Below are 70,315 nucleotides of genomic sequence, written 5' to 3'. Positions count from 1 at the left end.
TTTCGCCAACCCCACCTAGGGTATGGGCGGAATTAGTGTATCTTAACCACATGATGCTGAAACCAGTGTTGCCAGACAGGGACCCCTGTCACTGAACAAACACTCAATGATTACTATCACTATATAGAGCTATTTAACACTTAATTTACACCCCCTTTAAAGGGGAAATCCACCCATTTTCAATATTTAACTATGTCATTAATATAGCATAAAGGAGTTGTGTGGAAATAAGAAAAAATTAAAAAAAAAATTAACATTGCAAAAAAATGTAACATTGCAAAAAAATTTACATTGCAAATTACACTGTGATGACTCATCATGGTGTAATTTGCAATGTTAATTTTTTTGCAATGTTAAATTTTTTTGCAATGTTAATTTTTTTTTTAATTTTTTCTTATTTCCACACAACTCCTTTATGCTATATTAATGACATAGTTAAATATTGAAAATGGGTGGATTTCCCCTTTAACCACATGAACCCAAGCAACACTACTCTGGGCCGAATGTTCAGCAGAAATAGTAAGAGTAGCATCATTGTAACATACTTTTCACTTTTACTCAAATTTAACTTTACTTTTGGGCCCAAGCAACAGACAATTAAAATAATATATATACAAGGTTTCTGCCCAACATTAACGTTATAGTCAAATCTACTACTACTACAGTAGCTTGTAAATCATACTTTTGTCACTATTTTAGAAATAGGGCTTAAACAGTATGTACCTTTGTTTTATTGACCCCCCCCAATCTGTGTGGTATTATGTACAATAAAACTAACACAACTGTGGTTGTTTATGTATTTAGTCTATACCTGCTCTTTTATTGAGAAATGTTGATAGAGCAGGCAGGCTCTGTTCTATTAACTCAGTGGTAAAACATTTCAGCACTTGTGCAGGGGACTAGGGTTTGAATCTTGGGCACGACATGAAACGTACAGAGTGCAGCTTTGAGTGATTCAATCATAGAGTGGTCTTGAACGTTTAGGTGCTGGGTATCAGTCACCAAACTGTCTCTGTTTTTTGGGGGGCTTTGAACTGAAAATGTTTTGGGAACCCCTGGAACAGAGGGTGAAGAGAGTTCACCCAGGGCACCGCTGGTCACTGTACGCACACCACACGTGTCCGTCCACCACACACACACACACACACACACACACACACACACACACACACACACACACACACACACACACACACACACACACACACACACACACACACACACACATGAACCCGTCCGAACCCGCTTGCCATGCAAAACATCCAGGCATGCTAGGAATGCCCTCGTGCATTTTTCTAGACAGGCATTGTGTTGGCAGCCTCGTGGCACTCGACCCCCCCTGCCTCGCCATCAATTGGAGCGGTTGGGGAGGGGGGCTTTGTTATTGCTATTGCCCGTGGGGGGGGGGCGAGGCCCTGGCTCGGTTCAAAGAACCTATGAGCATCAGCAACATCCTACCTTCTTTCAACGGAGGGATACAGGAGCGCATTCCTGGCATTGTCATCTCACATAATGCTCTGATGCGGTCCATTCCCCCAACCTGTGGGCCGGGGCCGACTGGTGGACCGTGAGGGTATTGCAAGTGGGCCCCCAAATAATAATAACATGGGGGGAAAAACTAAAATAGAATAAAAATGACATTAAAACATTGAAAATTTGTTTTCGATAAACCGATAAATAGGAACAACACCAATAGGAACAACACCTTTGAGATATTCAAGTGGGCCCTGATCCAGAAAAGGTTCGGAATGGGAACCTCTGCTTTGGTGGAAAATATGGGGGGGAAAAGGTAGGGAAGAGAGAGCTCATCTGTCAATGTCACCATGTTGTGTTTCTTAAACACAGATCCCTCTGTTTCAGCGTAAAGCGATACGAGACGCTGTTTACCTGCCACCCTCAGGGAAATGCAGTTTGTGAGGCCAAAGCGCCTCAAAACGCCTTAATCATGAACAGTCAAAACCTCAACCCTGAAGAGAATAAAAATGGAAACAAATGCACCCATTTATTTGGTCATAATCTTCAGCGGTGCGTGCGTGGTTATGCATCATTTCCAGCAGCCTGTGTATTTACCTTATCGCTCAGCGCTAGGGCCTTCATGATAACAAGTCATATTAGCACCATATGTGATAGAGCCAGGTGGAATATAAGGGAGAGAGAGAGAGAGGGAGAGAGAGAGAGAGCGAGAGAGTGGGGGAAGGGGACAGAAGAGTAAGTATAAGTACATTTACTGTACAATTTGGAGGTACATTTACTTGAGTATTTCAATTTGTTTGATATGTTAAACTTCTACTCCACAACATCTCAGAGGCAAATATTGTACTTACTGACTCCACTACAGTACATTTTTATTTAATAGCTACTTTGCATATTACGATTACTAATACAAAACCTATATTATATGAACCAGTTAAGCTCTATTTTATACTACTTAGCCCTATTGTATAAGATAAATAAGCCGATATAAAATAGCTGATATGCAAGCTGTAGTTCGGCTAGTTTTAAATTTGGTATATTTTTAGGCCAATACTTTGTACTTTAACTAAAGTAAAATGTTGAATACAGTCCTTTTACTACTTGTAACAGAGTATTTGTTTACTGTGGTCTTGCTACTTTTACTTAAGTGAAACATCTGAGTACTTCTTCCACCACTGGGGAACGGGGGGTGTGGGGGGGGGGGGGGGGGTGATGAAACAAAGCACAACAGTGTTTTCGGGGGCTTCACAAGACATACGTTGTTCAACCCACAAACCCCCCATATGATGTGTGGTTTTGGAAGAGGTTGAATTGCTTTTCGCACCACAAACAGGTGTGTGTGTGTGTGTGTGTGTGTGTGTGTGTGTGTGTGTGTGTGTGTGTGTGTGTGTGTGTGTGTGTGTGTGTGTGTGTGTGTGTGTGTGTGTGTGTGTGTGTGTGTGTGTGTGTGTGTGTGTGTGTGTGTGTGTGTGTGATTTAGGGGAGAGAGACAGACATAGAGAAACTTAGAGGCAGAGAGAGACAGACATACAGAGAGAGACAGACAGACGGACAGAGAGACAGACAGACAGACAGACAGACAGACAGACAGACAGACAGACAGACAGACAGACAGACAGACAGGCAGAGAGACACTCAGAGCGACACTCAGAGCCGGCCTGGGTGATCCATGGTCAAAAAGCAACGCGGTGTGTGCTTTTAGATTAGTTGTACGACAATGTATATTGGGCCTACCATCCCTATTCTGGGGGGTGAAAATAGCTGATCTACAAGCTACAAGCGTGTCGCTTAGATCCTCTATTTTCAGCGAAAGTGTCGAGCTTTCTTTTACTTATGTTGCTGTAATCAGTGCTTCTCAAACTTTTTCATGTCAAGGACCCCCAAAAGGATATATATTCTCAAAATATTTTCTTCCAGGGACCCCCAGAAGCAAAGTGTTGAATTACAATTACAATTTTTCAAAAATAGCTGATCTACAAGCTCGTAGCGCTATGAGCTTGTAGATCTGCTATTTTTGAATAGCCAAAGTATAAAATAATGGTCATAGCTGAAATATAAAATGACACAGATGCGTTCCCGGATTGAATGGGTCAATTAGCTCAATTAGCTCAATTTCTTCATTCATACTGAGGCTTGTGTGTCTTTTGTTGAAGTGCTGCCGAGTCCCGGCTCCTCCTCATACGTGCAAACACTCCGCATTCTGCCAATAAATGTAAACCACAAGTGTAACGGCATCGTCCACGGGGACTTTTATCAATCAATGGCCAACACACTGTTTCAATTGTTAGCCGGCTGCGAGAAGAAAAAAACAACATCCTCCTCCGTGCTCTGCTGTGAGTTTGATGGTGAAGTTAGAAACAGGCCTTTGTTACGTAATGGCCACTCTGCCACTATATACTCCATCTGGGAGTCCTCCTAGCTTGGTGCAAACAGACGGGTGTGAGAGCGCGTATGTGGGTGAGAGCAAGATGTGGATTGGAGAGAGAGGAGCGAGGGAGTGAGTGTGTGTGTGTGTGTGTGTGTGTGTGTGTGTGTGTGTGTGTGTGTGTGTGTGTGTGTGTGTGTGTGTGTGTGTGTGTGTGTGTGTGTGTGTGTGTGTGTTTACCAATCCAAACAATCGCTTGAAACAGCACAAAGCATTTATTTTCTGATGGCCTCATTCATGGAAATTATTAACTTAAACGTTGTCAACAAATCCCACTTCCTGAATGAGCTCCAGTGTGTGTGTGTGTGTGTGTGTGTGTGTGTGTGTGTGTGTGTGTGTGTGTGTGTGTGTGTGTGTGTGTGTGTGTGTGTGTGTGTGTGTGTGTGTGTGTGTGTGTGCGTGCGTGCGTGCGTGTTTGTGCGTGCGCGCGTGTTTGTGCGTGCGCGTGTGTGCGTGTGCATGTGTGTGTGTGTCGTGTGGATGTGTGCTTGTATTACTATCATTGTGAGGGCCAAATGTGCCCACAAGTATAATAGAATTTGAGAAATACTGTAGACATTGTGAGGATTGTTTAAAGGTTCAAAACTGAGGCTCTGTGCATAACTGTAGTCCGGGGTCTCCAGAAGGTGGCATAGCGGTTTCCTGTTCCAGGTCATTTCCCCATAGCTTCGTTTGATTGGCTCGGCAGCAGGTTTGATAGTAGCAGGCTGGTGAGTGGGTGGCTCCGGCGCGTTCCTCCTCAGTGGAAATGGGTGCAATGTGTCCAAGCGCCCAGCCGCCCACTAACTGCATCTGGGCCAAAGCTGTCCCCTGATTTGGCCACAGTGAGACCAAGCCCCTGATTCTACGTATTATGTAAGCCTGCAGGATCACACTGTTAAGTGAGTTAAAGCCCTATTTTCAACAGTTTCAAAATTAATTTCAAAACATTTGAAAAGAGATTCAACATGTTTCCAGATCTGCTATTCTAGAAGAATTAACAAACTTGAATAATAAATATTTTTAAATCCCCTACAGTATTATAATGCCCAAAATAGGGTATTGTATCGTATGTATTATGTAGGCCTATTACTGATGAATTGAGTACAATGGACCACAATGTAAACAAGCCCCTGGGGCTTTTTGTGTTACCCTTTTAGCATAACCTTTGACTGTACTACCTGTGCTGTTAACAAACTGATTGAAAAAGTATTCAATCAATCAATCAAACAAAACTCTCAGCTCCTCCGAAAGCAATATATCTATATGTATATATATTTGAAACATATAATATAACATATAATTTAATATAAATCTTGTACGGGGGTCCCTGGCACAAAATATTTTTAGATGGGGTCCGTGGCCAACTACAGGCTAATTTGGGGGTCCTTGAAATGATGGAGGGATGAAACAGTAAGTAGAGTGTGGGAATGGAGACAGGAACTGATGACATGATAGATGGCTATGGTTTACCAAGAGCCACTGAACAGCGCCACTGTGTGTGTGTGTGTGTGTGTGTGTGTGTGTGTGTGTGTGTGTGTGTGTGCGTGCGTGTGTGTGCGTGCGTGCGTGCGTGCGTGCGTGCGTGCGTGCGTGCGTGCGTGCGTGCGTGCGTGCGTGCGTGCGTGCGTGCGTGTGCCGTGTGCGTGTGCCTGTGCCTGTGCCTGTGAGTGTGTGTGTGTGTGTGTGGCTGTGTGCACGTGTGCACGTGCAAGCCTTCAATTGCACGTTGAAGAAACGTGTGACATTACTCAATAGTGCCAACACTTCCACTTGAACCCACAACGGACCAGTATTATCTGGATCAGAGCCTGCAGGGCTGCATGCGTCCTATACCACCAGGAAAAGGACCTATAATAATGAGCTACCCGTGGCCTACAGTAGCTTGTGTAACTGCAGCGTGGATCAATGTCTTTTATCGCCACGTTGTAAAACTCGAGGGGTCCGGCAGCGCCCCGAGGCAAAGAGAGAAAGAAAGAAAGAAAGAAAAACAGGCACGAGGCTAAGTCAGCAAGGCAGTAGAAGAGAAAAAAAGAAAGGCATGCCGACCATGTCAACGACACTACGCGCAACCCAAGTATAAATCAGGGGAAACACTCTGCTGGATGAGTACTGTTTGTCTGCTGGCCTGGGGTGGTAGGGGGTGTTGACTGGGGGGGGCACTCATGCCAAGCACAACCTGACAGACATCTGGCTCGCCCAATCAATGACTGTCAATACTAGGGTGCAGGGTGTTAGCCTGAAAACCAGACGAATCTGCCAGTGCAACAAACAAAAAAAGCCCTCGGCAGATTAATCTGGCCCCGCTCGGTTGTGATTGGATTTAGCTGCCCTCGAAATTGTGGGGCACCAATCAGGGCCCTGTATGCAAATATGGGGCGGGTTTATCACCAGAGGCATTTTGTATAATGGTGTGTGTGTGTGAGGGGGGGGGCTTTCAGGTAGGAAGGGGTCAATGGGACCTAGCATGTGACATTAATGGTGCATCAGTGGTTCCCAAACTTTTCTGAATTAGGGCCCTCTTGAAAATCTCTAAAGCGTTCACGGCCCACATACTCCCTCAGCCAGCTCCACGGAAGAAGCCACATGGGAGTGGCATCCTGTGCCCCCTGCCCCCACTGCTCTTTTTTCTGTAAATATATATATTGATACTATTGCTGTTATTACCGATATGTAATGTATTATATGTTTTGTTGATGAATTGAGTAAAAGAGACTGGAAACAAGCTCCCAGGGCTTTTTGTGTTCTCATTTTAGCAGAGCTTTATTGACGGTACTGCCCTACAGTTAACAAACATGTAAAGTATTCAATCAATCAATCAATCAATCAATCAATCAAAGCCATTCAGCTGCCGTGTTATGTGGTCAGATTGTTCATTTTAATCATCAATCAATCGATTGCGTTCCGGCTTGAATCAGTGGAACCAACGTAGTATATACTTTAAGTTCCAATAGTCACAATGAAACCTCATTTGTTAAGGTTTTAAAGAAAGAATACCATGAATTTTTAAAATATTATATTGTCATTAAAATCTTGTGTTTTGCCAATTATTTGGGGGCCCCCAGGGCCTGCGTGGCACACACAGCTGCACACTCACAAACACACAAACACAGCATGAAATTGTATGCAACAGCTTGTAGTGGGATTGAGGAGACAACAGGCATCAGCTTCCCTGATTGGCCAACCCAACCCATCGGCTTCACGGATTGGCCGAGATTCATGTGACATCGTGCCAGCGTACCCATATAATGGCAGTGCGTGCATGCGTTCACATAACCAGACCCAAGGAATACATGTACGTACGAGGTTGAGTGCTGTTGTGTGAGATGTTGCAGTGGACGGTGTATCTCAAAGGAGAGCCAAAGAGATACCATAAGGCTGCTGTAGCAGTGGGGCACAGGGTGTACTCATTCGGAGGGTACTGTTATGACGAGACCTACCAGTACAACATGGGTCAGATTGACGTGCACATCTTCCACACCGTGTCTTTGCGCTGGAGGAAGTTGCCCCCGGTGACAGCCGAAAGTGGAGAACGTCCCCTCGAGGTTCCCTCCATGCGCTATGACCACACCGCCGTGCTGATAGAGGACACCATCTACATCTGGGGAGGGAGCAGCAAGGACACGAGGGAGGACAGCAACGTGCTTTATGCCTTTGACGTCGACACCCACAGATGGTTCAAGCCCGATGTTTCCGGGACTGTTCCGGAGGCGAGGTACTTCCACTCAGCCTGTATCTTGGGGAAGGTCATGTATATCTACGGAGGATGCACCCGATGCACTGACATCTACAAGTTGGACACCACCACAATGGTCTGGTCGTTGATAAACACTGGAAGCTGGCAGGCACCTGCTTCATTTTGGCATTCCGCCACCATCATTGGGACAAAGATGTTTCTATTTGGGGGCATAAGGCACCATGACGTGGACCCCTACCATAATATCAGAGTGTTTGACACAGAGACCAACAGCTGGCTGAGCATGCCTTCAGCACCGCTTCTTCCCGAAGCACGCTGGAGTCATTCAGCCTTTGCCTACAATGGAGAGCTGTACATATTTGGTGGCGCCACCCGGAGCTTCAATGATTTTTGGAAATTCAATCCAAAGACATTCTCTTGGGCGAAGGTTCATCTCAAGGGGAACGGCCCTTGTACCAGGATGTCTTTTATGTGCTGCTGCATGGTGGGAGACCGAATTATCCTATTTGGAGGATACAGCACACCCGATGACCTGTTCATCTTGGATTTAAGTCCCTGCCTGAAGACACTGTGCAAGCTAGCGGTTATTCAGTACCGTCTGGAGCAGTCGGAACTCCCTCATAACATCAGATGGGAACTGGCAGCCATGACTACCAACAGCAACAGAAAAAGGAACAGCCCACTAAAAAAGAAATTAATATAGCTGCAAGCAGCCATGATCGGGCTCCCGCACCTTTGTACACATCGGGACGAATGGCAGGTACCGTGCTGTTACCGGTGGAGCAAAACGATTCCAAACATAGGAGTAGTTTGTAAAAGTATCGAGACAATAACTTGCAGTTGCCAGTAGGTGATGTTAAGTCTATGATTGAACATTGGCCTATAGATTTCTTCATTCCGGGACTTTAATCAAACCTTTGGAGTTACAACAGTTTATTTTTTAAGTCCGACGCAGCGGTATTTCACATAAACTCATAATCTTCACAATCATTTCTAAAATTCTGACCACGCCATTAACTTCCATTTTATAAGATTAGGTTAAAGATTTCAAATATACAACTTGGCCTGGGTTTCAGTGTGATTACAGCCCCAATACTGACTTCCATTATAAATATTATTTGAAACTGGTGAACGTCACAGGAGTGCATATGGTGTGTGATATTATATGAAATTAAAGCTTACCATAAGCACAGTAATGGGTATTTAGTTCAGTGATTCTCAACCACTTAACCACTGACCACTTAACACGGCAGCGACTCAACTGCCGTGTTAAGTGGTCAGATGGGTGGGCCGTGTATTGTCGGAGCATGTTTATTTAATGATTATTTAATTAATTTAATGATAAATCAATAGGGCTGCAGCATAATAATAATATAAATATTTTTCATTTAATCATTAAAATCTTAATTTCTTTTGCCAATTATTTGGCAAAAATTGGGGGAAGGAATCCATGCCTCTGCTTTAGATTTCTTTCTGCCAAACCTGAGGAATTTAATACTGACGACAAGAGCAGATGGACAGCTGCAGTAGTTAAAGGTGACGATATTCTTTGTAAATATTTTTTTTGTTAAAAGGTTAACGCTACCTATTCTGATCATTGCCATAGAGTGTTTGTTCCATAACAGGGGTCTCCCCATCTCTCTAGCTCTTTAATAAACAGAAAATACATTTTCAGGTTGGATACCAATTGTATCCTTTTGGGAGAAGGATTTATTTATCCACTTTGATTTTGTTTCCTGTTGTCTGCTCATTTTTTGTTTCACCACTTCCAATTGCACATGTTGATCCTGTAACCAGAAAACACATTTTCAGGTCAGGATATACCAATTTGATCCAATCAGTTGTGAGGAGAAGTGCAGGCAGCCACAGAGATGACTGATATGACTCAATATGAGTTAAATACATTTTATTTAACGGATAATTACGATGTTACATTACATGTAACAACACAGTCATTGTGTTTCATTTTCCTCATGTCATAACCGGGTGGGGCATGCATTCCCAACTTACATCGTTCCGGCTTGCATCGTTCATGTCTTTTCTTTTGTATACACATATTTGTATATATATATTTGTATATAATTTTATTTATATTTTATTTTTTGTATGTTCTTAGAAACAACCTAATAATAATAAACCGATATATCCATTAGTTAGGGCAGTTGCGATCCAGTCCCCCCAAGTTGAGCCCTGGAGTAAGACCACAACAACAACAAAAAGGTCAAAACAGTGGTTGAAGTGAACGTGGCATGACCCTCACCCTGACCACAACCTGCCCTGTTTGTTGCATAACCACCAAGGAGAGACAGGGGTGGGTGGGGGGAGGGGGGGGGGTCATCACAAGTTAAGCCGTACCATCTCCTATACGCAGAGCTCTCCTGTGATCGCCCTTCCACTGGTCCCGTGCAGGGGTCCCGTCCCGTCCAGAGAAAACAGAGCTGTATGAGATGATAAGAGCCCAGGAAATGAGCTCCAGGGTTGGATTTGTTGAGTTGGATGGGGACAGGGGGGGATCCATATGACTCTGCTTTGGATATACCTCTCTCTGATCATTCATTTGTATGGCCGGTGAGGATATGTTGTATCCCTGCTCCTGGTCAGACTGAATTAAGCCGTTACGACCCGAGGCCGATTCTATAAACTATTTCATAATACAAAATTATTCAACATGTTTCAAAACACTTTCAGTTTTTTTTTAATAAAAAATAATCAAAAATAGCAGATGTACAAGCTCGCAGCGTGTGCTCCGAGCTTGTACATCTGCTATTTTTGAACAGCCAACGCTAAAATCTAAAATGGCACAGACGCTTTCCCGGCTGTAATGGGTTAAACACATGCATTTCCTTTTGGGAAATGTAGACTGGTTATGTTTGATATTTATATTGTGATAATTGTAACAATTACTATTTAATTAAGAGCGTATGTTAGCCACACCCCTGGCATAGTTATTTTTCTTTATTCATTATTATATTATTATTATTATTATTATTATTATTTTTTTTTAAATAGCAGATCTACAAGCTTGTGACGCGTTGTGAGCTTGTAGATCGGCTATTGTCGGCGAAGAGATTAAATATGTACAGATCAACAACAAAAAAACGGCGGGGGGACAAAGCACATTTGTTGACCCCGGTCAACAAAGTATACAGGGGTTTAAGTGGTTAAAGGAGTAATAATGAGTAACTTGATCAATGCTGGTGCTGTTGTCCTGTGCTGGGACAGGCTGCTGTTTGAGTTCACTGCAGTGACTACCTGCACATGAACCTTCAGAAGAGAATCGCCACGATGCGTCGGCTAGACCGCTTGTTAACCCATTAAAACCGGGAAAGCATCTGTGTCATTATAGATTTAATAGCACATCGGCTATTCACATCGGCTATTCAAATCACGCTATGAGCTTGTAGAGCTGCTATTTTTGAAAAATCGGTGAACATTTGTGCAAATCTTTGAATATATCCACAAGTTTCCTAAAGGTCATGGTGGGCATCACTTCCTGTCGATTTGATCAGGTATCAGGGATCAGGGATCAAATTGACAGGAAGTGATGCCCACCATGGCAAACTTGTGGATATATTTTTGGAAGCAAACGTTTTTAACTCAAATCTTTGCTTCTGGGGGTCCCTGGAACAAAACATTTTGAAGTGGGGGTCGGCGGCCAAATACAATTTCGGGGGTCCTTGACATGAAAAAGTTTGAGAAACACTGATATAGCAACATTTTCTGAAAAACTTGTTTTTCAGAAAACTGTTTAGAAGGCATTTGAGTCAGGCACTGACTCAGGGTCTTAAAGGGAAATACCACTCATTTTCTAAATTAAACTATATGTCTTTAATACACCTTAGAACTGATGTGTGGAAATAAGAAAAAAGCCCCCCCCCCCCTTCTATGTTGCCTAGAACTGGATAATTGATTGAGGTCATGTGGTCAGTGACATACAAAGTGTACCTTTGGCTGAGGGGGCGGAGCCAAAACCCACCTGTGCTGCTGAGCCAGGGAAACAGGGCTGAGTCGATAAAAATGTTTTCATTTAGTGGAGCTTCCCAGCATGTATGTACCTGAACAGTGCATCTAAGTGACAAATAAGTGACACGCAGCATCAGTCGGTAATGTTAAAAAACAACAACATCCCAAGTCAGTAATATCGGGGTCTTGAATTTCAACAGTTACATTAATACAATTACAAAGTCAGCCTATAGATGGGTTTCCGCGCGACGTCATCACAGAGCAGAGTGCGCAATCTGCGCATGCTTGGGGTAGAACGAACCGGAAGCGCCCTTCACTCTGTTGTTTTGTTCGGGATTTAGATAGGCATAATGCTGCTATTATAGGCATAATAGGCATAATGCTGCTATTAAATACAAACAGATCCAACTTCCGACAAATCATTTTTATTGAGTAAAGAAGATATTACAAACTGCATAATTTAATCTACTTTAATTAAACCCGGTGAAGACCATTTATTTTATGAATGTACAATGGCCAGAGCTGCTGCGGGTAATAGCGCCCTCTACAGGCTCGTCCCTCCACTGCGCGCGCATCATCCTCTCATGTTTACAAACAGGAAACCCATCTATACTGTCACCTTGAGAATATACTCATGTATATCTCAGGAGGATTTAGAAAAAATCATCATCAGTTTCCATAGACTCTAAGCCTACTCACCTGTGTCATGTTTTCCCTAGCCCAGTGGTTCTCAAAGTGGGGCCCAGGGACCCTCTGTGTTCCTTGCGGGGGTTCCAAATGGACCCTTACAGGTCTGTAACTTTGAGAGCGTTTTCTATTAAATAGAAAGGACGTTCACGAGACCTGCCGTCAGACAGCGCCCATTTAGGAAACTATTTGTATGTAATTTGTGTACCATTTCGCCTCTAGTGTCTAAAATTGGGATGGCGAAGCTTCCTAAATATCCACCATCTTTGATAGCAGTCAGAGATTGTGGAATCGTTGTCTGGGTATGTGAGACTATACACCCTGACACTCTCAGGTCATCTGGGACAGGTCTGCGGTGGTCCGAGGGGTCTAAAGCTGGTATTTTCTGTGGAGTGTGTGTTGGTTTGCCTGAACCATAGAGCCATGGGGAGCACGGGCTCGAGCCCCACAGTTAACCATGTGAGCATGTTAATATTTTTTAAGTGAACTTCAAGCACTCATTTAAGCACCCGAACGCACGCAAACGTAGTGGAAAGAAGACTATGGCCATTGGCCAATACATAATAAAAAAGGTGGGGTGGCCCATACTTATTTCTAGATGTCCATCAGTGCCCCCCTGGACAAAGATGTCTGTATATGACTTAATTTACCAAAACAAACAGTAGTGTCGCGTCCACTTTTGCATCTGTTGTCATCGCATATGAGATATGGAACATGACTTAGTATGCCGCTCACGAGGAGGATTTATCTGTGCTCCCCCATTCAAAATCAAAGTTAGGCACGCCTGTCCATCCCAACACACACACACACACACTCACCTCCAAGTCTGTTTACACCCTGCAGTGTCAACACTGCGCAGTAACTACGGCAACGTGCTACAACAGCGTTGCTTCAGCCACCGTTTTACAGCTGTTGTAAGGGCTGCTTTTTATTTTTTTACAGTGAAGGGGGGTCAGGAAAAGACCCGTGACTTTGAAGTCCCAGCCAGCAGTGTCAGAGTGGAACCTGCCTTTGATGTGGTGTGAGGGCAACTAATAACGTATTGTGTGTTGCTGTGCAGGTGTTAAAAATAAAAGCTTTGCCGTACAAATTGCTGCCCGATTAGTGGAAACAAATCTGTTAACCGTGTTACAGGAAAACCAATATACTTTGTCGTAAAACAAATAGCGGAAAATATTTGTGCTATTTTAGAACATTTTGAGAAAAAAAATCATTTTGGGAACATTTAAAAAAAGATTGCGGGTGTAGAGGGATTTATATATATTTGGCTGCGGACCCCAATCTGAAAATATTACGTGCCAGGAACCCATAAGACAATATTTGTGTTCCAAACTCTTCACAACTTTTCAAGATTTTTCAAAATCTTTCGAAAATAGCGGCTCTATATTAGGCCTACATGTTTTCGAATAGCTGAATTACAAAGTAGGGTTAGAGTGCTTAAACTGATCTTGATGCTATAATAACTAATTGTGCTGGGGATCCCCTGGAACCCTCTAAAGGACCCCCGGGGGCCTGCAGACCCCATTTTGAGAACCACTGGTCTACGGCCCTGTGTTTGCTGGGTAGTCTGTCAAACAAATCCAAGATGTTGTGAAGGTGGAAGACAGTCCCTCTCCTTCTGGAATAAAACCTGGTGGAAGTTCAAAGTCACAGTCTGTCTTCTGTCAGTCCTGATGGCTGTGAGAGATCAGAGGCCAGAACATACAGTCGCAAAGAGCTAACACACACACACACACACACACACACACACACACACACACACACACACACACACACACACACACACACACACGTACTGTATACACGCGCGCACACTAACGTAAGTACTGTATGCACACATGTAAGCATGCACGATCGCAGACATGTGCAGGCTCTGTAACACAAGCACACACAGTGCAGATAAAATGCACTCATGCATTTACCCAGATGCATGCCTGCAAACACATATACCCACATGCATGCATACAAACACTTTGCAGATGCACACAAAGAGACACAACCTCGATAAAACCTGCACGCACACGCACGCGCTGGGCTCCGAGATCAAAGGCCAACATCAATCCACGTGTCTGCCTGCGCTGTGTACATGTCCATGTACAGCGGAGGTGGGCGTGTACCTCTCCCCACCCCACCTCTCCTCCATCCTGTTTGGAGGAGAGGTTTTGTTTGACGTTTGACGTTTGATACGTTTTTTTTTTAATATCAACAAATGGACGCAGAAAATTTGTAATACGATATTTTATAATCGACTAAATCAGTTAACCAATTAAGCCCTATTTTATACTTCATCGTGCAAGATCTACAAGGAGAGATCTGGTGTAGAAGACATGAAAGGAGGGGGCCCAGTACAAACCCCTGGGGAACCCCGATCAACGATGCATATTGGGTTTAAGTGGTTAGATGGACACTGAGGAATGTACTGTGTGCACCTGGCCATGACCGGAGACATGCCAGCTCATGAGAACACAACCAGTAACACTGATTCATCAACAAAATGTGCTAGCGAGTGCTATTTCCTTGCGGTCGGGTGAAAACCTTCTATGTCCAAAACGGTTGCTTTTCAGGAAACAGGGAAAAAAGAATCTGTGTTCCAATGGATCCTATGTAGTTATTATTTAGTCACAAGCTCGTGTTAATGCTTTTCATTGGTTCAATATAAAAACACAGACAGACTTAACCACTTTCTGTTTCACCTTCATACATTCTCAGAAATAGCCGATACGAGCTTGTAGATCAGCAATTCTTTGCTACTTTTGCGTGGCACCATCGTACGACAAAGGGCATTCATTTGCAAAACAAACACAAAGTTGAGGTACGGAGATAGGAGGTTTCTGCCCGTCCGCGTCGATTTGCTCTCCATCTCTTTTCTTTCCGCACAACGGACCACAGGGGTATCACGGACCCCGGTGCAATGAATAATTGACAAGGTTTGAATTAGTTCTTATTGAACAATTACCAGTCTTTAGCAGCTTGTTGCACACTGAGGGAGAATGCTCCAACGCTATTGACTGTTTAGTGAAGCCATTATTCCAGCACGGCCGTGAAAGCCCAGCCTGGCCGCCGTTTGTTCGTTCGTTCGTTCGCTGACTTTAACAGTGTCATGACTCATGAACTAAATAATTCAGGTTCCACATTACGTTGGCCCTCCGCAAACCCTGCACATGCAAGGTCCCATTTCGTTTGATGGGGCCATCAACCAACCACCCACCCACCCCCCCCCCCCGCCCCCCCACCACCACCACCATCGAACAACGCTGCTCACAGGAAAATGCAATAATCCAACATGGGCAGCAATAGTTCCACAAGGGCCTTCGTCTAAAGCAGTGGTTCTCAAACATTTTCATGTCAAGGTGTCAGGATCTGTCTCATTGTGTCTTTCTGTTGTATCGTTCCAATTGTTCCCTGTTCTCCTTGTACTGTTATTTTGGAGTGTTGTCCTAGTGTTTCCTGTTTTGCCTTGTTGCCGCTTCCTGTCTTGTCTCACCTGTATATATGTGCATTTGTAGTTCACCTGTGTCCTGTTCAGTCTCAGCCATTCATGTGTTGATTGTAGTGCTGTTTCACCTGTGTCTAGTTAGTCTTTGTGTATTTAAACCTCCCTGTGTTCAGAATTCCCTTGTTAGATTAAATTTGCTGTTATGGTGTTCTGTCTACGATCTGTTAATAAATCCTTGTGCATTAGACCTGTTCTTCTCCTGCATGTCATGTAGATTTGTAGATTTAGAGTAGATATAGATATCTATTTATAGATGATTAAATTGATTCGTTTAACTAATCGCAATGTGTATATAGTAGTATACTGTAGCATCGTGTCGTGTGATTGTAGACTCTGTACTACATTCTCATCCGTGGCCTAACAGTCAAGTTATGAAATTGCATATTTCCCTTCCTTTCTGTTATGTCAAATGCCAACCAGATTATGAAAACAAGCAGACATCAAAGGGATTTCTGCGGTGTGGTCGGGCCCGTTCATCTCTCTGTACTTTCAGAGGTCACAAACGGCCAGTTGCAGTTGTTTCATCTCTCTTTCCTCCCTCACGACACACATTTCCCAATTTCCTTTTGGTAACCTGGGTCGGCCTGCCGGAGCCACGCGCACAGCGCGGGCAGTGGTGGAGAAAGTCCTCAATTTTATTACTTAAGTAAAAGTATCAATACTGCAATGTGATTGATTGATCGAATACTTTATTAGCAATTTGCAAAAAGAAGCACAGGTAAGTACAGTTCAATACAAGGTCTGCTGAGGATTATACCCAAGAAAGCACTATGGCTTGTTTCCATTGGGGTCCTGTGTATAAAAATTTAGAAATACTTTGTTACAAGTAAAAGTCTGGTATTCAAAATTTACTTGAGTAAAAGTACAATAGTATTGGTATCAAAAGTACCAAAAGTAGAAAGTACTCATTATGCAGAAGTTTTCAAATGTATAAAAAATCTTTTGAAAATAGCAGATCTACAAGCCCACAATGCGGCTATTTTCAAATGGCCGAAATGTATATGGCTGAAGTGGGTAATGTGTTTTGTAATAATAATGAAAATCTACAAATGAACTAGTAACTAAAGTTTTCAAATAATTGTAGTGAAGTAAAAGTACAATATTTGCCTCTGAGATGTGGTGGAGTAGAAGTACAAGTAAAGAAAATTGGAAATACTCAAGTAAAGTAAAAAATACCTCAAAATTGTACTTAAGTACAGTACTTGAGTAAATGCACTTAGCTACTTTACACCACTGAGCGCAGGTCACTGCTGGCACTCAGTCAGCGCTCCGTCTGAAGCCTTTACGCAACAGTCAGGATTCAGTAGAGCTGGGTGGAAGTGTTGCCATGTGCTTCTTATAACTTTGGCCTTGTTTTTTCTGTAAAGTCGCTTGTAAATAATTGGTACATGCGGGTTGCAGGTTTTTGGGCTTGTTTCTGAGGTGTAGTTGCTTATTTGGGCTTGTTTCCAATTTTTTGTTTTGTTTTTTATTATGGTTGAAACCAGTGGTTCTCAAACATTGTCAAGGACCCCCAAACTAACATGTATTTCTCCGCAGACCCCCAGGGACCCCCGTACCAGATTTGTGCAAACAGCACGTGGTACAGTAAGACATTAACTCATTCCCTGCCACGGACGTAATTGTTGTTAGAATGTTTCAAAGATATTCCACATTTTGCTCGATTTTTGGGGAAATAGCAGATCTACAAGGCAAGCTCACATGTCAAAGTGAGCTTGTAGATCGGCTCATCATTGAAGTAGGCTAATAAGCACTTGAGCCCTCCAGTATATGTAGCTTGTCGTATGAAGAATGGCAAAATTAGCCAATCTACAAGCTCACGATGTGTTGTGATGTGACGAGTTGTGAGCTTGTACTGATTTTTACACTATTTTTCAAAAAGTACAAATATATATTTTATGACATTTTTGTTTGTTTCATTTATTCCTGACCAAAATAGGGGCGTCAGGGTTAATGTGGTTCTAATATAAACTCGGGCCCCAGCTCTCCTCCACGGGGCCTTCAATTTGTCTGGCTTTATCGCTGTTGGCTGGGCACCCAGCGGGGTAAAGGGAGAGGGGGGGGTTGCGGGTTGCGGGTTTTAAGGTGTAAGGGGAGGCCCTGGCATCCCGGATGGTGATGGGGGGTGGGGGGTGTTCTGCAGTGGCTGAATGAAAGCACATGGCAGCACATCTGGCTTCCCCCCAGTCCCTGGGTAACCTGACTCTGTCAAATGGAAGAAGCTTGCGACACACATTTTGTTTCACAGCCTACAATGCCCCCCCCAGCACTGGTGCAGAAGCAGGTCTCCCCATCCCACCTCTCCTACCTGCTGCACAGCCTCACAACATTTCTGAGCCTGTAGATTCGGCTATTAAGAGATTTGATGTTGAAGGAAAAAAGGAGGGGGGCAAGTACAGTACATTTAAATATCGCCTTTATCCAAGGCACTTCACAATAACCGCCTTGGAAATAAGTGTTTCATTACACTGTATGTGTACATCCTGGGTTTAAGTGATATTGGGTTGTAACTTGTATTTCTTTTACCAAAATAAAATCAATCAATCAATGTGGATCACCCATTCACACACACATCCACACACACACATCCACACATAGTAGGGTCATCTGTGGCACTTCCGTGACCGTGGAGAGCAAAGGTCCGTTTCTCAATGGATTTGTCATCTAGGAGGGTTATTAAACAAATTTAGCCGGGGTGTATTTTTAAAAGGGGCGGGGAAAATTTGTGAGAGACCAAAATCCAAAATAGCTCCCGTGAAAATTAACTTTTTAATGGTTTGACCTACAATGATGCACAATACATGGTTTCAGAGTTTATTTTGGTCAAGGAATACATCTTTGGTGTTCATATAATGATTTGACCTATTGTTGACCTTCAAATTCAAGATGGCTGCCAATTATGAGCTCCAAAAGTGTTTTTTTTCAAACTCGTCACAGAGCCTTCTTATTAGGCTCTAATGAAAGCTCTGCTCATGATGAGTTGAATAATATGCAGTATAAGTACACAGAAGTAATCTCTGAGGTCAATAAAGTCAATGTTTGTGTGTAAACAACAGTTACTGATGTGCGGTTTCCCATTAAATAGTGTAGGCTACTGAGAATATGGTGTCCAGTTCATCCCATCACATTTTCATAATGAACCAAAAATAAATTAGCACTATAGCCTAACATAACGTACTATTCTGTATGCAAAGCTAGAAAGGTTAGTTGCTTGAGGTGAATTTAAAGGTCAACTCATTTGTCACCCTTATTTTGTAGTATTGCTCCCAGTGTTTCCTGTCTGCCTACTTACTTTTACCTGCCTTGTCTAACCAGTCTTGTGATTGTGTCAGTGTTTCCACCTGTGTCCTCTTAGTCCCCCAGCCTATCCTAGTGTTGATTGTCTGTTGAGTTCACCTGTGTCCTGTTAATCCCTGTCTATATGGGAATACCACTCATTTTCAACGTTGAAATATGTCTTTAATAATACACCTTAGCTGTTGTGTGGAAATAAGAAAAAAGCCCCCCCGCCCCCTTCTATGTTGCCTAGAACTGGATAATTGATTGAGATCATGTGATCAGTGACATACGCAAGGTGTACTTTTGGGTACAAGGTGTACTTTTGGCCTCAGCTGGATGGAGAAAAATCTAGGGTGGATCAAAAGCTATAGGAGAAGAGGTGTGTTTTGAGTCTGGGATTTGAAAGTGTCCAGGGAGGGGGCGAACCTAACAGTGGTGAAGGCTGTTCCACAAATTTGGGCCAGCCACGGAAAAGGCTCGGTCGCCTTTTTGCCTCAACCGGGCGTTCGGAACCTTGAGAAGCCTCTGGTCAGAGGATCTCAATGGCCGGGTGCTGTCCGGGGGGCCCAGCAGTTCAGCGATGTAGGGTGGTGCTAGTCCATTTAGTGCTTTAAAAACAAATAAAAGGATTTTTAAATCTATTCTAAATCTGACTGGCAGCCAGTGGAGGGAGACCAGTACAGGGGTGATATGGTCCCGCCTACGAGTGCCAGTCAGCAGTCTGGCGGCAGCATTTTGTACAAGCTGGAGTTTTAGGCAACATATTGAGGTATTCTTGATTGAGGTCATGTGATCAGTGACATACGCAAGGTGTACTTTTGGCTGAGGCCAAAAGTACACCTTGCGTATGACACTGATCACTGATCATGTGTACTTTTGGCTGAGGCCAAAAGCACACCTTGCGTATGTCACTGATCACATGATCTCAATCAATTATCCAGTTCTAGGCAACATAGAGGGGGGCGGGGGGACTTTTTTCTCATTTCCACACAACAGCTAAGGTGTATTAAAGACATATTTCAACGTTGAAAATGAGTGGTATTCCCCTACACAAGAATCCACGGAGCGCTGCCCTGTAGGTGGCGCAGCCATTGCTGCCTTTATTGACCTCAGAGATTACTTCTGTGTACTTATACTGCATATTATTCAACTCATCATGAGCAGAGCTTTCATTAGAGCCTAATAAGAAGGCTCTGTGACGATTTTGAAGAAAAATAAAACGTTTGGAGCTCATAATTGGCAGCCATCTTGCATTTGAAGGTCAACAATAGGTCAAATCATTACATAAACACCAAATATGTATTCCTTGACCAAAATAAGCTCTGAAACCATGTATTGTGCATCATTGTAGGTCAAACCATTAAAAAGTTCATTTTCACGGCAGCCATTTTGGATTTTGGTCTCTCACAAATTTTCCCCGCCCCTTTTAAAAATACACCCCGGCTAAATTTGTTTAATAACCCTCCTAGATGACAAATCCATTGAGAAACGGACCTTTGCTCTCCACGGTCACGGAAGTGCCACAGATGACCCTACTAACACACATTAACAAACAGATGGCAGAGGAAACCATGAAAGGCACCAACCTGCTCATCAGTAGCAGGTAGGGGTTCGGTGTCTTGCTCAAGGACACTTCGACAGTAACACAGGGGGAGCCGGAGATCAAACCAGGAACATGATGCCTCTCACAACTCTCTCTATCTCCCGAGCTCTTTCTCCCTCTCTCTCTCGGTGGGTTTCCTTGTGCACTGGGTAACCCTGACAGTGTCCTCATGGTCACCCCCTGGCCACAGCCGGGCCATGTGTTCCACAGCTGAGCTTTACTGGCAGGGGGAAACCACTACAAAGCTGGGAGGAAGAAAAGATTGACAGCGACCCGGCCGACCGCAAAGCGCTTCGCACACCACTCGCACGCGCCCAGCTGTGCGCGCCGCATGCAAACTCGCTCAAACTTGCACACACACACACACACACACACTCATGGGAGAGGGGGGGGGGGGGGGCGTTCACACATGAGCACCGAGCAAGCCTTGACGTGCACTTTTGTGGCCTTTTGAGAATCCAAACAGGCACTTTCACTTACACAAAAGGGGGGGGAAAGGGCCAAGCTGGCACACAGGCTAAAAGGAATACTCAGATTTTGGGGTTGAGACGTTCCATTTTTAAGGACTCGGGGGAAACAAAGAGCTTTAGGTGGTCTGGGAAAGCCAAATGTAAAAGACCACTTACGTGCTGAGAGAAAAAAAAATAGAAAATCAACAAACTCTTGTTGCACTACGTGTGTGTGTGTGTGTGTGTGTGTGTGTGTGTGTGTGTGTGTGTGTGTGTGTGTGTGTGTGTGTGCGTGCGTGCGTGCGTGCGTGCGTGCGTGCGTGCGTGCGTGCGTGCGTGCGTGCGTGCGTGCGTGCGTGCGTGCGTGCGTGCGTGCGAGCGGTGTACTTGTAACCATACTTGTGAGGGCCAAATGTCCCCACAAGAATAGTATATGTGAGAAATGGACATTGTTAGGACAATTTCCCCGGTCCTCACAAGAGAAATGGTTGTTTTGTGGTTATGAAAGAGGTAGATATTTGGTGTTGAAAGAAAGTGGTCCAAGTGAGACAACTCAGGACCAGTTTACTAGAGGGTAAACAGGTCTAGACTCTAGACCTGTTTAGCCTCTAGTAAACTGGTAAACCCTCTAGACTCTAGGGTTTAAGTGGTTACAACCTGTATTATAGTATATGTATATATGAGCTGTTTGAACTTGTAAGATGTGTGTCATTGATTGATTCCCAAAAATAAGGAACACAGTGTGTCCCTTATCAGTTCAACAATAAGTTTCGAATAAGGGACGACCCCACATTTCAAGGGACAGTTGGCAACTGTGCCAGTTTGTACCCCAGCCAGTGATGTAACTAGGGTCAATACAAGTTCGTATTGACAACATAGGTGATGACAGCTCAGTGTCACGGCCACAAATAGAACGCTTGTGATGGTTTCCCTTTTAACACAGGACTGCTGGCAAAGTAGGCCAACTGGACTCATATAAGAAACACACATATTTCGCGCATTTGAAATCATTCCCCCCCCCCCTCCCTTACACACACACACAAATACGGGTCAGCTCTCGAAACCCGCATCAGCATCTAGGTGAATGTAGCTCACCCTTCTTTTTATAGAAAGATGACGGCTGCATGAGAAATAGTTGCTTTGATGCCCATCATGGCTGCTTGGAAAGAGGACGGACGCTCCACTTTCAGCACCTCTGTGACACCGTGGAGAGGCGCGCCTTAGCCAGGAAACTATGTGATCATGTCACAGCAAGCTGCCGCCGTGGCGGACCGTATAGAATGCTGGAGTTAGCCTACATTATCACCAGCGTTGCCAGATTTTGCGAGAGAAATAACCAAGCAACCAGGTCTGGGAAAACAAGCCCAAAAGAAGTGACTATTAGCCCACATGAGCACTTTAAACCTATATACTGCATACATCAGCTATTTGAAAATAGCCGTCGCACTGCGACGCGTTGTGAGCTTGTAGATCGGCTATTTTCCAAAAATCTTGAACTAAAATGTGGACACAAATCTGGTATGGGGCTCTCTGCACAAAACATTTTCAGATGGGGGTTAGGGATAGATATACATTTACGTATACATTTGGGGTTCCATGACGTGAAAATATTTGTGAACCACTGGTTTAAATAATAATTAAAACAAATTGGAATCAAGCCCAAATAAGGATTTACACTTCAGAAACAAGCGCCAATAAAACGCAACCAGCAACTACCAATATTTACAAGCAACTTTACAGAAAAAGAAGCCCAAAGTCGCTTATAATAAGCGGACATGGCAACACTGTACATATCACCTGGGCCCCTTCCAGAAGGCTTTCTCTCATAAGCCCTCACTCTCTCTCACACACACACACACATGCACACACGCACGCTCCGTGTTGTATAACTATAGCCTATAGGACATCTCCATTTTAGCCTTTTTTTTAAAACTTTTTAAACCCTAGCACACCGAGAGCTTGCAGATCTGCTATTTTAGGTGCCCAACCCCGGCACACAACACACGTACAGTATATAAAACAGGCATAGCTCTAACTCCAACCCTTTGACCTAACCTCTAAATGCCTAATCCTAATACTAACCCCAACCTGAATCTTTTCCTAGTGTTCCCCACAGAATATGGATGCTGGCGGTTCAAGTGGTTCATATAATAATACAAAAACTGTGTGAGAAAAAAAAGTGAGATTTTATCTTTTTCTGGGTGTCCCTTGTTTTTCTCAGAAATAAGGGACACCCGGCCGGGTGTGCCTTCACTGCCTTTATTTGAACTGGTAGTTGCCAATCCTAATCATTGACTGTCTGGGGAAACTGGCACAGGGGTAAAGGACCTATCCACCACCTCAGAGTCCAGAGCAGTGGTTCCCAAACCTTTTAGCTCAAGAACCAAAAGAGAAATTAGACGTTTATCCAGGACCCAAACAAGTGAAAATAGCAGATCTACAAGCTCACAACTGTAGATCTGCTATTTTCACTGCTTCTTAAAAATGTTTTTTATTTATTTATGGTCATTATTAGTTTTTTTTAAACAATTATGTTAATTTTAATTGATGAAAAGTTTAAACTTTTTTTAATCTTTTGAAATAATATATATACATATTATTATTATTATTCATTAAAAAAAATTATGTAGTAATAAAAAAAGGGGGATATTTACCCACAACCCATAAATATGTGTCTGCGAAACAGTGGTCTAGAGCAGTGGTTCCCACACGTCGAGAATCCCTGGTGTACACAAACACAGTTGTTAAGGGGAGGGGAGCCCGGCGGGGAGGGTGATGGTTGTTGCTGAGTCCTACGGGCTGGGGGCGTGCCTGTTGTTGGATTTGCCAGACCAACGCTTGCCCATGAAATGCATTGTGGGAATCGTAGGCACACCTAGAAAGAACGGCCAAAATAGAGGAAAAGGGGAACACTAAAGTGTTTTCAGATTATTTTATTCCAAAATTAAATTTAGCTGCCATCCCATAATGATTGACAGCTCCGTAGTAAAATTTATGTTTTGTATTATTTGACAACTAGAATATATACATGACTCCTCAGGGAACAAAACGATAGCTCTTTTTTCAGATGATTGAATTTGCCTCCAAGCGGTACAGCGAAAATATTTGTGATACTCTCTCATATACTCTCTCAGTGTATGACTTAAGAATGGCTTTAACATCCAGGGTTGAAAAGTGTAGTGTGGTGGCATGCGTGCGTGCGTGTCTGTGAGATAGAGAGAGAGGCAGAGACAGACATAGAGAGAGACGGGTGAGAGAGACAGAGAGACAGACTGAGAGAGAAAGAGAGGGAGACAGAAAGAGAGAAACAGAGAGTGAGATACACATAGACAGAGCTCACTGTTGAGTCTGTGAGTGTGAGTGTGAGCGTGTGCGTGTGCGTGTGCGTGTGCGTGTGTCTGTGTGTGTGCGTGTGTGTGTGTCTGTGTGTGTGCGTGCACGTGCATGTGTGTGTTTACATCTCTGGTTTGCCTCCTCTCCGGCCGGCGCAGACAGGCCTGTACTGGCCTGGTTTCCAACCGCCTTAGAGAGCGTGTGTGAAAGTCCAAGCGGCTGACATCACCCCAGAGGAAGCTGATTACAAGGTGAGACACAGGTTAGAGCAACATACCGTATGGTAGGCCCCCACACACACTTTGATCCCATACCCAGGCCCAGAAGAAAGCATTGTTGCAGCAATACTTCAGGGGGGCTTCAGGGCCAATCACGTAAGACTTATTTTAATGATAAAAACATAATTGTATTAAACAATCCTTATGGTAGAGTATGTTAATAGAACTAGTACATCTGTGTAGTATGTTAATAGAATATATCTAGTACATCTGCATAGTATAGCATGTTAATACAATATAACTAGTACATCTGGTAGAGTGTATGTTAATACAATGTAACTAGTGTATCTGTATGGTAGAGTATCCTATTATACATTAGACAAAAGTCCCAGCTTCCGTCCGCATTCATTTCCCCTCGCCACTAATTTCATTGTTTCCGACTAAACACAACAATAACATATCACATGTCACTACAAGACAAGCCACAACGTGCGCGATTAATTTACGGGTGGCGTAGGCTACTTTTCATTGCTCACTACACATGTAGCCTCGATCTCCAGGCTTTTATTGTTTAGTGTTGCTAAAAAATAAAAGCCTGGCCCAGCGCGTCGGTGTACTCGGTATGAGGAAGTGTTTCACTTCCCAACCAACCAGAGTGCAGTGGGCGTCGCTCGTAATGTTGTGTTAACGGGGCGGGGGTTGACGGACAGATCGGTGAACCAATGGGATCAGCCGCAGTCTCTCGCCGGCTCTTTACACCCGCCCCTCTATACACGAAATCAGGAGCGTTGGGGCAGTCTACTACACATGTGCCTCCTCGGAGCATAATTAATTGCGCCCAGCACAAACTGACCACATTACGGGGACACCCTTTCGTTCCCTTTAGCGTGAGCACCGCCGAGTGAAACCGAAAACAGCCGACACAAGACGACGCGGCCGCCATTGAAATCTCCCCATCTGCACAACAACAACACACGCGACCACTTTGCTTCTATCCCCGCCGTTGCTTTCACTTTGGTCATGTCTCTATCACACCACACTCACGCTAATATGTCCGTCATTTCCGTGCCATGCACATCACACACGAAACATTAAAACACGCCAGTGTCTCAACGCAGCCGCTAACAACAACACCGAGTCGGCACTCTGGGTTGCCAGGTTAGAGGACAGACAAGCAGACAGGTCAGTGTTGGCAGATTGTGCGCCAGAAACAAGCAACCACCTTTATGAAAAAAAAAGCCAGCCGAAGGGGTCCGCAATGTTTCGCGGGGGTCCAAAGGGGTCCGCGATGTTTCGCGGGGGTCCCAAGACCCCCAAAATAAGCGAGCTCTCACTAGAGCCCTGTGCGCGGCTAGGGGGCAGGGCGCCCGTAGCCCGGACCTCTAGTGTTAATACAATGTAACTAGTACATCTGTATTGTAAAGTCTGTTAATATAATAATCTCTATTACTCTTCCATTGAGAAGACCACTGTATATTAGGTGTGGTAGAGTTTGGCACATACCATACCTTAGGTGAATGTTCAAAACAATGTAGGCTATTTGGTTTATAGTACACCAAAACTATAATATACTACCAATATTGTCATAGTAAAAATGTGTGCCCTCAAAATTCACCATAAATGAATCGTTTTAAAGCCTCAGGTAGAGAGGGTTATTCCCATCTGGTCACATTCACAGTAAAATGGTTTACCCTCTTAAAATAATATTTTCATGGAAGCACAACTGCGTCCACTTATTTACTTGTGCAGTGCAGATTATACAGCTTGATGGAAGGATATTGAAACACCTGGGTTCACATTCCCAATTCAAACGAGCATTGCTGAGAGAGGTTCCAGCAAATGTAAGGAGTAAAGTAGACCTAGATCCAATAACATCTTATACTTTGAGCACATGGTACTCCATTGTAAAACAACTGAAATTGGGAAAAGAGCTTGGTCTGTTGAAATGGATTGCATATGATGGAACATTTAAACCAGGAGGGTTGGATCTAAGATTTAGGCAATGGACAGAACTGGGGGTAACAGCCATACTGTATGCCTATTGATCCAAAGGGGTGAAATGAGAAGTTTTGAAGAATTAAAGAACACATACAATTTGGCAAATCAAGATTTATTCAGATATTTACAGATGATAGATTACTACATTAAGACAAGAAAAAAAGCTGAGGATGAAATACATCCTATAATAATACAGAGCTGTATCTATTTTGTATTCATGCTTGAAGGAATCAAAAAAGGATTCAACAATACATGTTAAGAATAAATTGGAAAAAGAGCTGGGTGAGGATATCCCAGAGGAGATGTGGTGTATGATATGTGGGAAATACATCAGACAACAACTCAATCAAAGGGATGTTGGGAATTTACATGGAAGAACCAAATTTGATATTTCATCACAAATTAAAAGTAAACAAATTAAGAGTCAACAGCCATGCTGGAGAAAGTGTGACCACATTGACCCTAATAGTAATCATACACACGTTTTCTGGAGTTGTATAAAAATACAGCCTTTTTAGGATACGAAATTCCCCATTCTTGTCTTGTACTATACCTGGGACATATGGAAGGAACTGTACATCCAGGAGACCAATACTTGGTCAAGATCCTCCTGGCTGCTGGAAAAAAGGCTATCATAGGAATTGGCTCAAGACTGACATACCATAAACAGAGGCGAACCATCTTGGACAATATTGAGGACAAGGAAAAATTAACATTCAAACTGAAAATAAGGGAAGATCTCTTTCAAAAAAGATGGTGAAAATGGTTATTGTATAAAGTCAAAAAAGGAGAGATGTGAAGCAATAGAAGAGAAAAGGTTAAATGTGCACCCCCCATAAAGGTTATAAATATGTATTTATTGTATTTTCATTTCAGTTTAGTTTTTTATCTTATTTTATTTTTGACTATGTTTATAAATGTATGTCTTTTTATGTTTGTTTCATACTGTGAGTTTGTGTAATCATGTCAATGTAAAAATAAATAATATGGTTTACCCTCTAATGACGCCCCTGCGGACCCCAACCATTTACCTACAATTCATTAAGACGGAAAACATGGAATATCACTCTAATATTGGATGCCGTTATTGTGTCACTGACCTCAAAAGTTCACTTGGGTTCTGCTATTGTTATGTATAAACCCACCGTAAAATCCCAAGTGTTAATTTATCCATCTGTAATCTCTCAAGACAGATTCAGCTAACAGCAGAACCTGTCAGCACCACTGCCCTAAACATGTAGTGTTGTTGTTAGTAGGAATGAACATAGAACCCGGGAGGAAGTGGACTAAGAAAGGGGAGGAGCCAAACAGAGTTCCTGTTTCTACACAAAAAAGGAGAGTGGTGCCCCCAGAGGCAAAAACAAAGGGGGGGAATATATTTTTTTTCCTTATCTTTTTGTGTGGGACAGTCCCACATAGGCTAGTGATTCTCAAAGTGAGGTCCAGGACAGGGACCCCCAGGGGTCCTTGAAAGGCCTCGAGGGGATCCCCAGCTAAATTGTAGTTTGGAAGTAAATGGACCCTTAAAAAGGTCTCTGACTCAGAGTGTACAAATGGAACCAAATTTGTATTTGTACACTCTCAGTAGCGCTCAGGACCCCCATCAGAGTTATGGGGGTCCATGACCTAAATTTGCATACCAACTGGAGATATTTTAAATGTTTTTATCCATGTTGGAGTGCTTCACAGGCATGTGTTTCATAAGGTTTCTCTCCATATCCATAGAAGAGACTACAAAGAGCTTGTTTTTATTTATGTTCAAAAGGGAGTATTTTTTTCTTTTACTTTTTAATTAAATGTCCTCATTCAAGGATGTGGCCTTCACAAAATGACTACCCCAATCTATCTGCACCTGTGACATTTGATTACACACGCAGTTCTATCAGAATGCAGTTACAACACACACATCTTTCTTTGGTAATCTTTATAGCAATAGATAGCAATTCCTATACTGTATTGATTGTTCCAGATCTTAAATTAGCCTTTGATTGTGTTCTTACTTAGAGAGGAATTGGCCCGAGGCCAAACTTACTTGCTGACCCCTGACATAGGCTTTGATGCCTGACAGCGTGCCTGCAGGTTCGATTCCCGAGCCCAGCGGCGGATGTGCTGCATATCAATCCTCGACTCTCTCCCCATTTCCTGTCTTTCTACGCACAAAATCACATTTCACCCACTTCTTTACACATGTAAACCTGTGATGTGACAATAAAGTTGATTCAGATTCTGATCGAAAAAAGGCAAAAAGACCCCAAAAATATCACAAAAATATATATCAAAAACCCATTAAATAAAATAGGAATAATGAAGTAAAGTTACCTCAGAATTGTACTTAAGTTCAGTCCTTGAGTATTTAGTTGCTTTTCACCACAGAAAACATTTAACAGTGTTATGTTCTAAAGCATAAATGTATAGGCTACTATTTGTGGTTAATGACCACTATAAAACTTGAGCATGATAAAATTAGGCAAAAACTAAGTTAACAAAGATAATCACACCGTTTAAATGAACACCTCTTCACTTGTAGATGGGGAAACTATGACAATCATGGTCTTACTGGACCTGTTAGGACCTGTACACTGAGATTGACCTATATTATTCTGTTAGGCTACAGTGACATCTTGTGGCTATAACCTGACACTGCAACAACACTTTCAAAATGTGTGAGATACAGTAGATGGTCCTCTGCTCCACCAGTGGTGGAAAAAGTACTCACATTTTTTACTTAAGTAAAAGTATCAATACTGGAATGTAGAAATACTCTGTTACAAGTAAAAGTCCGGAATTCAAAATTTACTTGAGTAAATTGATATAAAAATGTGCTTAAAGTACCAAAAGTAAAACTACTCATTATGCAGTATGTCCCAAGTTTTCAAATGTATAAAAAATCTCTTGAAAATAGCAGATCTACAAAGCTCACAATGCGTCACATCGCAATGCATTGTGATCACATTGCAATCACATGGATTAAAGCTTGTCCTTGCTTTAAACCACAGGACTGCTGTGAGTGAAACATTTTGACAGACCAAGTCCCAATCTGTGATTTGTGAAACAGCATGAAAGGATTCCTCCTCCTTACTAAAATGATGATGTTTACGTATTATCAGTCTAAATGTGTGTTCCTGCTGTTCTACATGACAATCAAAAGGTTAAAGAAGTTAAAGGCTTTTATCTGAGACCATTAGGGTTAAATGGAAGATGCCTCTGAACATGTATTCTATTGCTATAGTTTGACCAATTCAAATGCTCTTTAATCTTACAATAAATGTATTACCGAAGGGCTTGACTTCATCAGCCACATGGGTCATGTCTGATTTATACTTGCACTGAAAATAGCCGATCTACAGGTATTGTTTTCTCACTCAACAGTAAACAAACCAACATACAGTATAAGTGTATACAGGGTTTCTGCACATTTCTACAGTTACAATTTAATGGCTTTTAAGACCTTTTTAAGACAAAATTTGCCAAAGATTACGTAAGAAAGAGGCAAACAAATCAATTAAAATAGCCGATCTACAAGCTTGTAGTTTGGCTATTTTCACGATATTTATCTGTGGAACCGAGTGAAACTAAATGTAATGCCTACAATTCCAAGTGCTCGTCAGGGTGGGGGTCTCCAGTTCAAATATGATTATTTTGGGGGGGGTCGCGGCCAGAAAAGTCTGGGAGTCCTTCCTTAAGAGAAAGTCAAGCTGGACTCTATGGAATCACTGACCAGTCACAGCTTGGTTAAAGCAGTAGTGTCAGCCTGCAGTAGACAGGTATATTGTATGGAACACACACACACACACACACACACACACACACACACACACACACACACACACACACACACACACACACACACACACACACACACACACACACACACACACACACACACACACACACACACACACACACACACACACACACACACACACACACACACACACACACACACACACACACACACACACACACACACAAATGTTTAAATCCTGAATTTACAAATATTAATACATTATTGTATTGTATGATCGGTTAAAAAAATGCTGAGGTGCTGGGCTTTTTAAGATTTCCACCTCCTTTGCTGAAGATGACATGATGATGGCGAGCCAACCTACTTAAGAGTGATTCCAAACCTTATCTTCAACACTACTCTGGCCACAGCTCTTCTTATCCTGCCAGGGCGGGTAGGAACAATCTACAGCAGCTAATACAGCATTCATCCAACTCCCTTCTCTCTCTCTCTCTCTCTCACACACACAGTGGTGGAAAGTAATTAAATACATTTACTTAAGTACTGTACTTAAGTAAAACAATTTGGTGTTTTTAAAGCAGATCTACAAGCTTGAAACGTGGTGCGGCGCATTTTGATACGTTTGATATATGAGGTTTCCACCCGACAGAGACGATATGCTTCACATTCTTAAGACGACATTTCTTAAGGATTTCTTCTTGGGTAAGAACAGAATCTATGCACATTCGAGCACAAATGCATTTGAGGTCTGAAAATCATGTCAGTGCAAATTGTGTTTTTGCATTTTCTTCAGCTCTAAAGTTGTATATTATAAGATTTAAATTACAACTATCCCACAATCTCCGAATGCCATTAAAAAAAACTACATTTTTGATTTGATTTACATCAGGACAAATTTGCGTGACTGCAAAGACAAAACGGAAGCAGGGAGGAGAGACTAGTCAGTTTGACTCGAGAGACTACATAGTGACACATTGTGAGCTTGTAGATCTGCTATTTTCACTATATGAAATTGGGCTTAAGTGGTTAATTTATAATGTAACTTCCCTTCCTAGAATTGTAGTGGTGTCACCTAGGCTTCAATGTAGTACAGTATTACAGCGCATCGCGAGTCCCGATCCCGACGATCTTTGCTGCATGTCTTTCCCCATCTCTCTCTCTCCCCGTTTCCTGTCTGTCTCTACTGAAAACTACAAATAAAAGGCCCAAAACAAAAAGGAAAAAAAATGTATTTAAGTACAGTACTCAATGTACTTGGTTACTGTCCACCACTGCACATGACATCACAACAATGTCTACACCATTATATAGCTTCATTGACATGTGTGATTTAATTTAATATCTCATTTTTATTGAACCGTATTTCTGTCAGAATGAATTTTAAACAAAGGCAAAGAACAAAGACAACATTATTTGAGCACAACGGAGAAGCAATAATGACAAACAGGACACTCTATACTGCAAAACGTCTTTGATCCAGGGTCCGATGACAGAATCGTCTGCTGTGACAGCACTGCTGTGGGTTTCTCTACAAGTGTTGTGTAGTTAAAATGTTTTGTTTAAAACGGGAGATGGAGCGCCAAGACACGCATCCAATGGGAATTGAAATAGTTCTTCCTGATTTCGCCCCTTATTGGCTCCTAAGTGCTGAGGTCAGAGGTCGTCGTGCTGCTGTGGATTGTGGGTATCTGGCGTCTCCGATTCTTTTTCTTCCTCTTCTGATGATAGAATAAAGAAAAAGTTGACATATTTCAACCAAGGCCATTTAAGACTATTTATACGTTGTTATGCACCTGACTTATCGTAAACTGTGACTCAAGATATTGCTTATTTCGGCATAACCAGACTGGTTTTCGAGTAGTTTTTGTAGATGTGTACATTATGTTTCTCTCAATACATCCACGGTAAACTACAGCAGACATTTCAGTGTTGTAGAATGTGCTTTTTTTTTTTATCAAGACTGCCGTTTGTTAAAATGAAACAGCACGCATGTAAGCTGACCCCATCTATTAAAACAAAGAAAATGATGGGCCTTGTGCAAAAGAGCTTTCTAGTATGCAGCTGCCAACAGGTTATACTTGGCCACATCATTGATGTCAACCTTCCATCCTTGGTGCGTCCAATTGATTGATTGTTAACTCGTGTTGAGTCGCATATTTGCACCACTCAGTGGCTGTGGTCTTGCAGCTGGTAATTTTTTTAAAAATGGCTCTAGCATTATGTTGTCTTAAGTTGGTAATTTTTAAAGTTAGATTTTGGACGATGAAATAATCAAATGTAATTTTGATTTCATTTGGGTTTTTTACAGCACAATCGTGAGTATGGAAAAAATACTGTACCGTAGAACCAGGCAAATGGCATATCTACAAGCTCACGGCACGTTGTGAGCTTTTAGATTGGATATGTTCACCGTGCGACACTGTCATACAACGACATATAAAGCAGGGCATAAGTGGTTAAACCGACAAACGGTGCTGACCTGGTTGTGGCGTCGGGACGCACTCTTCCTCTTCCTCCTCGTAGCCGCTGGCGCAGACACAAAGGTGACTCCCTTTACTGTTGATGCACTCCTGGTGCTCCTTGGTGCACACGGGTTCCTCCTGGGAGCACTCGTCAATATCTGGTGACGCAAAACCAACCACTTACACCTCCACTCAGAACAGTAACGGTACAGTAACTACACAGCTGAGACCAAGTCACTGTTACGCAAGTCTGCAGTTGACTGTGATTCACAGCACGACGTGTTGTGAGATGGTACACATGGTGCTATAGTAGGACTTAAGCTTTGAAGGGGGTGTAAGTGATAGGGTTTTTTGTTTTTGTACTTTGCTGATAAAAAAGTTAAATCTCTATATTCAGACAGTAGGGCCACCAGATTCTTTTGTCCTAAGAACATTTTTTGTCTATCTGAAAATACACATGAACATGAATACAACCTATTAGCAAAGATGTAAACAGACAAAAAAATTATAAAAAAAAGATTACACAACACTGATGATGCCGTCAAACTAATCTATGAATCCATCAAAGCTGCAGCATCACTTGGGAGGCATCCCGTTAGTCACTTAAAAAGAAAAACCCTAGCTTTTGAGACTTGGCTTGGAAGTAAGTGAAACGACGAACAGAACAGTGTATTGTGGGATATCTCACCAGTGCAGGTGCCCTCTACATGGTGGTACCCGCTGGCACAGGACTGGCACTTATCAGGCCCCGCCCCGGTACAGCCAGAGCACACCTTATCACACGCTGGTACAGCACACAAACACAAAGCTCATTCAGTATTCATGTTACATTGGGGGGGAAAAAATGTGCAAGCGTGTGTCAGAGCAATATTATTAGGCATTCTCTCTGAAGCGAACATTCCCCTTCACAATTACAATATCACAAATATAAAAGAAAAAAGACCATGACATTACTTCATGTTATATGATAATTAAAGTTCTCCCAGTTATTTGGGGGTCCACTTGCAATAGCCTCACGGCGCACAGGTTGAGAATCACTGCATTACAACGATGCATACTGTACAGCAGTGGTGTAAAGTAACTAAGTACATGTACTCAAGTACTGTACTTAAGTACAATTTTGAGGTACTTTTACGGTACTGGATTATTTCCAATGGTCTATACTTTTACTTCTACTCCACTACATTTCAAAGGCAAATGTTGTACTTTTACTCCACAACAATTATTTGAAAACTTTAGTTACTAGTTACTTTGCAGATATACATTATTACATTATAAAACATACATTAACCACTTCAGCCCCTATTTTATATCTCTTAGGTCGATGCGACGCGTCTACCTAGGTCGATGCGACGCGTTGTGAGCTTGTAGATCTGCTATTTTCAAACATTTCAGTACTTTTACTTTTGGTAATTGAAGTACATTTTGATACCAATACTTTTGTACTATTACTCAAGTCAATTTTTAATTCCGGACTTTCACTTGTAACGGAGTATTTCTATATTGCAGTATTGATACTTTTACTTAAGTAAAATAATATCTGAGTACTTTTTCCACCACTGCTGTACAGTGAAGCAGCTTGGTAGTGTGTGGTCTCACCTCTACATGAGTACGAGCCGTCTGTGTTGAGGCAGTACTGATCTTCTTTACACGGCGGAGGATCCGTGGAGCACTCGTCAACATCTGACAACACATTAAAAACAAAAACAACCGCAGTGATGACCACAGATCTGCAGACACAAACCAGTCTACATGTAGTTATATAGTTCAGATATATTTCTAGGGCAAGATGTATGTCTGTGTTAATGTTTCTACTGCTGCTACATTGTAACCTCAGGTACAGTACTGTTAGGTATTGTACCTTTATCGTATTGTAACCTCGGGTACATACCTCTCTTATTGGACCAATAAGGGTCCATTTGGTTTGTACACTCTGAGTTAAAGGGATATTTCACTTTCAAAAAAACTTTGGGTCATTTTATCGTCTACTCAGGCTTTTGTGAGCCCCCCAGACCGTTTTTAAGTTGCTTGATTCATTTAGATATTTGATATTCATTTTATTTGACATTTTTTCGATTACTTTTTTCATTTATTTTTTATATATTTTTTTGAAAATGAAAAAAATTAAATACAATAAAAAAATTCAATAAAATAAATGAAAAAAGTATATAATCGAACATACACGGCCCCCTCGCGTATTAGGAGGGCAGGGTGAGTCGCCAGAATCAAGGACAGGTGTTTTTGATGAATCTAACATGTTAAAAATGGAGTTTGAAGTTATAATGGGTTTGTATAGGAAGGGGGCGTGTCTGATAAAATGATTATCAAATATCTAAATACTGAATCAAGCAACTAAAAAACGGTCTGGGGGGCTCACAAAAGCCTGAGTAGACGATAAAATGACCCAACGTTTTTTTGAAAGTGAAATATCCCTTTAAATGTACACTGAAGATTTTCCAGAGAAGTATAAAATTCAGTATGAAATGGAGGTCTGTGGGATATCGTCTCCGTCGGTTGGAAACCTCATACGTCCAAAACTGTTACTTTTCAGGATTCAAATGAAAAAAATATCAAAAGTAGCAGATCTACAAGCTCGAAGCGAGTCGCGATTTCAAACTTGCAGATCCGCTACTTTTGATGCTTTTGTGTGACGCTGTAGTATGATCAAGTAGGGCGTTGATTTACCAAAAAACACGACAAGTTTAAATATGGAGATAAGAGGTTTCCGTCTGATAGCACCGATATAAGAAATGGTTGGGGACCGTCGTCTCCTCACTCACCGACACAAGCCTCCTGCTCGTCGTCCTCCCAGCCTCCCTTGCACTCGTCACAGTCCTGATTGGTGGCCCCGGTGCACGTCTTACAGGACCTGTGACATTCTGAAAGAGAGACCGAGGGTCACACAGGTCAGCTCCCTGTCACTCACCTCTCCGTTGCCATGGTTTCGTTGAACTTAGTACACAAAAGAATGCAGCTATAGCTTGTTTAATTAGCAATTATTCTATCGATTACTTAATCGAATAATCGAGTCAATCGATATCAATTTGTGGGGGGTCCTTGACACGAAAGTGTTTGAGAAGCACTGCTCTAAGCTTCTCGTGTGCGTCGGCGCTCACCTGTGCAGAGTGAATAGGAGTCGTTGCGGACTTCATTGAAGTGTCCGTCTATACAGTCCAGGCAGAAGTCCCCGGTGTACCCGTGGTTACAGCTGCACTTCCCTTTACCGCCGCGGGACCCGTCGCCATCGCAGACTCCGTTGCCGTGGCAAGGCCTCTCAGACCCCCCCACACAGGCTTCAGGAAAAACAGAAAGAAATACAAAATAAATGGATAAAAAGCAACATAAAAGTGGTTCCCTGGGGTTAATTGCATCGTTGTGGTTTTGATTGATTGAATACTTTATTAGTCAAAAAGGGACTCGTTTCCATCGAGGTCCTACAGTATGTATTCAATTCAGTAACGGAGGTGCTACATCCTCTGAGCTCCTCACTAGCAGGTGAGCCAATGGGGTGCGACAGGAGTGGCAACACAGAAATGTGTGGGAAGGATTAATAATTGATATAACGGCTAAATCTGGAGAAAGAAATGAGGTAAAAAATAACTGGCTACTCTACCTTTGCATTCGTTTTTCATACTAGGTCTCTTAAGGAAGTGTCTTGTGACAAATATTGACATGGTGTCATTCATCCTTGGCCTTGTATGTTCTGACGATCTATATATTATAGAATAAAGACACCACTTCATGCTGGCATGGCATTGGCTCTCTTATCTTTGGATATAACTACAGTATGTTCTGATCCCTGCTTTCGGCAGAGAACGACCTTGACCACAGACCTGCGTGTCTAATGTTCTTGTCCCGTGAGCTCATATAATTAACTTCCACATATCTTAGAAAAGCAAAGTGTCAGTGACTGTTTGCCTCAATACCCCGTTTGATCCTCACCGTTGCAGTCTGGTCCAAATGTTCCCTTTGGACAGCACACTTTGATGCTTTCAATACAGAACCATTTATGCAGGTCTGGGTGCTTTGTTTTCCTGCAACAGGAAGGAAAAGAAGACGGACACATGAGTGAAATGACCGTACAAGCGATGGACTCTAAAATGGCAATTTACGCAGGGCTTGTAATTGTACGGCACAGCTATCTCTGAATCAGGCATCTCTGTATTTACTATGTCTGTCTATCTGTCCTGTATACATTGCGAACCGCTCATCTGATCAACATCAGGCGGGGAGGATGATATTTGTCACTGCACGTACTCCTACGGGCTGGAGCGGCACCCGTCAGCGGCGAATGTTGAGCGGGAGGATTAGGACGAAGGCTCTATAGGTCCTCCCGGTGGGGGTTCCTCACTGGCAGGTGAGCCAGTACTACCCAGTAGGGTACAACAGCAGTGGCAAGCAGTGGGAGGGATTAATTGGCATAACTACAAATTTGGGGAGAAAAGTGGGGTAAAAGGGGAAAAAAAACTGCACTGCGATTCTCATTCACGCTGAATTCACACCAGCAGTAGTATTTTGCAACAACAACAAAGATGCCATTCGGGCCAGCGAGCCCTGATGACAACAAAATGTCACACCTCTGATCTCACACTCGTGTGTAATTAACTGTGTAACACACACACACACACACGTACCTCTTGAACCACCAGGTCTCAAAGAGCTCCTCGTTCTCCTCCACCATGCGGTTGCATTCAAAGCTGCTGCTGTCACACAGTCCCTCCACAATCTCCACCAGACGGATCTCACTGTGTGACACGCAGAGGAAACCATGAAAAGAGATGAGAGGACCGTTTGATACGGAAATTACAGTTTAAATTTTTTTTAACACAATCATGCTTACAATATTTCATTCTCTATTCGTGTAATATGGAATTTATCCTCTGTGTTAAATGTATCCATTTTACGGGTTCATTTGGTTACATTTGTTCACTCTCAGAGTTAGAGCTGCAATCTGTAACTTTTTATGTCCTACCTAGGATTCGAACCGGGGTCTCCCAAAATGAAATTTCTACCACTCAAGCAAGAGGAAGGACCCTCTTGGCCAGAGGGGATCTTATCAGCTTCAGGAAGCACTACTTGGTCCTACCCAACGCCACGGTCTAAATGTCTCAATGGAAGAGTAGGGAGACCACCTCCAACCTAGGACGGAGGCTCTGAAAACGATCGAGCTTGCCGCTTATCAGAAATGGGAATAAAGAAAATAAAAATACGATATTTGAAAATATATTTTCGATAACGGAAATGACAAACGGATGAAGGCTTCTATCTCTGCTTTTCGGGAGGTGTAGTTCCAGACTCTACATGGCATTCGGAGATTGTGGAATAGTTGTCTGGCTATGCGAGACTACCTCCAACCACTGTACTAGTTGTATCAACATACTTTACCACTGCAAATGTACTAGTGCTATTGTATTAACATTCTCTACCATACAGATAAGTTAAAATAATATTTTATTCATTGAAATTAGTTCTGCATAGTACCTTCAAATTAAAGCTCAGGATTTTACTGTGTATAGTAGTGATGTGCGGGTCGGGTTTTTTCATGACCCGCCCCGCCCCAACCCGCGACGGAACGCGACCCGCCTCAACCCGCCCCGCGAACCCATATATAAATCTATGGCTCAACCCGCCCCGCGACCCGCGGTGGGAATATATATATATATTATATAGCGCTCTTTTAAGTACCCAAAGTCCCTTTAAATGTCTACAGTAGCACAACATTGTCATGGGCTGAATAAACAAGCATGTTGGTCAAAATAGGGTTTTTTTTTTTTTTTTTCGTGGAGAGCGGCTGACCCGCTCACCCTCAGCCCGCATAATTTTCTCTGAAATCCTGACTCGACCTACCCGCGCCGCGGGTTGACCCGCGGGTTACGGGTCGACCCGCTCATCACTAGTGTATAGTGTTTAAAAGAGTTGTTCATCTTGTTCGACTGTACAGAGCGAGTGACCTCTGGTGCTGACAAAAAGCAAACAAACTGAAAAGGAGCGTTTGTTTTGTGTCAGGGTGACCTGATTGGCTCTACAGGGACGCACGCGTCTCCCACCTTGTCTCGTATTTGGACAGTGCTCTCTCCTCCCAGGCTGTGTTCCCTCCACCAAAGTTCTGCTTGGCGGTCCTCTGGAACCCCTGACATACACACAAAACCTATGTATGAGTACAGCGAGTCTCGGATTCATGTTGAGAAGGGGGATAGCGGGGGAGAGAGAGACAGAAAGAAAGAGAGAGTGCTCAGGTGGAGAGCTGGAGAGAGACAGATGGGGGGAGGTTGGGTAGTTGGAGACACATTGCAGCCCGACACGTGAACTTGTAGGTCTGCTATTTCTGGTGCGCGACACAACTAAGTATGTCAAGCCATAATAGAGGAGACAACCTCACAAGGTGGTGCCCCCCGTACATTGAGTTCAATGGACAAGTGGTGCCATCTTGTGAAGTCCTCCGCTATTACAACAACAACACAGTGTGTGAGGTCAAGTTCTCTTTGATATCTCTATGATAGAGAGAAGTGGCTCAAGTGGAGGGGGGGGTGTCTGTCAGGGGGATACAGAAAGAGAAAACGAGAGACAGAGAGAGAGAGAGAGAGAGGGACAGACAGACACACACAGAGACAGGCACACACACACACACACACACACACACACACACACACACACACACACACACACACACACACACACACACACACACACACACACACACACACAGCGATGGAGGGAGACAGACACACACACCGAGACAGACAGACAGACAGACAGACACACACGCACACAGATAGAGAGACAGACAGACACACACAGAGGGAGACAGAGAGGGAGGGAGACAGAGAGGGAGACAGACAGACAGAGGGAGACAGACAGACACACACACAGAGACAGACAGACAGACACACATAGGGAGACAGAGAGGGAGACAGACAGACAGACAGACAGACAGAGGGAGACAGACAGACACACACACACACACAAACACAGAGCGATGGAGGGAAACAGAGACACACACACACACAGACAGACAGACAGACAGACACACACACACACACCCCAGTGGTTGTAAACCAGGTGTTGTTGCAGGTGTTTTTTAAAAGCTCCATGCATTATGACCTCCTCCTCCATCCAATGTCACAGACACAGACACAGACACACACACACACACACACACTCACCTTGCTGAAGTTCTCAGTGATCTTCTCGCACGTCACACACAAGCTCTTCACATCTCTGTGTTGTCTAGCAGCACCAGTGCATTGTTGTTGTAAGAGCACAACGACACAAAAACACCACAACACCACCATCTTCCTCTCCATCATCATCATCGTGATCATCATGCCAGCGGCTCGATCGATTCATATACAAAGTTTCATATCAATACACACGCGCACAGACACATACATACATACACACATGAACACACGCGCGCGCACGTTAGCCACGCGCCAGTAGGTTTACCACCACTATGAAAGTGAACGCGGTCCGCATGTGAACGGCTCGTTATTAGATCATACAGTCATATTTACATGATGCTGGAGCCGGTTTTAATGGGAGGACATTTAAAGCGTGTTGGTTTTTGCACTTCCGCGTCATGCTCGTAGGGAGTACTGTGGCTCGCTGCGGTTGGCTGGCACGCCCGTCAATCAAACCGTGACCAATCCGAATCCGCCACGCGCGGGACAATGGTCAATATCCTATCACGCCGAGACGTGGAGTGATAAAATACTGAATTATTAATCTGTGGTGGAAAAAGTACTCGCATGTTTTACTTACGTAAAAGTATCAATGCTGCAATGTAGAAATGCTCTGTTACAAGTAGAAGTCCGGAATTCTAAATTTACTTGAGTAAAAGTATTCACATTAAAATATACAATTGTGAATTCAATTTACTGAAAGTAAAAGTAATTCTTTTGCAGAATGTCCCATTTCACACGTTTCCAAAATGCTTTGAAAATAGCAGATCTACAAGCTCACAACGGGTCCCAAAGCGACACATTGTGAGCTTGTAGATCTGCTATTTTCAAATAGCAAGTATGTGGGCTGAAGTGGTTAATGCATGTTTTGTAATAATAATCAAAATCTACAAAGTAAATAGTAACTTAAGTTTTCAAATAATTGTAGTGGAGTTAGTAAAAAGTACAATATTTGTCTCTGTGATGTAGTGGAGTAGAAGTAAAAGTATTGTAAACTGGAAATACTCCAGTAAAATTAAAGTACCTCAAAATGATACTTAAGTACAGTACTTGAGTACACTTAGTTACTTTACATCACCGATTATAATGACGTTATGAATAATCATAATGTGTATATGCGGTGTCAAAATAGATAGTTCATAATTTACTTTTCCATTCATGCATAAATTATATGAATAAAGACATATTATGATAAAGACAAAGAAATAAACATTTGAGGATTTGTTTTTTTATGAACAAGAGCAGCATTTCAATGGAATCATCTCGCCTATTAGTTTGCATGAGCCAATGCGCTCAGTGCTTAATTTCCGAACGCAATCAGAATATTCTGGGAATAGTCTTGAAATAACTTGAAATAAAGTATTTTAAAAAGTCACTATTATTCAATATTAAATTAAATATTTTCCTTTTAGACACAACATTAATGTTTAACTTTAAAGTTTTATATAGCAAATAATAATATTTTTAAAAAGCTTTAAAAATGTACCACATTAATTAAACGTATATCTTCCGATCTAACATCAATTAAATATCTTTAAAACATTCATAATGTAAACGTGTCACGTGTTCCATCCGTTTGAAGCCGAGCCGGAAGTGGAACAAACGTCAACATCCTGCCCAGTGTTGCCAGGTCTGCTTATTATAAGCGACTTTGGGCTTGTTTTTCTGTAAAGTTGCTTGTAGATATAGGTGGTTGCAGTTTTTTTTGGCTTGTTTCTAAAGTGTAATTGCTTTTTTAGGGGTTGTTAAAACCAGTGGTTCTCAAACATTTTCATGTCAAAGACCCCCAAATTAATATGTATTTGTCTGCAGACCCTCATCTGAAAACGTGTTATGCCAGGGAGTCCCCCATACAAGATTTGTGTTGTTTCAAACATATTCCACATTTTTCAAATTTGATCCAAAATTTTCTTTCTTGAAAATGGCAGATCTTGTAGATTTTCATAGATACTTTCAAAGATAGATACTTTCAAAGGCTTGTTTTCATAGACCCGGTTGCTTATTTCTCTCACAAAACCTGGCAATACTGCTCTTGCCCTGGCTGTGGCTGACAGATACAGGTGTCATGGCTGAGAAGAGGATGATCTCCTCTGTTCCTCTGCTGTTGTTGCTGATCCTGGTCAGTCTGTCACACCTGCTGATCTGTCCCTTCACCAAGGTGGAGGAGAGCTTCAACCTGCAGGCGACCCACGACATCCTGGTCCACAGGCTGCACACAGACCAGGTTAGAACAAGACTTATGTAGAGAGGACTTCATTCATTTGTTGTTGTTGTTGTGCTAAGCTAACATGCTACTACCAGTGATGATTGATTGATTGAATACTTTGTTAACAGTCTGCCCCCCCAAAAAGCACAGAAAGTACAGTTTAATACAAATACAATGCTAAAAGGATTGAACCCCAAAAAAGTTCTATGGCTTGTTTCCCAAGTTTTACTTAAGTAAAAGTATCAATACTGCAAGTCCATAGAACTACTTAAAAGTCCAGTATTCAAAAATGTACTTGACTAAAAGTATTGGCATCAAAATAGACTTAAAGTATCAATGGTAGAAAGTACTGTGCAGATTTTTTTTTTTTTAAATAGCAGATAATAATAATAATCCAAATCTACAAAGTAACTAGTAACTAAAGCTGTCAAATAATTGTAGTGGAGTAAAAAGTAAAAGTATTGAAAATTGGAAATATTAAGTAAGTAAAAATACCTCAAAATTGTACCTAAGTACAGTACTTGAGTAAATTTACTTGGTTACTTTACACCACTGGCATGCTACACACAGTCAGCCAAAATATACAAGTTTTCCCATAAACTACACTTTAAACCTAACTAAAAGCTTGTGAAAATACTAGAGATTTATGTGTTGGAGACAATTCCACAAAGTAGGACCACTATGACTGATGATATCAGGTAGCTGATATTGTCCTAGCCCTAGAATGGCTGTGATATCACATAGATGTCATGTAATTCCAGATACACAGCCATAGATCACTCCTATGAGTTGAGAATGTTGTCCGTGTGCAGCTCGTGGAAAAGTGGAGATATTTATAAAGTCTGAATACGTTGGCAGCAATCAGCTGGGTGAAGCTGAAAACAGCCTAATTATTATTACTGGTGTGTCTGTGTTTGTCTTCAGTATGACCATCTGGAGTTCCCTGGTGTTGTTCCACGGACCTTCCTGGGACCCCTGGTCCTTGCAGCCCTCTCCTCCCCCGCTGTGTGTCTGTCAACCCTCCTGGATGTCCCCAAGTTCTACACCCAGCTGATTGGTATCTATCTGATCAACGCCTCTCGTACAGCACTGTTGTCTCTGAATTTACTCGGTGTACTGTGAAACCTATTCTGAAATCAATGTTAATCATTACGGCCGTAACTAACGGTTATTTTCTTTTTCCACTTAATCTGTCGGTTGTTTTCTTGATCAATCGATCAGTTGTTTGGTCTATAAAATGTTGAGGATTTCCTCAAAGGTCTTTTTTTGACCACAACCCAAAGATATTCAGTTTAATGTCATAGAGAGTGTCATTTAAGTGTAAAAGTATTAAATATGTAAGTAATTTATTAGTATATTTAAGTTATTTGTCATATCTGCCCTGTGCAATCACTGATACCTGCATACAGTACCAGATCCTTTCACTAGACAGAACTTAATCAAATTTTGTGCAACAAATACACTCTTGATAAACCTTGTAGTAACTATTATCTGCAACCTTCCAGTGCACGAGACTGACTTGTTGCTGTGTGTCCCGTGCAGTGCGAGGCTGTCTGGGCGTGTGCGTCATCGGAGCGCTGTGGCACATGCAGAGAGAGGTGCGGAAGCAGTTTGGTTCCCTGGTCGCTGGCTTGTTCTGTCTCACCTGCGCCTCCCAATTTCACCTCATGTTCTACAGCACCAGGACACTGCCCAATGTATTTGCACTGCCCATAGGTATGGGACATAGACTGAAGTGACCTCTTGGGATTGTTTTGCTTTTGCTTTTTATTTATACATTGCCAAATAATAACAAGTTGCCTTAAGACACTTTACATGTAGAGCAGGTTAAGACCATGGTCTAGTCCAGTGGTTCTCAACCTTTTCAGGCTGTGATCCCCCAAAGAAATCATATTTGAACTGGGGACCTCCCACCCTGACAAGCACTTGGAATTGTAGGAGTTGAGGCATTACATTTAGTTTGACTCGGTTCCACAGATGAATATTGTGAAAATAGCAGATCTACAAGCTCACAACACCTCACGTTGCAAGGTGTTGTGAGCTTGTAGATCGGCTATGTTGCCTCTTATATTATTTGACAATTTGGCCAATGTTTGACCAGTTTTATTGTATAGTTTGTTGATTACTTTTGATGCAGTAATGTTTTTCTTTTTGTATTAAAAAGGTCTTAAATTGTCACTTAACTGTCATCTGGGACCCCCCCAAAATCATGTGGGGATCCCCCTGGGGGTCCCGACCCACGGGTTGAGAACCACTGGTCTAGTCTACAGAGACCCAACATTTCCCCCATGGGCAAGCTCTTGGCGACAATAGCAAGTTATAACTCCACTATATACCGTAACAGCTCACAAGGATATACATTTTCTTGGAGTATGCAAATCAACTTTATTTGTCCACCAGCCACAGTGGCTAATACATTCCAAAATTCACGGGCCACTAATTTATCATGTCATATTTTAGAAACCAAATGCTATAAAAATAGGTTATGTTTCTCAGTGATGATGTCTGGTTACCTGGCAAAGTTGCAGGTTGGGTTGACCAACTTACCAGTAGGCGTGTGGGTTAGGGTTAGGGTTAGGGGTCGATCATGAGAATCTAATCGATTCTCATGTTGGACGATAAAAAAAAATATATATATATATTTTTGTATTTTTGTATAATGAAAAAAAACTACGATTTTGAATCGGAAAAAACGTTTTTGAATAGAGAATCGTTTGTTTTGAAAAAATCGCAAAAAATCGCAATCGTGACCCCAAGAATCTGAATCGAATCGAGAGATAGCAGACGATTCACAGCCCCTACTTACCAGCCAGTCAAACTAGGTCAACATTTGGCTTTTGGCTAGTGTTAACTTTACCACAAACCGAGTCGTTGACAGCAATGTCGGAGACAGAATATGTCCAAAGACATGGCTTCAAAAGTAGCTGATTTCCATCTATTCGATTTGATTTCAAGCTGCTGCTGTGTCAACAAGCCCCAAAAGCAACAAACAAGCATGATGACTGCCACTCCATTTATCTCCACAGTTCTCTTGGCTTTCACATCCTGGATGGCTCAGAAGAACGGCTCCTTCATCAGCCTCTCCGCGTTGGTCATCATCGTGTTCCGCTCTGAACTCTGCCTCTTCCTGGGTCTCATGTTGATGATGTCACTGCTGAGCAGGAGGCTGGGGCTGATGGGGCTGTTTTCGCACGCCGTGCCAGCCGGGGTTTTGTGTCTAGGTGAGCAGCAGTGGTGGAAAGTAACTAAGTGCATTTACTTAAGAACAATTTTGAGATATTTGTACTTTACTTGAGTACTTCCAATTTCCAATACTTTTACTTCTACTCCACTACATATCGGATCCAAATATTGTACTTTTACTCCACTACATTTATTTGAAAACTTGAGTTACTAGTTACTTTGTAGATTTGGATTATTATTACAAAACATATTCTTCAGCCCTATATTCATTTCGGCCATTTGAAAATAGCCGATCTACTAGCTCACAATGCGTCGCGAAGCTTGTAGATCTGCTATTTTCAAAAGATTTTTATACATTTTATACATTTGAAAACTTGTGAAATGGGACATTCTGCATAACTTTTGGTACTTTTAAGTACATTTTAATAACAATACTTTCGTACTTTTACTCAAGTAAATTTTTAATTCCGGACTTTAACTTGTAACATAGTATTTATATATTGCAGTAATGAAACTTTTACTTAAGGAAAAAATTTGAGTACTTTTTCCACCACTGCACGACACAAACACACGTGCGCTGACATTTACACCCAATACTAATACAAATCCACTCTCTCACTCACGATCACGTCCTGCAGCTCTGACTGTCGCCGTGGACTCGTTCTTCTGGAGGAAGTGGCTGTGGCCCGAAGGCCAGGTTCTGTGGTACAACACCATCCTCAACAAAAGCTCCAACTGGGGAATATCCTTCTGTAGAAATTAACACACACATGCCTGGGCCATCACACAATCTGTGTGACGAAAAGTATTTCTTTAGATCAGTCGTTCTGTGGGGTCCAGGGACCCTCAGGGTTCCCTGAGGGTGTTAGAAATGGACTCTTACAGATCTGTAACTCTCAGAGTTATGGAGGTCTTTGACATTTAAACGTTTGCGAACCACTGCTTTAGATCAGTACAACTCTGTGTCTGCTCCGCCTCTGCTGAGGTTTTGTCTCTATGTGAGCAGAGGAACATGTATGTGATTATGTCATGTCACAGTACTTCTGCTGTTATGGATTTGCCTTTCCTCTAGTTTATGCAGATTATGTTCATTGTGTCCATCATTTACCCTTTTTAATTTCTATACCTATCACTTATTTGTAATCCACAATCATTCTATTGAGCTGGTAGATCAGCTATTTTCGCACACAGCACTGCCACGTAACTAAGTATAAATCAGGCTTTATTCGTTGTAGATTAGAGTCAGCTTGAGCTAAATGTTCAAAAGAAGAGCCTGATCGATATCGTTTTTGGCTAATACATCTACATTATTTGACTTTTCTGACGGCATCGGTTATGGCAGTTATACAGCCGATGTGTCCTGATTTAGTATAATAATCAAAAAACAATTATTTTGGTGCCTGAGCTGTCAGACTGCTAAAATAGCAGATTGGGCTAGAACTCTCAGAATCGGCCCCAAAAATGTGTCAGGACTCTAGTCAGTACGAGTCAGCCTCCTCCGGCTCTGAGGGGTCTGTATCGCGGCCGCCATTTTGGAGAAGGCAAGCTTCCTGACTACTGGCCAATCACAGCGTGTCTTTCCCGGTACTTCTATAGAATCTAGTTGTATAAAAAAAAATATTTATACAACTAGATTCTGCCAATACCGGAAAAGAGGCACTGTGATTGGCCAGTAGTCAAGAAGCTCGCCTTCTCCAAAACGCGGCCGCGATACAGGTCGCTCCAATGAACTGCAGCGGCCAATGAGGTATCTAGGTTTCTATATCTATGCTTCCATCCACTGCGTTTGTCCCCCAGCTCTCCTTGACTCTGATCCGCCCAGTAAACCTCTCCCTTCCTGTGGTACTTCTACTCGGCGGTGCCGCGGGCCCTGGGCTGCACGCTGCTCCTGGTTCCCCTGGGGCTCCTGGACAGGAGGATGAGGGTCCTGCTGATGCCCGCCGCGGGCTTCATCCTCCTCTACTCGCTGATGCCGCACAAAGAGCTGCGTTTCATCATCTACACCGTCCCCGTACTCAACCTGGTGGCCGCCCGCGGCTGCTCTTTCATGTAAGACCATGAAAAGGCAGTGGTGTGAAGTAACTAAGTAGTACATTTACTCAAGTACTGTCATTTTGAGGTATTTTTTACTTGACTGGAGTATTTGCAATTTTCAATACTTTTACTTCTTCTCCACTACATCTCAGAGGCAAATATTGTACTTTTAATCCACTACAGTTATTTGAAAACTTTAGTTACTTTGCAGATTTAAATTATTATATTATAAAACATACATTAAGCATTTCGGCCCTATTTTATAGCTCACAACGCAACGTTGTGAGCTTGTAGATTTTCTATTTTCAAACATTTTAATACTTTTACTTTTGGTACTTAAAGTATATTTTGATGCCAATTTTGCCTTTTTTTTTGCCTTTTGTACTTTTACTCAAGTAACATTTTGAACACAGGGCTTTTACTTGTAACAGATTATTTTTATATTGTGGTATTGCTACTTTTACTTAAGTAAAATATCTGAGTACTTCTTCCACCACTGTGAAAAGGGTATGAAACCCTAGGTTGTTGTTTTCCAGTTCAGATTACTACAGCAGATTAAAGGCATTAGGCTGATTAATTTGATTAGCTGCAGTTGTGTTGCTTACTTCACAGTGTACTGGCTGGCTAATCAAATTAATAATAGGTTTGTTAGATTTAGGTCTATGCCCCAATGGGCCACATGGTTTGGAATGGCTACTTGCCTCCATAAGTCTGTTTTTTGCTCAAATCAGACTTGACAGGTTAAAGGGGAAATGAAAGAGACACTGATTTTTGTGAAAAACAATGTTGAAAGAACAAAATATTTTGGAAACTTCATTGTGCCCAGCCTTTTTTACATATGAATATACTTGACGTAAACTGAATTGTGTATATATTATATCATGTAATAATATCAGACAATCTCAGCAATGCTAAATTCAGTTTGTCTAAATTCAGTATTGGCATTGTTTATGGCGTGCTGAAAAAAACACGTGAGCTTGTAGACCGGCTATTTTAGGCGTGCAACACATCGTAGGAGGAGCTATAAATCAGTCTTAAGTTAACTGCAAACTGTTACTCTGTCTGTGTGCGTGTGTGTGTGTGTGCCGTAGCCTGAACAACTACCAGAAGTCGTGGATGTATAAGTTGGGTTCTCTGGTGGTGGTCGGACAGCTGCTGACCAACGCGGCGTACTCTGGCATCTCTCTGTACGTCTCCCACCACAATTACCCAGGAGGCCGAGCGATGCGAGAGCTACACAGGCTGGTGCCAGCCACAGTGGGTTGGTATTGCTTTCAGATCACTTGAAATGTATTTGTCACTGCAGTGCTCTCCCCATCAATCAAGACTGAGACATGGCATTTTTGACAATTGTGCAAAATCGATTTGAAAACATATTTTTCTTTCTCTAAGAGCCTTTCCAGTGAGCCAACGTGCACAATAGCAGCACACCTGACTCTGTTTGAGTTGGTAGCATTGGTAACACCTGGGTTTACCCTACTATTTCATATAAAAATGGCTGCAGTGAAAAGGGTCAATTATACAGCATATTTTCTCCTCTGAACAAACTTATTTTTATTGGGTCAATAATTTAGTTTAGTTACACTAAACACTTAGTTTAGCCTAAAAACACAGCCACATAAAGTATACAGGGTGCTTCCCCTTCTCCCAAATAATCAGACTTTTTTCCAAACTGATGATTGTTTATATAAGATCTCTATTTTTTGTAGTAGTGTAGTAGACCTTTTGATCACCAGTGATTATCTCAAAGCACTGGCAGGGACACTTTCATGTTTTATGTTCAGTTAGTTTTTGAGCGATCCAGGTTTTATGCATATCCATAAGGTTCTATTGTAGACTGAAAAATGTGATAAGTAAGGAACTATTTTTTACACTAAGATAAAATGAGACTGAACTGACCTTTCTTCACTTTGTGAAGATAATTGGAAAGAACAAGATGTATCTCACTAGACCAGTGGTTCTCAAACTTTTCCATGTAAAAAAAAAAAAAATTAATAATGTGTCTGCAAATATTTTGGACCTCATACAAGATTTATGTAGTTAAAATGTTTCAAGTTTGAGCTACAAGCTCGAAAACAATTAACAACCCATTTTCACAAATATCTTTCCAGTCTACTGGGCCAATGTTTGTACAATGCCGACCCAGGAACAATTAAACCATTATTGTATCACTTCACTAAATGCCACCTGATGCAGTAATACCATGCATGCAGTCCTTTTCTTGAATTAGAAATGTTTCTCTGGTTGAAAGCTGACATTCAGGCAGTTCTCACAATGAACACTAGAGTGCACCTTTGGACAATGTATGGGTTTCTTTTCTTTTAAATTCATTTATTATTATTTTATATCTTTTGCACGTTGTCATATTTTCGTATGTATTACTATGAGCAAAACTTCCAGCCCTTTTCAAGAATTTCACCCAAATGTCCATATTTTTTCAGGTCTGGAAAACAGTTAAAATTCCATACAATTACAGCAGTGGCTCTCAAAGTGAGGTCCGGGAGTCCTTGAGGAGGTTCCAGGGGGTCCCCAGCTACATGATCCGTAGCTAGGAACCAAATGGACCCGTAGCGGTCTGTAACTCTGAGAGTGTACAAATGGAACCAAATGGACATTTACGGGTCCATTTGGTTCCATTTGTATGCCGAGTTATGGGGGTCTGTAGCCTAATTGATATCAAACTGGGGGGTCCTTGAAATGTAATTTTGAGAACCACTGATTTATCCCCTCAGATGTATTTGTCCACATCGATACCTACACTGCTGAAACGGGAGTGTCTCGCTTCTTGGAGCAGAACAGGAACTGGAGGTGAGCGGGTTCATCTGCCTTCCTGACAGAGTCTGGCCAATGCCACATTTTTGATGCTGATCCCGATTCTGGAGAAAACTAGATCACAGATCTTTTTTCACCCATTAGTTTGTTTGCTTCTAAGTTGTAAAAAAAAAAAAAAAAATGATTAGAAGAATGATTTTGCACGTTTGGACAAATACAAATGAACACGAAAAACGTTTTGATGGATTACAAATAAACACAAATGATACTTTATTTAACCACATTTGTTTCCCCAAAATAGCCGATATACACGTTTTAGATCTGCCATTTTTGAACGTTTTTGAACATGTTTGCCTATAATGACATGCCCAAAATATGGACGCCAGTAATGCCAATAATGACCGAATATGACTGGATATAGCGGTCTGGTTCTACTTCTGGAGTTAGTTTTTATTTAGTTTGAGCTTTTCAGGTATTATGAGGAAAGCCTTGATTTATTGAAGCTGGAGAAGGTGGAATGAAAGAATGCAGATTCAGATATATGATGGTGGATTGAAAAAAAAAAAAACCAAGATGAACATAAGTGCGATTCCTTTCAGTTAGTTTTTCATTGCTTATTTTAGTTTTTATTGAGTTTTCTTTTTTCTGACTTTAGTTTTTATTTTAGTTTCAGTTAAGTAAAATAGCCACTTATCTGGCCCTTTTACTGTAAAAGCCTACTGTACTTCCAAGGACTCAACCTTTTGTGTGAAATATCCCCCAAAAAACAGATACGACAAGCGAGAAGACCTAGGCCCCGGGCATCCAGACATGAAGACCTACACGCACCTTCTGATGGAGGCCAACGTCACCAAGATGGAGCTCCTGCGAGGCACGCACCAGCCCCTGGCCTTCATTGAAGGTTACAGTAACATAGTCTTGAACACGCTGCAGTTCCCCCCCTTCACTGTGCGACTGGAGAACAAAGCCCTACTGATGGAACGAAAGAACCACCCCAGCCAAGAGAAAGACTGAACACATCCTACAGCTGCTGCTGTTTGGGTCTTTAATATCTGGTATTTTCTCTTCCAGTGACCAAAAATAACAGACCAAAGCTGATGTTGCTATGTAATATCCGTCAGTGTTGTCAGAGGGCGGCATGTTTGTGTTATAAACAGTGCTTCCTCTATAAGTATGACCTTAGAGACGGCAGCACGCACACATTAAACGACACGGCTTCTGCCATGAAAAGCTGATGTGCAAATGACAGTGATTACCAACCCTTATAACGGATACAGGACGAGAGGGCACCTACATATTGTGGTCACCTCAATGTTAAATTGGCTATTTCTTCCAAAATGTAAAAAGAATTGTGTAAAATGGTCATGTAAAGTATACATGATTTTAAAATGCACGGTACATCATTATCAGACCTAAATTTACTCTTCAACTTCATATGTCCCGACAGGTTTTGTAGCAAAACAATCAAAAATAAGTCTTAAATGTCAAATGTTCAAGCATGTTCAAATCATGTATACTTAACATCAGACCATTTTCCAAATACAATAGCCAATTTAACATTGAGGTTCCCACAATATTTAGGTGCCCACTGCCCACTCTTCCGGTTACCCCCATAACCACATGAACCCTAGCGTCCCTATTCTGGGCATGTCATAATAGGTGAACATTCAGCAAAAGTAGACTATCTAGATCAGCTATTTTTGGTGAAGAGATAAAATAAAGAGGCCCAAGTATGGACTACTGTCAACTCAGTTTAGTATATGGGGTTTAAGTGGTTAATTTAAGACCCCCAGTTTGATATGCATTAGGCCACAGACCCCCTTTTGATATTTGTATCTACGGTACTGTGAAATCCTCAGTGTTCATTTAAAGGGGGTGTGAGTTTTTGTTAAAAGGTTATAGCTGTATATTCTCATAGTAATCACTGCCTGAGTATTTTGTTCAGTAACAGGGGTCTCCCCGTCTTTCCAACTCTTTAGTAAACAGAAACTACATTTTCAGGTGGGTTACACAAATTTCATCCAATCTGGAGAGAGACCAGCACAAAGATAATTTATCGGCTTCAATTTTAAAGTGTTTCCGTTCCTTTGTCTTTATCGTGCATGAGTTCTCTACTGATTGGATCAAATTAGTGTCCCGACTTCAAAATGTATCTTCTGTTTACTTAAGGGCTGGAGAGACTGGGAGACCCGTTACTGGAGAAAAACTCTATAGCAATGATTACTACTAATACACCTCTCTGAAGATAAAAATAAATACAAGCAACTCTACAGTATATATTAACACAAATAAAATGTAAAAATCAGTGCACACACATTTTATCAAAAAATAAACACATCACTTACGCCCCCTTTTACAGATCCATAACGGTCCATTTGGTTCTTATTCCCTAGGATTCATTTAGCTGGGGAACCCCATCCAGGACCGGTGGTGAGAACCGGTTCTGAGAGATGAATGTAAATCCACTGGAGTGAAAATGTTCTATCATTCTTTGTAAAGTAGTTCTACTGGTTCCTTCATGTTTAAAGGAATTTGTGCTTTAAAAGGCTAGGAAGATAAATAGATATCCATTTATTAGACCATAAAAATGTTTCATCTTCTGGGAACATGGCTGGCATTCCGTGTCACAAAACAATGTATTTGTTTGATGTTTTTTGTAGATTGTATAGATCACTTTTTGAAATGAAGGAGTATTTGGTTTTCCTAGTGTGCATTCATTACTGTTCAATAAAACATTGTTTCTATGATCTATTAGTGTTATATACTGTATGGACAATAAAGAAACAAATGTTACATAAGGAAAACCTTTATTTACAAATGACCACAATCCATGGTTCCAGTCTCAGAGCTAAAACATTTATCAAATTAGGTTCAGAAGTCATTTATATAAAAATGTACAGTACAATTGTTTTACTCAACAATAAACCCATAATTTAATCCCTTGGAAATAAACTTAAAAATTGTGCTTAAGAGACAAATAGGACATTCCAAACAAACGGCTTAATCTGAAAATACAGCAATATTTTACACGACCTCAAAAACATCTCTGCCAGTAAAAAAAAAAGGAAAACAAATCTATTTCTAACTGACAGTACCATGAACCACAATTTCACAATGTAAGCATTATTAAATAACATAAAGTTAACATCTTTCAGTCACAGCATTTCTTTTTGGGCCATGTTTTCATCATTCAGAAAACAAACAGCATCTATTTTTTTTTAATCATCAAAAAAAAAATACTCCTGAACTGATTTGCTCAACTTAAAAAATAAAAATATGTACAGCGTTTTGACCTGAAGTAGTATTGGATAAGGCACAAGGAGAGAGCAGACACACGAAAAACAAAAGAAAATAACAAATTTACAGCAAAACAATTAACAACCCCTACAGCTAGAGAAACCCTCCCTCCCTGATACACTTCTTTGTGAACCATTATCAGCTCCAAAGTGTTTTAACAGTAGTACACACTGAACTCTATAAAAGCTCCAAGGTTTGCATTGAGAAAGAATACACACATCGGTGTATAATGTTGATATCTATCGTAGTTTGCCCAACAGAAAATACCCGATTTCACAGCTATACAACTCATGCAAAATGTATACTCCATCATATGACGGAATCCCGCACTGAAAATAGTAGATCTATAAGCTTATAGATCTGATATTCTCGGCACGGGACACCATTGTACGACTTAAGGTCTTTACACACCAGGAGCGTAAAACTGTTCATTCAGGTTGATTGATTGATTTTTATTTATGAATAACATCCCCAACCTCGTTTCGGAAAAAGAAAACAGATAAGTCACCTTATCAGAACATAATATTTGCGTTCTGTGTGGATGTACTCAGGACACTTTTTTTTTCTTCAGATTAACGCAAATTTATCGTACGAAATAAACGTTCTCTGGTGTGTACAGACCTTTAGTATAAATCAAGCTCCAGTCCTCAATAAAGGGTTTGCAAATTAATGCTCCATGGCCCCTCACTCAGTACTGAAAATAAATCATGGGGAGGTTGACCTTGAGGAAAAGCAGGCCCTCCATGTTTTCGAGTAAAGGCCTGGGCTGATTCGGGGCGCAGATCGTGCCGGCCGTGCTGAACAGAGTCTCCGGTTGGACGATGCTGGGAGGGCAGCCCATGTAGCGGGCGGCCACTTTGGCGAGTTCCGGCCACAGGAACTTTTTCATGTTCCAATAGTCGAGGGGGTCACAGCTTTGATCCAGAATGTCTTCCTCCAGGTACTCCAGCACCGTCAGCTCGGAGGATTTTGGCTTGTCTTCCTGCTTTATCTTGTGTCGGATGTCGGCCATGAGGGACCAGAGGTTGTCCTTGTTTGAGTGGCCACTGTTGGACGAGGCGGCGGTGGCCTCGCTGCACCCGTTGGGCAGCGGCGGCGGCAGGGGGGGCCTGGGTGGGACTGAGGTAGCTAAGGACAGATCCAGTTCACGGATGAGGTCCTGCTTGCACCGCTCGGCCTCCTCCTCCGTGAACAGTGACGTCTTGTACCGCGGGTCCAGCATGGTGGCCCAGGTGTACCGCGGGTCGTGCAGCGTGGAGGACATCCTGCTCACCAGCGCCTCCTTCAGAGACTTGAGCATGTTGTCTATGCCCACTGTCTCGTCGAACAGCAGGTCGATCTTCCTGTTGAGGATGTGGATGAGAGGTATAACCTGCCCCAGGCTGGCCGTGCGGGTGCTCATCTCCCTGCACGCCACCTCGAAGGGTTTCAGTGCGTTGCAGACGGACAGCATCACCTCCCACTGGTCACAGCTGATCATTTCCCTGAAGTTGCATTCGATCGACATCTCGTCGATGGCTTTCTGCTGCTCCACCAGCCGCTCGAGCATGAAGAAGGATGTTCTCCACTTGGACGGCACGTCCTGGACCAGCTGGTTCTCGGGGAGCTGGTGGAGCCGCTGGAGCTCGGCGAGCTTCTCCTTGGCCCTCGCCGAGCGGTGCACTCGCTCGCAGATCTTCCGTGCAATGCTCAGCAGGTTCTGCACCATCCGCTGGCTCTTTATGGCTTCGCTCACGATGAGGTCTATGGTGTGTCCGAAACACTGCACGACGACGTGCTCGCTGTCCTCCAGGGCCAGCCGGATGGCGTTGCTGTCGGTGACCGTGAAGCCCTTCCTCAGGCCTGACGAGGCGATCCACGAGTCCCACAGGTACTCGAGCTGCTTCTGGATGCTCAGCATGTCGTGGTCACAGTCGATCTGCGAGATGCTGAGCAGAGCCGAACAGTGGAAGTCCGACTCCTGGCCCTGATGTCTGACGATCGTCTCGTACGAGGCCCAGTGGGCGGTGAGGGTTAGGTATTCCCTTGTCTGGCTGCTGACCCAAACGCTGGTTGTGAAGTGGACCATGCCTCCCTCGGCCTCCTTGAGGTGTGTGAGGACAACCTCCTTCACCCGTTCGTACATGTCCGGTATGGCAGTGCTGGTGAAATAAGAAGAGGGGGGCAGAGAATACTGAGGCTGGAGGTACTCTAGCAGTCTGTTCAGGCCCGTATTCTCCACCATGGCTGATGGCTGAAGATCCAGTGCAAGCATTTCTGCGAGGAGTTTGGTGATTTTTTTGGCAACCGGGTGGTGTTCGTCGAACCTCTCTGCGTTCTCCTCGAACGCGGAGGTTTCCATGAGTTCTTGTTTGACGTGAACTTCAGCAGACGGCACATCACCTGAGATACTACTATTGTTACTTTCAAGAATGTGTCCATGGAACCTCTGCATGTGCCTGAAGAGGCAGCTGGTGCCGAGGTTTGTAGTCTTTTTACCTCGACTTATTGTGCGGCTACAGTGCAAACAGACCACCTTTGTGGGGTCAGTGGGGGAAATGGAAAAATGGTTCCACAGTTTTGATGTCTTTTTACTGAACACAGGCAACGGGTGTGGTTTTTTCTCACTGGCGGGGCTGTCAGTTTCTTTGGCTGAAACCGCATCGGTTGCAGTGAGAGCAGTGTAGAGGTGAGGGGAGGGCTCCTTGTCATCGGTGCTTTTTTGGTTTTTGAGGACGTCTGGGTGGCGCCTCATGAGGTGCCTCATAAGGCAACTTGTTCCGAAGTCACCCCGCTTCCCCCTGCTGATGACGCAGGGGCAGTAGCGGCACAGTGCTTTGAGCTGGTCAACTGGCGAGACAATGAAATGGTGCCACACTTCGGATTTCACCCGTTTCATGATTTTCTTGTTTTGCTGGAAAACAGAATGCTCCTGACTGAGGCTGGGGCCCTCTGACAGATCACACGGCGAGGAAGTCAAAGGCGTGTGATCCTCCCCCTGAATGAGAAAGGAGAGATTGGGGGAAGAGTCCTGTCCTGAAAGGTTTAGGGCAGTGTCAGACAACTCTTTCACCTCCATGCTCTCCTCTATGCTCTGGGGCAGTTCATCTGATATGGTTTCTGGTGAGGAAGAAGGGAGGGGGGATTCTTTTTTTATTTCCAGCGAGTCCTGCAGGATTGTGCGGGAGAGGAGTGAGGGCGGGTTTGTGTAAGGTGGGGGAATGTGGTTGCCCTGTCCATTTTCCTCGATGACCACCTCCTTGTGGGCCCGCCACATGTGACGAATGAGACAGCTCGTGCCCAGGTCTTTCCCGTTCTTACCCCGGCTGAATTCATTCATGCAGTGTATGCACACCGCTTTGGAGCTGTCAGCGGGTGAAAGGTAGAAGTGTTTCCACACCGCGGATCTCCGACGTGAACTCGAACCTTTCGGGGTCCCGGGCAGGCGCTCGGGCCCCCCGTCTGCTGCCTCTTCGCTGTTGATTTCATTGGAATGTGAGGTTGTGAGTGCGCCGCCAGGGCTGTCGTCGGCGTTGGCACACAGATCGAGATTTGGCTCGACTTTGGGTACAGTTTCTTTGGATGATGGGTCTGTAATTTCAGCTGCTGAGGTGGACGGTAAAGTGTTCTTTGATGCAAGAGCGACGACGCTGTTTGTGAGGTCTCCGTTTTTTGGTGAGCTTGGGTAGGGAGGTATCAGTGACAAAGGGGGGAGACCTGTCAAGTTGTTTGAGGAGGCGTCTCCCGCGTCCTGCAACAGCACAGTGGGGTGAGCCCGTCGCACGTGCCTCATCAGACAGCTCGTGCTCAGGTCTTTCTCGTTCTTGCCGCGGCTGAACTCTTTCATGCAGTATAAACAGATTGCTTTGGTACTGTCTCGTGGGGATATGCAGAAGTGGTTCCAGGCGGGGGACTTCTTCCTGGGGGTAGCGTGGCTCCTCATGGACGACAGCAGACTCTGCGTGACGGCGTCCATGGCCACGTCGTACAGGGTGCTTGTGTATCCGCTCAGCAGGTTGCTGTAGTCGTCGTTGTCTCGGGTGACAAACGGGCCCGGGAAGCTTTCAAACGGTAACCTTTCAAATGGCAGGCCTAACCTCTCATCTTCCGGGGCTTCCGCCTCCATGCCGTTTGTCTCCCCCTCCTCCTCCTCCTCCTCGTCCTCCTCCTCCTGTTTGATATGTATTGTTGCTTGGTTGCCATTTTCGGACTGTTCATTCTCTATGCTCATCTCCATGTCAGTGTTTATGCCTTTGTTTGAAACAGCCGGAGAAGCCGGATGTGCGTCTTTTGCGTTTTCCGACTCCAATTGTCTGTCGACCTGAGAAGATAAATCATGTGCTGCCCCCTCAATTGAAGGGCAGGTGTCGTTCACCAGTGTTACCGAGGGAGGGGGAGAGGACGTTTCGCCTGCAGTGTCGTGAGCTGCAACAGTGTAGGACTTGAACACGTAGCCGTCCTGGCCGTCGATTTTCAGACACGTCCCTTTCGCTTCCCTCTTCTTACTTTCTACGGAGCCGCCGGGTTCAGTGACCATGTCCTCGCTCGCATGGGACACCTCTTCCTCGCCGTCCATGGCGGCAGCCTGAGGATTTCCTTCCGCAGGGTAATCAAGTTTGCTCTGTCAAACGTCGTCTGTGATCCGTCCAGGAGTAGTCATGGATGTTGCAGCTCTCAAGCGGCTGTCGTCGTTGTGCGTGCGTGGCCGTCCAGAACGCAGGAAGCCCGTCTGTCCTTCTCCTCCATTTAGGATGGGAATGGTTCCTCCTCGCCTCACAGGACCTGCAGGGAGATCGACAGAGGGAGAGAGTGAGTTGAGGGAAGGGAGGTTAAAAACTCTGGTGTCAATAGTGGAGCCTAAACCATATTCACATCCAAACAATTGCTAAGAATAGAGATGTTAAAAAATATATATAATAAAATTAAGCTGCAATCCAGAACTTATTGTAATGAATAAAGAAATTATTTTAACCAATCTGTATGGTATAGTATGTTTCTACAATATACAGTAACTAGTACATCTGGGATACAGGAAGAGTGGGCAGCTCAATGTGAAATTTGCTATTTTTACAAAATATGAAAAAGTAAAAGAATAGAAGTATGCTTTGGAAAATGGTCTGAAATAATGTAAATATACATTATTTATAAACCATAATCAGACCTCCCACATGGGAGACCCGGTCTCAAATACCTAAAGCTTTGCACCAGCGCCTGCAGCTTTAATATTTTTATATCATAAAACAGACTTGACACAAGATGAGGTCAAGTGGTAGGTGACAGGTCAAACTAAACTATATTATTCCATGTTTCTACTATAAGACAGACATGTAGGTAGTTTCTATCATGCATGTAATGCTCTTCAACAACCATGTTTGCAAACTCATGTCCCAAGGACATGCTCAAGCGTGTTGGCTGTAACTACAGAGTGCCAGACTGTGGAAGAACTTCATGACACCAGAGTGAAGAAAAGCAGTCACCCTATATGACCTGCCCGCCTGAGAGTCACCACCTGCAAACAGACCGACCTGTTGTATATTCTGGAATATATACAGTATATCATATATATATATATACAACCATCAGTTAACCAGCTACAGTTGCTGTTTATTACTGTGACAAACAAAATGTCTTAACCACTTAAGCTCTATTTACTTAATCGTAGAAAAAAATGTTCGCCTATTTTCGCCATGTGTTCTCCTATTATGATGACATGCCCAGAATACATGTAAGGGATGCCAGGGTTCATAATATCTTAGCAATATATTGTAAAATATTCTATGCTAATAACTATTAACAACCAAAACGTGAATACTGGTCTTTACTCTTTATTGCATATTGCTTTGAGGAGGGAAACCCAGTAACGTTGTGAAATGCTGCCTGACAGTAGTTAAATCATCAAAAGAAAAGAGAGAGCTGCACTCTAATTATTTAGAAATAAATTGTATCCGAGCAATGTATTAATCTTTGGTTTTCTAATGGGAGCCGCAATTTCAGGGTTCTGTTCTGATGACTTGTGATGAGCATTTACCATAGTTATTATTTATTTATTACATGTTATGGTCTACAATAGATCAATCATACAGAACCAAACAAATAATCCATGACGGGAAGGATTAGGAAAGTAATTGTTAGTTGCCACCCTACAATGTTTTGGATTGTTTAGAAAATAAACAATGAGGACGCTATCATCTCTGACCAGTAATAGACTGCTCTTGCTTTCACTTGACAGAAGTGGCAACCTGAAGATTCAACCAGAAAAGTTACTCAAAGACACTCAGTGATCACTTAAGCGAGTTATTTAGTGCAAGATGTGTTTAAAAGTGTAATTACATGTCAGTGGACTCACGGTTAAGTCACCTTGATGAACAAATCAGACTGTGTAGTCTATGTAGACGGAAGGCACTGGAGCAAACTCGGACAATTAATATTAAGCTTTCTTATTCACAGGGTGCAGGCAAACAGAGTGACAACGTTTCGATGTCAATACATCTTCGTCAGGTCATGATTTACATCGAATGCAACGTTTCAATGTATTGACATCGAAACGTTGTCACTCTGTTTGCCTGCACCCTGTGAATAAAAAGGCTTTCATTGTCCAAGTTTGCTCCAGTGCCTTCCTTCTACAGTACACATACCAGTCCCGCTCCTGAGACGCACCGGACCAGTCTGAATTTGGCTTGAGGCGCGGTGGAACACCTTTGTGCAGACTGTGTAGTCTGTATGGACCCACATTACAGGTTTCACGGGCGGTACATTCAAGACATCCAACTATTTTTGTCATGATAAAAAAAGCTACTGGGCTGGCTAAACCTTTTTATGCAGTCAGTGAGGTAGACTCGACAATACAATTTTGTAGCATAGCTTTTATCCGATATGGTGCATCTGAACCTCACCTACTGTACACTGACTCACTGATTACTATTTCCTACCTTACCAAAACCTAATCTACAGATTTGGTAAATATGTCATATAACATATTTCTCAGGATATTTTAATTATTTTGTGATTGTCCATGACTGGAAAAGCATTAAAAAAATAATTATAATTAATTATAATTGAATTTGAATTAATTATAATTAGTGATATGTTGTAACTTGTTTAATAAATGACTAGAATTCAATAATACATGTTAACAGTCAGATTTGACCAATAGCTTTCAAGCTGTATGCCGAAGCCAACCATTTTTCTTAAATAGCATCAGACATATACTAGGCCATTTTTGCCTCCTGCCCCCAAATGTCCTACTTCAGGCTAAAATTGTCATAGGCAACTATATGCATGGCGAAGGAAGAAAGCCAATTAACATTTTCGTGGAATGTAAATCAATATACTTATGTCTTTATAATAAGCGCCTCCCAATAAAACAAACAAACAAACTCTTAATTTTGAACTGGAGCAAATTACCCACCCCCAAAATCAATGACATCAGTGTTCACTGTTTATGATCATGAATGAACATCTAACATACAACTCGTAACAGTAATGTCCACTATTTGGTGTAGCCTACTTGTTCAATCACCAAATAGTGAAATGAGACAACGTGCGACAAAACAGCAACCTGACCACAAGCACCGCAAACCATTTCCTAAACGCTGACAAGATCTGTTGGCTTCAGTACACACTACTGAAACTAGTGCCACACGATTAATCAAACAAATCATCGAAAATCATGATTTTACGCTTCAGTTGTGCAAATGAAACTTGGCAATCAATTCAAACATCTTATGTGGTTATGTGGTTGGACCTGGCCCTCATTTCTTCATCATTACACAAGAAAGCCCTGTATACTTAATTTTATTGCAAATGGGGACACCATAGCTTGGGTAGAGAGAGAGGCCGCCTGGGAATCCGAAGGTACCCGGTTTGCACACTTAACCCCTAACTGCTCCATGGGTTATGTATTAATAACACCCACTGCTCCTAATAGTTAGGATGGGTTAAATGCAGAGGACACATATGTACACATGTACAGTGACAAAAAAATAATCCAAAAGAGCTTGTAGACCTGCTATGTTCGCCGAAGGTTTGCCCATTATAACATGCCCAGAATAGGGACGCTAGGACATTGTACTACCCATCTGTCCATCCATCAGATCAGAACAGTAACATCACAGCTACATGCCATTTGGCACTGATAACACCAAACATCATCATTATCAATAATCACAATTAATAATCTGGATGATCATTTTAGCCATAACCATGCAGCCCTATAATACATGACATGCCCTAATACAAGTAATCTCATGTAATAAACTCTTCGTAATATCTCATGTAATATCAACTCTTCATTAGAATATCAACTCTTCATTAGGGGTTATTTTGGTTCAAATGGCTTTACAACACACACACACTCAAATTAGATAAGTTAATAAAGAAGAAAATTATGTGAAATGCTCACATCACACGTAATCTTCAGAACCCGAACAAAACATCTTGAAATTACTTAATCCAATATGTCCACCTCGCAAATCAAAAACTACATTTTGCATTTTATTATAGCATTATATGCATTATAATGGCACATATTATGAATATGTACATGATATGCTACCTGCCAGAGGATCCACCAGTTTCTGAATCTTTATTATTTATCATTAACTTATTTATTATTAGAGGATCCACCAGTTATATTATTATCATATTATTATTAGTTTATTTACGTTGTTTTATCATTATTTACTGTTGAGTGCATTGAGTTGCATGAAATGTGCTATATAAAGTTTGATTTCATTTGATTTGACTACAATTTTATTTGATTCATTTTCTGATTTGACCCCTAACCAATATTTTTTTTGCATCTCAGTGACTTAATATCTAGTGTAGATCATATTCTAACAGATATGATGTGGTGTTTATTAAATTATAGACCTATTATTATTAAAGACAGACAGGTCTGATCGGTCTGGTTAACCACAAGCGCTATATTATCAAGTTAGTTGTTTTATTTAATTTTTTTAAGAAAAATGTAGAACAAACTTACTGTTACAACAACGAATGTCTAAATGTTCTTTGCATTTTATTATGGAAAACAGTCCAGCACATATTATAAATGTGTACATGATAGGCTACCTGCCAGAGGATCCTTTTTTTTTATTATTATTAGAGGATCCACCAGTTATATATTATTACTATCATAATTATTATTATTATTAACAGTGTGTTCCGGGTTTGTGTGCCTGGCTGAAGAAGCAGCATCGAGGTGTGGAGAGAGAGAGGACAACAGCAGATATCCACAACTGCTGCCACACCAATGTGTTGCCATGTCCGCTTATTATAAGCGACTTTGGGCTTGTTTTTCTGTAAAGTCGCTTGTAAATATTGGTAGTTTACGGGTTGCAGTTTTTTGTGCTTGACTGCTTGTTTCTATAGTGTAGTTGCTTTTTTGGGCTTGTTTTCTAATGTATGAACTAGAGGTTCTCTAACCTTTTCATGTAGCCTCCCTAGCCTACATAACTTGGCCACAGATCTGAAAATAGTGTGCGCCAGGGACCCCCATTTGTGTATTTAAAATGTTTAAAAAACATTCTTTTAAAATGTTCTCTTTGAAAATAGCAGATCTACAAGCTCATAGCTGGTCGCGTATTTTTCAAATAGCTGAGGTATATAGGTTCTAATCTAAAGTGTTCCTGCGGCCTGCTTCTTTTGGGCTTGTTTTCATATACCTGGTTGCTTGCTTCCCTCTCAAAACCTGGCAACACTGGCTGGTACACCAACTCACTCACATACACTGTCTATACACGCGCACGGTGCCTGTACACACGCGCACTGTATTTAAAAAAAAACACACCTCGGTATCAGACATTTTTAAAAAAAATAAGAAAACACCCCAAACAACAATAATTCACATTTCTATCAGCCGGAGGGGCTAATAATAAAGCTCCACGGTCAGAGAGACAGGGTGGCTATCCTCACAGAGCTAACTAGCTTAGCCTAATGCTAACTAAAGTCCCTTACACACAAAACAAGACCCGGGGTTTAACCCGTTAATCTGTCACAAAACATGAGCCGAACAAACAGCCCAGAACCAGCTAATAATCAATCGCACCAAAAGAGGACCAACGATGCCCGTCCAACATTCAACAACTGATTGGGTTCGGGTTCTTCTGGGTCTCAGGGTCTGGTCTGGTCTGGTCCAGGTCGGAACACAAGGCCACACACACACACCGGACATACAGAAGCTAACCTGGCGAGGCAGCAGAACCCCACTGAACCACACACATACACACACACAGCAGATCTGGACCAGACCAGACCAGATCTGGACCACACCAGTATTGGTGCCGTTTAAAGACCCCCAGAACCGTGGATCATGTGTACATTCACACAATACGTACCGTGATCGATGTGATCCGGTCGGACCACCGGGGTTTTGGATCCTAAACGGTTAAAATATGACACATTTGATTGATCCACAGCGAGGAGGGAGGAGGAGGAGGAGGAGGGGGATTTCACTTTGTTGCTTTGTCTCTCTGTGTGAACACTAGGCTGCCTGCTGCTGGAGATTCACGTTCTGACGTCGTACGGGAGACTGTGCGTAAAGTTGCACGTGGCAGGATGCCAACACACCGGAAATGGCTCCTCAAAAATAAAAATAATTGTGTGAACCTAGAGGATTTGGGGATAAAGCAAGAGAGCAGGGGTCATCATGTCCAAGAGGGTTTGGGGATAAAGCAAGAGAGCAGGGGCCATCAATATGTCCAAGAGGGTTTGGGGATAAAGCAAGAGAGCATGGCCATCAATATGTCCAAGAGGGTTTGGGGATAAAGCAAGAGAGCAGGGTCATCAATATGTCCGCACACAGAAAAATGTGTCTGTGTCAAAGTCTACAAATGGCACAAATTCCATTTGCACACTCTCAGAGTTACAGACCTGTTATGGTCATTCAGGGCTAGCTCTTTATGTGTTTCTGGTAATATTATTGCAAAAAATAAAATGTTGACAAAAATGTCCACCACATACACAAGCCAACATGGCAATGACCCCCGCAAGAAAGGCGAGGTTGAGATGATAGATAGATAGATAGATAGATAGATAGATAGATAGATAGATAGATAGATAGATTGATAGATATAGCCGAAAGAAGATGAAGAGTGTAAACCAGTGGTTCTCAAACATTTTCATGTCAAGGACCACCAAATTTGATAATGTATTTGACCACAGACCCCTATCTGAAAACATTTTGTGCCAGACGATTTGTGTTACAAAATGCAAGACCAAAATAGCCGATTTACAAGCTCACAGCGCGTCACGATGCGACACTTTGGGAGCTTGTAGATCAGCTAATTTTTAATAGCTGAAATATGAAATAGAGTTGAAGTTGTTAAACCCCACTTTGAGAACCACTGGTGTAAAAGATCAATTTCACAATTAATTGTTACACATAGAGAGAGTTTGCACACAATGCACAAACTCAAATGTTTTGTTAACACACACACATGTAACAGAGTGGTTCACTACCCGATGGCCTGAAAGTCTAATATCAAGCAATGGGGATATCCCTTTGACTTAATGGTTAAGATGTTGGCTTTCCACGTGGGAGACCTTCAATAAAAGGACAGTATGTCTGTAAATGAGAGCCAATAACAGCTTTGAATATCCATTATTACACACACTGTTCTGTAATGTATGTAATAGACCACAGATTTACAACAGTAAATAAATTGTAAATATATGGTTACACTAAACTAAATGCGGTATACCATGGTACACATTTTTTAACCTGCGACGCGTATGATGTGATTTGAATTTCAATATTATTTTTAGTGTATCTTATTCTTTTATTTTTACTTTATTTATTTTTTTAAATCTTATTTTGAAGTGAACGTGTCTTTTGGGTGGTCTTGTGGTCTAGCTATGGCTGACTTGACGCATTTTCGTGAACAGCGTCGGACGGAAGGAACTAGTGTTGCCATGTCCGCTTATTATAAGCGACTTTTGGCTTATTTTTCTGTTAAGTCGCTTGTAAATATTGGTAGTTTGCGGGTTTTTTGGGCTATTGTTTCTTAAGTGTAGTTGGGTATTTGGGCTTGTTTCCTAATGTTGTTTAAACCAGTGGCTCTAAAACATGTTCATGTCATTGTCAATCAAGGACTTAATTTGGGCACAAAATATTTTCATCTAAAATGATTTTGTGCCAGGGACCCCCCGGGCCCCCCATACAAGATTTGCGTTGTTAAATATTCAAACATTTCCTTTTTTATTTGAAAATAGTTGTTAGGGTTGTGAGCTTCTAGATAGGCTATTTTAAAATAGCCGATGTATATGTTTAAAGTGCTCATTGCCCATAGTCGCTTCTTTTGGGCTTGTTTCCCTAGACCTGGTTGCTTGTTTCTCTCACAGAATCTGGCAACACTGGAAGGAATATGTTTTTTTTCTGTTTTTTTTTACGACGTCACCGGGGTGTAGGGTCTTCAACATGGCGAGAGGAACAGGGCAATCAAAAGAAAACAAAACAAATTATTAAACACACATGAAAACAATCATTCCTTCTGGGTTAGAAACGTGCTGCTGTAGCACTGCTGGATCGCCCTAATTTCGTTGGCGACAGTGCGATGAGTGGGCTAGTATAGTGGCTGAGTTTTAATTAAAAACATAAATGTTATTATTTATTTAAAATAAACCGACGGGGTTTCTTGACACGAAGGATCCTCTCTCAGGGGCCCTCTGGTGGTCAAGGGTGTGTGTAAAAAAAACAACAACAACCTTATTGTCATTAATTGTTCACTTTACCATTTGATTGGTTGATTGATTGAATACTTTATTAACAGTTTGCAAAGGTCTATACAATGTCTGCTAAAAGGATTAAACCCAAGAAAGGTGTTCTGGTGAAAAAAAATGCTGAAATATTGTACCATAGACCCGTCAGGTTTGACATGTATTTATAGTCTATTTGGTGTTTTCTGGTCCCCCTGTGACCTGTGTATCCATTAATGATGACTGACCCCTCACCCAACCCTGAACCACTACAGAACCTCCGCAGATTATGGCCTTTTCGCTTTTTGTTGTCTTTACTGTTTGTTTTCTTCAGATAATTATGTGATGGCATGATGTTATTGGATGATGTATTTCTCTGTAGAGTAATTGCTACACAATTGTTTTTAAAATCAAATTTCATTTCATCAATTTTCACATGACAGATGTGAAAATAAATGTGAAATACAATATTAGGCTACATAGGCCATTAGGCCTGCATGTTTGACAAGCAGTCTCCCACCCACACATGCACACCAAACCATAAATGTGAGGCCTGAAAATAAAGATCATGTCAAACCTATATTGAATTTGTAAGTGTATTCACACATTTCTTGTGTTTATAATGAGGGTGGCATTTGTGTAAAAATAACAATAACAATAAATATATAATGATAATACGTTTTTGTGTGTACATTTTATTCATAAAAAAATAAAGACTCAAAACAGTGTTGAAATAAACGGCAGCAGCTATTGTAGGTTGAGAAACTTCGACTAATAAAAACTGTCTATTCTGATTTTTTTTTTCCTGGCATGGTTTGTGTTACTTGTAGGATCACTGCAAATCAATACGAAGTTATTCAGAGTGATCACCTTTATCCAGTGATGAAACACATTTATATCCTGATGAGAGTGGTGGTGGTCTCTTCCTGGATGACAATGCCCCCATCGAATCCACAGCAGGGCATGAGGTGATTAGTATTGAGCATTGAAGCTATTCTAGCAGCTCATGGTGGCCTACATCTTACAAAGACATTTTATGTTGGGTTTTCCTTTAATCTGTCATCCTGTCTATATTATAATAATAATATAACATTATGATTATTATTACTTGTGCTACTATCCTGTTCTGGATTTGCCTTTTCTGGATCAGTAAAGTAGCCTATAGCTATCTTGTTCATGTTTTGTTATAGTTTGATGGGTCAGTCAGTGTCAGCCCAGGGCCAAATAAAATGCTATGGTAGCAGTGCGACAGTTGTGCTGTGAAGGACGCTACAACGTGATAGGGTAGGCCTATGTTTAAATACTGTTACATATCCTTTGATTGATTGATTGATTGAATACTTTATTAACAGTTTGCAAATAGTACAGTGGTACGATTATACAATGGTGCTAAAAGGATACCACAAAAATAGCCTGGCATGGCCAGACTAATATCACTGCGATATTAGTCTGGAATCTCCTGTATTTCTGAGGGGCAAATTCAAAAAATGCCTCTGGTGATAAACCCGCCCCATATTTGCATACTGCGCTCTGATTGGTCCCTCATAACTTCGGAGGGAGAGAAATAAAATCTCTATTGAGAGGGGCCAGACGTAATCTGCCAAAGGCATTTTTTTTTGCAATGGCAGATTCGTCTGGAACCAGGCTACCACAAAAAGTCCTTAAAGCCAAGGGCTTGTTTCCATTGTGGTCCTGTGTATTCAATTCATCGAGACATTTAAAGACATACAATACAAGACATCATCAACGCTAGTAGTAATAAAGGGTATATGTACAGTAAACAGTTGGGGGGGGGTCATTATAAGGTCATTATAATTAAATTACTATTTATTATTATTTTATATTCACATTTGAATACAGAGAATACATCACTGTCTTCCTTCAAAACAGGCCTGGAAATCCATCTTTCTGGAGGCCAAAGGGGGAGCTAAACTCACTTATATTTGTCCACTCTGTACATATAGTGTTTTGTATTTGTTGATGATATTGTATTTTTGTGTTATTTTTATTTTATGTTGATGAATTGAATACATAGGACCCAGGACTTTTTTGTGTCTTTTAGCTCAAATGTCTGAATGTACTCGTGCTGTTTGCATTTCTGTCTAATAAAGTATTCAATCAATCAAGCAAAGTTTTTCATTTAATACAGGGCAGGGGGATCATTCATCATGTTATTATGATTGTATTATTATTATTATTATTATAATGGTGGCTGTAAAGCAAAAAATAAAGCCATGTTTGTGTTTTATTGTCTCCGCCAGAGGTGGAGAGTATGTTTTCGTTCTTGTCCTTCCGTGTGTCCCCCCGTCTCAGCCAAGCTAACATTGGTCAAGCTTCGCGTGACACGTGACAATATAGAGCATCGCAGTTCCCGCCCCCTCCAGGTGCCGGAAGAAAAAACTCAATGCATTTTTCCCATTGACATTTCCAAACATATTTATATCTATTAATTTAAGCCTCGAATCAAGCCATCATGACATGACATGAATCATGACCATAAAACGTTTGATTCTGTGATTATTATTTTTTTTAAACGGCAAAACAAGGGTATTTATTAAATATAGTATATCACATAATTAAATATAAAATTAAAAAAAATCACAGAAAAAAACGTTTTATGGTCATGATTCATGTCAAGTCATGATGGCTTGATTCGAGGCTTAAATTAATAGATATAAATATTTTTGCAAATGTCAATGGGAAAAGTGCATTGAGTTTTTTCTTCCGGCACCAGGAAAAACCAGGAAGTGGGCGGGAACTGCGATGCTCTATATTGTCACCAATGCTTTTGATTGGCTAGCGAGACGCATGACGAAATAAAAACCTATAAATAGGTGTGTCACTTCAAAAAATAATTTATATTTTTTGAAGTGAGCTTCCATCAGCCAAGCTAACATTGGTCAAGTGACACGTGACAATATGTAATATAAATAGGTAAGACAGGATTAATCAGGAACAGTACTGGCGGAGACCTGTGTTCTGAGGAGCACATTTTCTAGTTAAATTTTCAAGCAATACTTATCTTCAAGCCAGCTACCAAGCCACAGATCCATAGACACTGACAATGGTGGAAAGTAACTAATTACATTTACTCAAGTACTGTACTTAAGTAAGATTTTGAGGTACTTTCAATTGAAACAAGCCATAGTGTTTTCTTGGGTTCAATCCTTTTAGCAGACCTTGAGTAGAAGTAGAACTGTACTTTCTGTGCCTTTTTGTAAACTGTTAATAAAGTATTCAATCAATCAATCAAAGGAAAATTTTGATTACCGGACTTTTACTTGTAACAGACATTACTACATTGCAGTATTGATACTTTTAGTTAAGTAAAATAAATTAGTACTTTTTCCACCTCAGCCCCATTAAGCGCAGAGCAAGCCCCCACCGTACTGGAGGGGGGGGGGGCTTGGTGGTGGCTAGACGTCAAGTCGTTTTACGTTACGTTGGTTACGTTACGTTACGTCGCGTCGGGTGGGACGCATTGTTGTCAGCGTTGCCATGTCGGCCTTTTATAAGCGACTTTGGGCTTTTCTGTAAGTTGCTTGTAAATATTGGTTAGTTGCGGGTTTTTTTGGGCTTGTTTCTAAAGTATAGTTGCTTATTTAGGCTTGCTTCCAAATGTATTATTATTATTATTTAAACCAGTGGTTCTCACATATTTTCATGAAAATGTTTTGTGCCCAGGTGCATTGGTGTTGTTAGAATGTTTCAAAAAAGTTTTTTTTCCAAATGTTCCACATTTTATTCCAATAGTTGTGAGCTTGTAGATCTGCTATTTTCAAATAGCCGATAAAGTGCTCATGCGGACTAGTCGCTTCTTTTGGGGCTTGTTTTCCTAGACATGGTTGCTTATTTCTATCTTTAAAAAACTGGCAACACTGATTGTTGTGTTGGTTGGTTGGGGGATGAGCAGCAGGAGTCAGAAAGAACAGAACAAACATAACGTACTAACCACTACACACCACCACCACTACCGCTGCTGGAGCTCTGTGGCTCCACCGTGCTGCTGCTGCTCTTCAGCCTGCAGTACATTGTTGTCGGGCCTGGGAGGAGGGGGGGACAGAGAGAGAAGAAGAACAACAAGAAGAAGGAGCCCCTGTCGCTGCTGCCGCTGCCTCTGCTGCTCCTGCTCCCGTGAAGAGAGCGCCGTTCTACGGTCA

At 42.1% G+C, this 70,315-nt stretch overlaps 5 protein-coding genes across 8 annotated transcripts in view; 3 read left to right on the top strand and 2 right to left on the bottom strand.

The window, feature by feature from the left end:
- Positions 1-7,203: 7,203 nt before the first annotated feature.
- Positions 7,204-8,277, top strand: LOC308079657 (kelch domain-containing protein 3-like; the record flags this gene model as incomplete). The annotated part of the gene is made up of 1 exon (XM_080421208.1): positions 7,204-8,277. One exon carries the CDS (start codon positions 7,204-7,206, stop codon positions 8,275-8,277), a length of 1,074 nt encoding a protein of 357 aa, XP_080277334.1.
- A 22,527-nt stretch (positions 8,278-30,804) lies between these two features.
- creld2 (cysteine-rich with EGF-like domains 2) lies at positions 30,805-40,377 on the bottom strand. Of its 2 annotated transcripts, none has more exons than XM_080421253.1 (10): positions 39,971-40,377; positions 38,855-38,937; positions 37,442-37,552; positions 36,750-36,841; positions 35,924-36,100; positions 35,588-35,686; positions 34,407-34,490; positions 33,496-33,591; positions 32,816-32,965; positions 30,805-32,048 (listed from the first exon to the last, which is right to left on the bottom strand). In XM_080421253.1, exons 1-10 carry the CDS (start codon positions 40,130-40,132, stop codon positions 31,999-32,001), a joined length of 1,104 nt encoding a protein of 367 aa, XP_080277379.1. In that variant the 5' UTR covers positions 40,133-40,377; the 3' UTR covers positions 30,805-31,998. The 2 variants fall into 2 exon arrangements, with proteins under 2 accessions (XP_080277379.1, XP_080277378.1); XM_080421252.1 differs by having other exon boundaries at positions 30,807-32,063; positions 32,825-32,965.
- Positions 40,378-42,050: 1,673 nt separating this feature from the next.
- Positions 42,051-54,036, top strand: alg12 (ALG12 alpha-1,6-mannosyltransferase). The gene is given in 10 exon segments (XM_080421442.1): positions 42,051-42,212; positions 43,119-43,251; positions 43,737-43,910; positions 45,221-45,415; positions 46,016-46,129; positions 47,200-47,201; positions 47,203-47,426; positions 48,503-48,672; positions 50,144-50,219; positions 50,954-54,036. Coding segments are annotated over 10 exon segments (1,491 nt in total). The 5' UTR covers positions 42,051-42,053; the 3' UTR covers positions 51,198-54,036.
- Positions 54,037-54,168: 132 nt separating this feature from the next.
- On the bottom strand, positions 54,169-63,954 carry zbed4 (zinc finger, BED-type containing 4; the record flags this gene model as incomplete). Its single annotated transcript, XM_080421441.1, has 2 exons — positions 63,797-63,954; positions 54,169-58,241 (listed from the first exon to the last, which is right to left on the bottom strand). Exon 2 carries the CDS (start codon positions 58,033-58,035, stop codon positions 54,169-54,171), a length of 3,867 nt encoding a protein of 1,288 aa, XP_080277567.1. The 5' UTR covers positions 58,036-58,241; positions 63,797-63,954.
- A 6,161-nt stretch (positions 63,955-70,115) lies between these two features.
- Positions 70,116-70,315, top strand: part of brd1a (bromodomain containing 1a) — a 23,182-nt gene continuing 22,982 nt past the window's right edge. For all 3 annotated transcript variants that reach the window (XM_080421817.1, XM_080421816.1, XM_080421815.1), the window contains exon 1: positions 70,116-70,315. This exon is cut by the window's right edge and continues 212 nt beyond it. The gene's annotated coding sequence lies outside the window, so the exon portion shown is untranslated.

The sequence above is a fragment of the Gymnoscopelus braueri genome (genome assembly GCF_963280865.1).
Source record: "Gymnoscopelus braueri genome assembly, chromosome: 23".
In the NCBI taxonomy this organism is placed as follows: domain Eukaryota; kingdom Metazoa; phylum Chordata; class Actinopteri; order Myctophiformes; family Myctophidae; genus Gymnoscopelus; species Gymnoscopelus braueri.
This window is presented reverse-complemented; position numbering and strand designations above follow the sequence as displayed.

Coding starts and splice junctions, on each gene's coding strand:
- creld2 (XM_080421252.1), bottom strand. CDS start 40,132: ATGATGATCACGATGATGATGATGGAGAGGAAGATGGTGGTGTTGTGG. Junction 38,938..39,970: donor TCACTGAGAACTTCAGCAAG/GTGAGTGTGTGT, acceptor TGTGTATGTCAG/GGGTTCCAGAGGACCGCCAA. Junction 36,842..37,441: donor GAGACCTGGTGGTTCAAGAG/GTACGTGTGTGT, acceptor TTCCTGTTGCAG/GAAAACAAAGCACCCAGACC.